The 72,089-nt window shown below is 49.7% G+C and overlaps 2 protein-coding genes across 4 annotated transcripts; one reads left to right on the top strand and one right to left on the bottom strand.

Annotated features, from left to right (window-relative positions):
- Window positions 1–19,585: 19,585 nt before the first annotated feature.
- LOC140119727 (tryptophan--tRNA ligase, mitochondrial-like) lies at window positions 19,586–33,148 on the bottom strand. The gene is made up of 6 exons (XM_072139077.1): window positions 32,993–33,148; window positions 26,473–26,727; window positions 26,324–26,404; window positions 21,812–21,897; window positions 20,822–20,940; window positions 19,586–20,677 (listed from the first exon to the last, which is right to left on the bottom strand). The coding sequence occupies exons 1-6, from the start codon at window positions 33,122–33,124 to the stop codon at window positions 20,229–20,231; spliced, it is 1,122 nt and encodes a 373-aa protein (XP_071995178.1). The 5' UTR covers window positions 33,125–33,148; the 3' UTR covers window positions 19,586–20,228.
- LOC140119726 (2-Hydroxyacid oxidase 2-like) lies at window positions 33,124–69,686 on the top strand. 3 transcript variants are annotated; one of them, XM_072139075.1, is made up of 8 exons: window positions 33,124–33,205; window positions 58,656–58,808; window positions 58,880–59,031; window positions 65,041–65,324; window positions 67,778–67,996; window positions 68,835–68,993; window positions 69,118–69,187; window positions 69,360–69,686. In XM_072139075.1, exons 1-8 carry the CDS (start codon window positions 33,177–33,179, stop codon window positions 69,413–69,415), a joined length of 1,122 nt encoding a protein of 373 aa, XP_071995176.1. In that variant the 5' UTR covers window positions 33,124–33,176; the 3' UTR covers window positions 69,416–69,686. The 3 variants fall into 3 exon arrangements, with proteins under 3 accessions (XP_071995176.1, XP_071995177.1, XP_071995175.1); XM_072139076.1 differs by lacking the exon at window positions 33,124–33,205 and adding an exon at window positions 47,624–47,775; XM_072139074.1 differs by lacking the exon at window positions 33,124–33,205 and adding an exon at window positions 50,803–50,934.
- The last annotated feature ends 2,403 nt before the right edge of the window (window positions 69,687–72,089 follow it).

Here is a 72,089-nt window from a genome sequence, read left to right as displayed (position 1 = left end):
CCGCAACATGAGGAACTGTATTGCGGGGTCACAGTATTACAAAGGTTGAGAACCACTGATCTAGAGGCTGGAGGTTCCTCCATTCTTCTTTGTACATCTAGAGGCTGGAGGTCCCCCCATTCTTCTCTGTACATCTAGAGGCTGGAGGTTTCCCCATTCTTCTCTGTACATCTAGAGGCTGGAGGTTCCCCCATTCTTCTCTGTACATCTAGAGGCTGGAGGTTCCCCCATTCTTCTCTGTACATGTAGAGGCCGGAGGTTCCCCCATTCTTCTCTGTACATGTAGAGGCCGGAGGTTCCCCCATTCTTCTCTGTACATGTAGAGGCCGGAGGTTCCCCCATTCTTCTCTGTACATCTAGAGGCTGGAGGTTCCCCCATTCTTCTCTGTACATCTAGAGGCTGGAGGTTCCCCCATTCTTTTGTACATCTAGAGGCTGGAGGTTCCCCCATTCTGCTCTGTACATCTAGAGGCTGGAGGTTCCCCCATTCTGCTCTGTTCATCTCGAGGCTGGGGGTTCCCCCATTCTTCTCTGTACATCTAGAGGCTGGAGGTTCCCCCATTCTTTTGTACATCTAGAGGCCGGAGGTTCCTCCATTCTTCTCTGTACATCTAGAGGCTGGAGGTTCCCCCCATTCTTCTCTGTACATCTAGAGACTGGAGGTTCCCCCCATTCTTCTCTGTACATCTAGAGGCTGGAGGTTCCCCCATTCTTCTCTGTACATCTAGAGGCTGGAGGTTCCTCCATTCTTCTCTGTACATCTAGAGGCTGGAGGTTCCTCCATTCTTCTCTGTACATCTAGGGGCTGGAGGTTCCCCCATTCTTCTCTGTACATCTGGAGGCTGGAGGTTCCTCCATTCTTCTCTGTACATCTAGAGGCTGGAGGTTCCTCCATTCTTCTCTGTACATCTAGAGGCTGGAGGTTCCTCCATTCTTCTCTGTACATCTAGAGGCTGGAGGTTTCCCCATTCTTCTCTGTACATCTAGAGGCTGGAGGTTCCCCCATTCTTCTCTGTACATCTAGAGGCTGGAGGTTCCTCCATTCTTCTCTGTACATCTAGAGGCTGGAGGTTCCCCCATTCTTCTCTGTACATCTAGAGGCTGGAGGTTCCCCCATTCTTCTCTGTACATCTAGAGGCTGGAGGTTCCCCCATTCTGCTCTGTACATCTAGAGGCTGGAGGTTCCCCCATTCTGCTCTGTACATCTAGAGGCTGGAGGTTCCCCCATTCTGCTCTGTACATCTCGAGGCTGGGGGTTCCCCCATTCTTCTCTGTACATCTAGAGGCTGGAGGTTCCTCCCATTCTTCTCTGTACATCTAGAGGCTGGAGGTTCCCCCATTCTTCTCTGTACATCTAGAGGCTGGAGGTTCCCCCCATTCTTCTCTGTACATCTAGAGGCTGGAGGTTCCCCCATTCTTCTCTGTACCTCTAGAGGCTGGAGGTTCCCCCATTCTTCTCTGTACATCTAGAGGCTGGAGGTTCCCCCATTCTTCTCTGTACATCTAGAGGCTGGAGGTTCCCCCATTCTTCTCTGTACATCTAGAGGCTGGAGGTCCCCCCATTCTTCTCTGTACATCTAGAGGCTGGAGGTCCCCCCATTCTTCTCTGTACATCTAGAGGCTGGAGGTTCCCCCATTCTTCTCTGTACATCTAGAGGCTGGAGGTTCCCCCATTCTTCTCTGTACATCTAGAGGCTGGAGGTTCCCCCCATTCTTCTCTGTACATCTAGAGGCTGGAGGTTCCCCCATTCTTCTCTGTACATCTAGAGGCTGGAGGTTCCCTCATTCTTCTCTGTACATCTAGAGGCTGGAGGTTCCCCCATTCTTCTCTGTACATCTAGAGGCTGGAGGTTCCCCCATTCTTCTCTGTACATCTAGAGGCTGGAGGTTCCCCCCATTCTTCTCTGTACATCTAGAGGCTGGAGATTCCCCCATTCTTCTTTGTACATCTGGAGGCTGGAGGTTCCCCCATTCTTCTCTGTACATCTAGAGGCTGGAGGTTCCCCCATTCTTCTCTGTACATCTAGAGGCTGGAGGTTCCTCCATTCTTCTCTGTACATCTAGAGGCTGGAGGTTCCCCCATTCTTCTCTGTACATCTAGAGGCTGGAGGTTCCCCCATTCTTCTCTGTACATCTAGAGGCTGGAGGTTCCTCCATTCTTCTCTGTACATCTAGAGGCTGGAGGTTCCCCCATTCTTCTCTGTACATCTAGAGGCTGGAGGTTCCCCCATTCTTTTGTACATCTAGAGGCTGGAGGTTCCCCCATTCTTCTCTGTACATCTAGAGGCTGGAGGTTCCCCCCATTCTTCTCTGTACATCTAGAGGCTGGAGGTTCCCCCATTCTTCTCTGTACATCTAGAGGCTGGAGGTTCCTCCATTCTTCTCTATACATCTAGAGGCTGGAGGTTCCTCCATTCTTCTCTATACATCTAGAGGCTGGAGGTTCCTCCATTCTTCTCTGTACATCTAGAGGCTGGAGGTTCCCCCATTCTTCTCTGTACATCTAGAGGCTGGAGGTCCCCCCATTCTTCTCTGTACATCTAGAGGCTGGAGGTTCCCCCATTCTTCTCTGTACATCTAGAGGCTGGAGGTTCCCCCATTCTTCTCTGTACATCTAGAGGCTGGAGGTTCCTCCATTCTTCTCTGTTCATCTAGAGGCTGGAGGTTCCCCTATTCTTCTCTGTACATCTAGAGGCTGGAGGTTCCTCCATTCTTCTCTGTACATCTAGAGGCTGCAGGTCCCCCCATTCTTCTCTGTACATCTAGAGGCTGCAGGTCCCCCCATTCTTCTCTGTACATCTAGAGGCTGGAGGTTCCCCCATTCTTCTCTGTACATCTAGAGGCTGGAGGTTCCCCCATTCTTCTCTGTACATCTAGAGGCTGGAGGTTCCCCCATTCTTCTCTGTACATCTAGAGGCTGGAGGTTCCTCCATTCTTCTCTGTACATCTAGAGGCTGGAGGTTCCTCCATTCTTCTCTGTACATCTAGAGGCTGGAGGTTCCCCCATTCTTCTCTGTACATCTAGAGGCTGGAGGTTCCCCCATTCTTCTCTGTACATCTAGAGGCTGGAGGTTCCCCCATTCTTCTCTGTACATCTAGAGGCTGGAGGTTCCTCCATTCTTCTCTGTACATCTAGAGGCTGGAGGTTCCTCCATTCTTCTCTGTACATCTAGAGGCTGGAGGTTCCCCCATTCTTTTCTGTACATCTAGAGGCTGGAGGTTCCTCCATTCTTCTCTGTACATCTAGAGGCTGGAGGTCCCCCCATTCTTCTCTGTACATCTAGAGGCTGGAGGTTCCCCCATTCTTCTCTGTACATCTAGAGGCTGGAGGTTCCCCCATTCTTCTCTGTACATCTAGAGGCTGGAGGTTCCCCCATTCTTCTCTGTACATCTAGAGGCTGGAGGTTCCCCCATTCTTCTCTGTACATCTAGAGGCTGGAGGTTCCTCCATTCTTCTCTGTACATCTAGAGGCTGGAGGTTCCCCCATTCTTCTCTGTACATCTAGAGGCTGGAGGTTCCTCCATTCTTCTCTGTACATCTAGAGGCTGGAGGTTCCTCCATTCTTCTCTGTACATCTAGAGGCTGGAGGTTCCTCCATTCTTCTCTGTACATCTAGAGGCTGGAGGTTCCTCCATTCTTCTCTGTACATCTAGAGGCTGGAGGTTCCCCCATTCTTCTCTGTACATCTAGAGGCTGGAGGTTCCCCCATTCTTCTCTGTACATCTAGAGGCTGGAGGTTCCCCCATTCTTCTCTGTACATCTAGAGGCTGGAGGTTCCTCCATTCTTCTTTGTACATCTAGAGGCTGGAGGTTCCCCCATTCTTCTCTGTACATCTAGAGGCTGGAGGTTCCCCCATTCTTCTCTGTACATCTAGAGGCTGGAGGTTCCCCCATTCTTCTCTGTACATCTAGAGGCTGGAGGTTCCCCCATTCTTCTCTGTACATCTAGAGGCTGGAGGTTCCCCCATTCTTCTCTGTACATCTAGAGGCTGGAGGTTCCTCCATTCTTCTCTGTACATCTAGAGGCTGGAGGTTCCCCCATTCTTCTCTGTACATCTAGAGGCTGGAGGTTCCTCCATTCTTCTCTGTACATCTAGAGGCTGGAGGTTCCTCCATTCTTCTCTGTACATCTAGAGGCTGGAGGTTCCCCCATTCTTCTCTGTACATCTAGAGGCTGGAGGTTCCCCCATTCTTCTCTGTACATCTAGAGGCTGGAGGTTCCCCCATTCTTCTCTGTACATCTAGAGGCTGGAGGTTCCCCCATTCTTCTCTGTACATCTAGAGGCTGGAGGTTCCCCCATTCTTCTCTGTACATCTAGAGGCTGGAGGTTCCTCCATTCTTCTCTGTACATCTAGAGGCTGGAGGTTCCTCCATTCTTCTCTGTACATCTAGAGGCTGGAGGTTCCCCCATTCTTTTCTGTACATCTAGAGGCTGGAGGTTCCTCCATTCTTCTCTGTACATGTAGAGGCCGGAGGTTCCTCCATTCTTCTCTGTACATCTAGAGGCTGGAGGTTCCCCCATTCTTCTCTGTACATCTAGAGGCTGGAGGTTCCCCCATTCTTCTCTGTACATCTAGAGGCTGGAGGTTCCCCCATTCTCCTCTGTACATCTAGAGGCTGGAGGTTCCCCCATTCTTCTCTGTACATCTAGAGGCTGGAGGTTCCCCCATTCTTCTCTGTACATCTAGAGGCTGGAGGTTCCCCCATTCTTCTCTGTACATCTAGAGGCTGGAGGTTCCCCCATTCTTCTCTGTACATCTAGAGGCTGGAGGTTCCCCCATTCTTCTCTGTACATCTAGAGGCTGGAGGTTCCCCCATTCTTCTCTGTACATCTAGAGGCTGGAGGTTCCCTCTTATCCATGGAGGGACTATGGGTAGGGAAGACTACAGAAGGAACTGGGAACATAAAGCGCTCACCACTGCTCAGAGGTTCAGGCAATTACTGCTCCATTATCTGGTTTGTCCTTGATCATGAACTACGGTTGCCACATTCCATTGAATTTTTCTATAGTTTGATTGATAATTCCTCCATGCGGCATATATTAGAGAATTCATGGATTCATCTCCGATGGCACGCGAGCAGCGTTAGGATAAATGTCAATAAGCCTTTGTTCTGTGACCCCATTGTGCCTGGGAGGATAGATTGGAGGCCGATCGGAGCTGAGATCCCTACTGAGCGGCCTGTAACCTTTTCCTATGTAGTGACCACTCTGTCCCGGCAGTGCACTCCCACTGGATGTGCAACATTGTTCCTCTGGAGTCCTGCCAGCGCCAGCACCTGTGGGACACTGCAGGGTAGGATGCATGCAGGACTGTCGGCACCACCCTGTCATGGATTTGTAGTTCTCCTGCGCAGCGCATGCTGAAGATAGTTTGTGAGTAAATGTAAACGTTTTAGTTTTTTCCCGTGTCCCGAACTCAACTCCCAGTTCCTGCTCCCATTTTTCCAGAAATGTCGAATCCTCTGGGTATAACTTATCTTTCAAGATAAAGTAAATCTGAGATGTAACAGGTGCAGGTGGTGCGGAAGAGCTGAACATCCCCTCAAGCACTGTTAGGTCAGCACTAAAAGCTGCCCGTTCTCCCTGCGCGCGCATGAAGGATTGTAGCTGAGAGTATTCTAGCCAGGAGAGCTGGACTTCAGGGACCTGGGCACTCAGTTTGTTAAAGGAGGGTAGGGACCCGTTATTAGGAACAGTGCGCATGCGCGGGTCACCTGACAGGTACCGATGCCTGGAGGAAACATCAGATTCCTCAGCAATGGAGTTAAGGGCCCTAGAGGCCAGAAAAGAAGACGCCTGTGGATCAACCTCCGGGAAAGGACACCAGTACGGACCAAGTGTAAGCTGTATACCCCACTGACGGTTGTGCCAGTTCTCCCTGTGTCCGGGGCACATTTTCCAGGGCTATAGGAGCAGTATGCCCTACTAAGAGCACCCATTGTTTAGTGGTAGAGTTATAAGACAATCTATGGAACGCATTACCACAGTCGCCCGGCGATAAACCTGCAAGTTGGGGAGATCCCAGAGAGGATTTGGACCAAGTTTAAATCTTCCACCCCACCCTGCGTCTAGAGGCGCCCCATACAAAGTGCAGCATTGCTGAGCAAAGTTTTTTTTAAAGAAATAGGGTGCGGGAAGAAGAGGGCCTCCTTGAAAAAGGTTGAGAAATCCGGGTAACACCTCCATTTTCAGGACATTTATTCGCCCAAACCACGAGAGACGCTTTTTATCATATATAGAGAGGTCACGCAACGTGCGCTCAAGCAGTGGAGCGTAATTAAGGGAGTAGAGCGAATTCAAAACTGCCGAAATTTGTATCACCAAATATTTAATAGAGTCTGTACACCATGGAAGTGGAAAGTGTGCCGTAGTCTGCTGTACCTCTGCCCGAGGACCGCAGATTTTGGGTAGTTGATCTTGAAGGCTGTACTGCTTAAAGGAAACCTACCATTTCAAATGGTAGGTGTAAGCTGTAAACACCGAGCACCAGCTCAGGGTGAGCTCAGGGTGAGCTGGTGCCGGTGCTTAGTTTCGTTAGTGTTATAAACCGCGGTATCGCGGTTTTAACACTTTTTAAACTTTATAGCAGAAGCTGCTTCGGCGCTGCGCGCGACCATGCGCGCGCAATGCCTGCGGCATTTCCTATGTAGGCGCGCGCACGCAGCGCCGAAGCAGTTTCTGCTATAAAGTTTAAAAAGTGTTAAAACCGCGATACCGCGGTTTATAACACTAACGAAACTAAGCACCGGCACCAGCTCACCCTGAGCTCACCCTGAGCTGGTGCTCGGTGTTTACAGCTTACACCTACCATTTGAAATGGTAGGTTTCCTTTAATCTCTTGGAGTAAAGATGGCAACGTGATCCAAGGTTGGGAAACACTAAGAGATCATCAGCATATGATGCTATTTTACAATTTGTGTCTCCCACGCTCACTCCACGTACGTTCGGATGGTTTTAACAACCAAATGTTCCATGACAATAGCGTACAGCACAGACAATGGGCAGCCCTGTCGTGCACCGTTTTGGATGTGGATGGAGTAGGGTATGGCTCTGTTGAGTATAGGGCTTAGAGTATAGGGCCACAATTTTCCCCACGAATCTCTCGCCCCTCCCCAATTGTTTAATGGCGGCCTGCATGAAACCCCAATGCACCCCGTCAAACGCCTTTTTGGCGTCAATGGATAATAAGAAAAGTGGCATATCGGAAACACGTGAGATTAAGTGTCTTATTGAGGTTGTCCCGGGCCACCTGGTCATTATGTATCACGGAGGGAGGAAGTGGGACCAGTCTGTTCGCTAGTAGTTTAGAGTCAAACTTTACGTCCACGTTAATTAGCGTTTTTGGTCTATAACTACCCCTGCTGTGGGGTCTTTCCAGGCTTCGGTATTACACTAATCGTGGCCGCTAATGATTGAGGAGAGAACGGAGAATCATCAGTGACCGCATTAATAACTCTGCTGAGGAATGGAGTCAGGAGCAAATTTCTAGAAGTCCGGTGTGAATCTGTCAGGGCCGGGGCTCTCTCCTGCCGGGGTTTCTTTAATAGCATGAGGGGTTGTTCCAGGGACTCCATTGTCTCCTCCGATGTGTGGGTAATGCAGTATCAGCGATATACGTATCTGTCCTATCCTCACACCAATGTTCGTCCATGTCTGTGTGTGGATATTGTAGAGGTCTGCGTAGTACGACCAGAACATGTCCAAGACCTCGAGGGGGTGATAAGTGATAGTCCCCCCTGGGTTCGGATTTTAGGGATAAATGTTGCATGGTCAGCATGGTCCTAAGGGTATCTAGAGAACTGTGCCCTAAGCTGAAGGTGTGTACATCGTGTAGAGATCGCAGACTTTCCATTTTTTCCGTAAATGAAGCGAACACTTCTGGATCCACAGAGTATTTATGGAGGAATTCAAGGTTGTTATGGAGCGCAACAACGCCGTCACTTTGGCTGCCTTCTCCACTTTAGGCTGATGCCGTGTCGGATAAAAACTCCAGTAATCTCTCACTTGAGGGCGCATTCACACGATACGTGGCGTTGCATTGTGCATTGCGTTTTTGACACATTCCACTGACTTCAGCCTTGATCACTTGTTGAGGTTACATTGCGTTTTAGCAGATGCAGCGGAAACACAATGTAACCTTAGGATGGGATCAAGGCTGAAGTCAGTGGAATGCGTCAAAAACGCAATGCACAGCGCAATGCATCGTGTGAATGTGCCCTAAGGCTGCATTCACACACATGTATGGGGGACGTATATACGGCCTATGTATATACGGCCGATATAGGTCCCCCATAGATTAGACGGCAATGGCCACACTGCGCCCTACGGGAGTGGTACGGTGCAGCACACGTGTGACACCGTACCGCTCCATACCCGAGAAAAAGACCTGTCCTATCTTTACCCGTAGTACGGCGCCGTGCGCCATGTATCCCTATGGAGAGGGGCGGGGGTGAGCTGCGCCCTCCTCCTCCTCCTCTCCCCGCGCGCTGCCGTTGCCTGCTACCGTACGGCGAGCAACTGCAGTGTGAATGCGTCCTAAGGGTTTCCCAGAGGAGAGGCTCTTGAAAAACGTGCTTCACAGAGGTCCACAGATCCGCCACACATAAGGGGTCTTTGAGGTGGTTATCATCGAGCCTCCACGCCCATTGCTGGTGCAGGGAATCTGGGGGTGAAAATTAAAAGAAGACCGGGGCAGGGTCCGATAGGACCACCCCCCCAATTATAGCAGTAGGGCGCCATCCCAACAACTTGTGACCCACCGTCTTTTCTACTGTGAGTTTGGTGAGCCGGCAAGAAATCGGAGCAGTCCCTATCGGAAGGATGAGCACGGAGGACCCGCTGTGAGAGGTGCATGAGGCGTGCAGAGGGGGGAGCATCGCCTGATGAGCTGCATCCATTGTGCATGCAGGGGGTGGGCGTGAGTTGGGTGGGTAGGTACAGACGGGGGAGCCACTACCTTCCTGAGGGATGTGGAGTGATGATCCGTGAAGTCCTGTGGAGACGCCCTGTGAACGTGAGTCTGGATTGGTGCGGATGAACCATGTAGTGTAATGGAGATCACGTATGTATGTACCTCCTAACCCTGCTGTGCTCTGTGCCACAGCTTTATACCTGCTCTGAGATGTTACAAGCTTTACATTCCGCTGTTCATTCACTAATGTTCTCTAAAATATCACTAAAAACTTTGAAGTTTCTGGCTGTAACTTTTACACGAGGAAAACTGTACAATATGTAAGACCCCGAGTCATCAGATATTGGGGAGGGGGGGGGGGTCTGATGTAAGTCTCAGCACATGGCGGGCACTGACCTCCTGACCCAAATATGAAACCCAAACCGGTCCGGGTCAGACACCCCGAGGAGGTCCTGAGGCCCCTGGGACAGGAGAGGGAAGCCCCGTGTCTGCTCCCTCCTCCTCCACAGCCATTAACCCATTATGAAGGATGAAAAAGGTGCAAGTCATTTAGTAAAAATAATTTTCCACAAATTGAGCTACTCACCCACCCCCGCACCCGGCACCCGCCCTCACTGTTTCCTCCATTTTATTTACCTGTTTTTATAAAATTCTTAGAGATTTACTACAGTTTACTGCAACAGGGAATTGGAGAAAATTTTTCTGAAGTTTATAAAAGCTTAAAAATACAAGATTGATAAAACTGTACCACACACATAGCAGAATAGTGAGTGCAGCTCTGGAGTATAATACAGGATGTAACTCAGGATCAGTACAGGATAAGTAATGTCATGTATGTACACAGTGACTGCACCAGCAGCAGAATAGTGAGTGCAGCTCTGGGGTATAATACAGGATGTAACTCAGGATCAGTACAGGATAAGTAATGTCATGTATGTACACAGTGACTGCACCAGCAGCAGAATAGTGAGTGCAGCTCTGGGGTATAATACAGGATATAACTCAGGATCAGTACAGGATAAGTAATGTCATGTATATACACAGTGACTGCACCAGCAGCAGAATAGTGAGTGCAGCTCTGGGGTATAATACAGGATGTAACTCAGGATCAGTACAGGATAAGTAATGTCATGTATGTACACAGTGACTGCACCAGCAGCAGAATAGTGAGTGCATTCTCATTCTGCTGTGAGCTGCTGACGGGTGTGGTTGTGTGCTGCTGAGCTCCTGCACCACCTGGAGCAATCTCCATCCACCCAGGCCTGCTCTCTCCTCCCCAGGGAGGGAGTGGGTTCTCTGGGATGAATCAAGCTGGAAAGTCCCAGGCTCCTGTCTCCCGGACCAGGCCGGCGGGAGGCAGGAAAAACAAGTTACCGGCCAAAGCAGAAGGGGTGAGAAGATCTGCCCGGAGCCAAGGACGCAGCGATGTGACCTCGGCTGCCACCCCCAAGACCCAGGGAAGCCGCAAGGTCTCCGGTTCACAGAAGATCAAGGCAAGTGACATCAGCCTGAGTGCTCCTCCTGGAAAGCTGGATGTATGTGCGGGAAAGCTGGGTGGTTCAGCTGAAAAGCTGGGTGCTCACGGGGGTGTGCAAAAAGCATGGGGTGATCTTAAGGCCCGGGAGTCTGCTTCCATCTATGGCTCCCGGATTGCTGAGCACCTCCGTGAGTACGAGGAAGCTGGAAAAGCGCTGAGGAGGCTCCAGGAGGAGATAAGGGAGACCTTGGCCCTAGCGGGGGTGGCTACGCAGAGAAAGAAAAAGTCTGATCTACTTACCACCATAGACAGACTAAAAGCCGAGGTCACCGCTCTGCAGGAGAAGCGTCATCTTATCCGTGAGCACAGCGGTCCGTTTCGTGAAAAATTGGAGAATGATGCGAGGTTTGATGACATGCGCCAGGAGCAGCTGAGAAAGCTGAAGGGGCTTGAGATCCAGGCGGATGATGGCGATGATGAGGAGGAAGAGGAAGACCTGCCGTGTCCGTCTGGTGGCCTGCACCAACACCAGCAGGCCTCGCACGACAGGCTGCCTGCGGAGCAAGCGCCATTACCATCAGGCTGCGGCTCTGCCAACCTGGAGGAGGAAAGTGATGACAGCGGCCAGGGGGGGGCGCTAATGGCTCAGATCCGTCAGCTTGAGTCCCCAGTTCACCTCCAGAACTTTTCCTTCGGCGATGATATCCCGAGTGACGACCAAAAGAGAAAGAAGACGAGACCCAAGAAGACCAAGGCGTCTCAGGAGGTGAATCTGGTGTTTCGTCCCCTCCCTGTTCCCTCCGGGCGGGCAGCAGTGCCAGCCTGTCGTGTAGGCCCCGTTGCCCAGCCCAGCACGAATCCTGCAGTGGACTCGGTGCCAGGGTGCGGGGAGAGTGCAAAGCCACGTTCCATCATGGCGCAGAGCACCAGCCTTGTTTGTAGTAGCAAGGATGGTGCAGGGAAGGCATCGGCCGAAAGGCCGGACAGTGAGGGCGATCTGGCAGGTCCTGGTACTGTGCGCTGCCCCCCAGTGGGAGGGGGGGGTGGCCCAGTGCCAGGGGCAGTGGCGGTGGCTCCTGTGGCCCTTAGCGCTGTTGCTTGCTCCGGTGAGCAGCGGCAGTGTGATGGGGCTGCTGGGGCTTGTAGTGCGGCGCCTCCCAAACATCCCGTGCAGCCTGCAGAGAAAGTCGCAGGAAAAGTGTTATTCTGTATTGGTGCATCAAACTCTGAAGATATGAAAGGGGCAAAAAGACTGTCTGGAGTCTGTAAGGACAAGAGGCCTCTACCACCAATCGAGCAGCGATGCTCAAACATTATAAAAACTGCAGGACAACAAGGGGTTAATGCCAATGAGGCAGAGGGCACAAGTAAGATCGGGGTTGGAGCTGCCTCTTCTCAGGCTGTATCAGCTATGGAGGTAGCTCTACCCCCAGTGCCCAGTGACGCCGAGGCAACCCCAGGTCCTCCTGGCCCAGCTGGTGTGAGTGATGCAAGGAAGCGAGGCAGTGATGCAAGGAAGCGAGGCAGTAATGTATATAGTGTGGTGAATGTGGGGGTGGTGAATGGCGCTGAGGGGGATCCTGGTGTGAGTGCTGGTCCATCTGCACCCCCAGTGGTGGCCGCTCCCATAAGGAGCTATGCGAGTGTCACCGCTGGGGCAAGTGGGGTTAACTCCTTGTCTCCTGGCTCTGGGAACAGCGTTTTGCAAAGGCGTCTTCTGGAGGCTCTCAGGAGAGGGGAAAAGTCAATCACTGTAGAGGGGAGAGAGGTTGATCTGTCCTTCTGGACAGACAGGCATGGCCTGGCAGCCTTCCAAGAGAAAAGGGGGGGAGAGACTGTATGGTCTTTACCCACAACCGGGCCCGGAGCTGCCCGTAGGAATGTGGTTCGTCTTCGCTGGAGGGGCAGTGACGCATGCCCACCCAGGTCAAGGGTGGTGGAGCTCCTCCTGAAGATGAACTTCAGGGCTAGTGACATCTTTGCCCTGATACATCCTTATGGTACTCCGGAGTTCGATGTCAGCTTTGTTCGGCCGGAGGGCTTAGAGCTCTTCTGGTCGAATTATGAGCTGGCAAAGAACGAGCCCGCATGGCGAGACTTTGCTGTGCAAGCAGTGTCTCGCCAAAACACAGTCAGGAAAGTGACCGTTTTGACCCGTAACGAGTCACTTTCTTGCATGGACATCATGACGTGGCTCAGTCGTTATGGTGAGGTTGTACAGGTACCTCAGAAAAACCGCGATGAATTTGGCATTTGGTCTGGGGCCTGGACCTTCATGATGAAGTTGAAGTGTTCAGGCGGCACAGTCGCCCACATTCCCTCTTCAGCCTTTCTTGGGCGGGACAGAATCCTGATTTTCTACCAGGGGCAGCCGAAGGTCTGTCACAGGTGCGGTGACCCCACACACTTTAGCGCCAGCTGCCAAGTGCAGAAGTGCGCTTTGTGTGGTGGGCTAGGTCATCTCGCTGCATCCTGTAAGGACATTAGGTGTAACCTGTGTGGTGAGCTCGGTCACCCTTTCAGCCGTTGTCCTCGCTCCTTTGCCAATGCGGTTGTGACCCCAGTGGAGGAGAGCCAGGAGGTTGCTTCTGCTGGGGAAGGTACCAGCAGAGGTGGAGGAGCTGAGGGGCCTGTGAAGAAAAGCAAGAAGAAGTCGCCTTCTCAGTTAAGGCGGCTTGAAGCCAGACAAAAAGGGAGAGAACTGGGGAAGCCTCAGGTTGCTGGGGTGACCCTTGGTCCTTCCTCAGAGGCTGGTCATGCTACTGAGGCCCTGAGGGATGATGAGTTGGATGAGGAGGTCAGGAGGATGGAGCGCGAGAAAGGTGCCATGTCCTCCACGTCCTCCCATTATGAGAGTATGGATGAGGATAACAGGATTTGGCTAGAAAATAAGCGCAAGCAGAAAAAGAAAAAACGCGGCCTATCTAAGGTACCTAAGGAAGGGAAAACTTCCTCCCCTCTGGTTGAGCTTTCCAACCAGTTCCTCACCCTCGATGAGATCGCCTCCTCGGAAGGAGAGGCTGAGGGTGGGGTTCTGGAGGTGGCGGCGGAGCAGCCTGCAGGGGGCGCCGAGTCTCTATCCTCTGGGGATGCTGGGTCCTCAGAGTGGGAGACTGACTCAGAGCCAGGAGACAAGGACGAAGGAGAGGGTGGTCCGGGTGGGTCCTTGGGGGCCAGTAATAACATGGACACCTCAATTTCGTTAAAAAGAAGTTGCCCCAATTCTGAAGGGAAAAGGGAAAAGGGATCATCCTCAGAGGACAGTAGAGGGAAGGGAGTTAGTAAGAAAAAAGCCGTCTAACTCAATCACTCATGATGGCGGCACCCACTCCGTTGACGCTGGCGTCCATTAATGTCGCCAGCATTAAGTCTGATGCGGCTAGATTTGCGGCCTTTGATTTTCTCGGCCGTGTTGAAGCCGACATTTTATTTTTGCAGGAGACCAGGCTGCCAGATTTGGCGGCCGTGTTTAAAGCTAAGAGGGAATGGAGACACGGGCCTTCCTATTGGTCTCTTGCGGCCGAGCCGTATAGCGGAGTGGCGGTCCTTTTTACCGCACCGGTAGAATGCCGACGAGTTATTGAGTTAGAAATGGGGAGGTGCCTGATCATGGATGTCCTCATGAAGGGACAAGAACTTCGCCTAATTAACATCTATGGTCCCCAGTCCAAGTGGGACAGGAAGTGTCTCTTTATGAGGATCAAGCCCTACCTTTTTACAAGTCGGCAGGTGGTCTTTGGAGGGGACTTCAATGCTGTCACGAGGTCCCAGGATAGGGGAGGTTCCAGAGACAAGCTGACTTATGATAGCGTCGCTCTTAATAGCATAGCTAGTGAGGCTCGCCTGGTGGATGTCCACATCCGGCACACCCCAGGCCACGCGGGGTTCACCTATTATAGGGGTAGCTGCAGGTCTAGAATAGACAGGTTTTATTTAAAGGAGGAAGCCATCTCTTCAGCAGTGTCCGTTGTTGAGGTGGAGTTCTCCGACCACTGTCTAATTTTGTTTTCTCTGAATGTTACAGAGACCCCCCGGATGGGAAGAGGCTACTGGAAGCTCAATTCGTCTCTCCTGGAAGAAGCAGAGATAAGACAATCCTTTGAGGACTTTCTTCAGAGCCAGGTACCATTGCTGGGCCTTTGTAGCAGTAAGTCAGAGTGGTGGGAGATGCTCAAGAAAAGGGTGGCGAGATTCTTCCGCCAGCTCTCGAGCCTCAGGAGCCTGGACAGGTACCGCCTGTATCAGGGCCTGAGGAGGAAACTCGAGCATCTCGTCTCGACTGGAGGTAGTCGTGAGGACATCTCCAGAGTGAAATCCTTGCTGAAGAGGTGTCAGTACGATAGACACGCATCTTTGGTTTTTGAGAGGGATTACGGGAAATACCGCTCGCCCGACCCTTACAGAAACTGCAAGATGTCAGTGAATGGTAAAGTTGTCACAGGACTGGTTGACAGTACGGGATCCCTGAAAAGGTCCAGATCAGGGATTCTGGAGGTCGTCAGATCCTTCTACTCGCACCTCTTGGGCAGGAAGGATCTAGATCGGGATGTGATGTCGGCTTTCCTGGCTGAAACTGTCCCTGAGCCAGGAGTAGACCCCTCTCTTGATGTTTTGACAGAGATGATTAGGGAAGAGGAAGTCAGCCGGGCGATTGAAGGGCTCGCCCTCAAGAAATCGCCGGGTCCGGATGGCTTAACATCTGAGTTTTATAAGACCTTTAAGGACGCCTTGGTTCCCCTCTTGACTGAGGTATTCAATGAGTGTCTTTCCTCGGGCGCTCTGCCGAAGTCAATGAGGAGGTCTGCCCTGATCATCCTGTCAAAGGGTAAGGACCGATCTCGTATTGAGAACTGGCGTCCCATAGCGCTTCTCAATACGGACAGAAAGGTTTTGGCAAAGGTGCTGTTTAATCGGCTGGTGCAGTTTGCACCCCGGCTCCTTTCGGGGACCCAGCACTGCTCTGTTCCAGGCCGCAGTACATTTAGTGCTGTGCTTTGTGTCCGGGAGGCAGTGGAACAGGGCAGGGCTGGTAACTGGAAGGGGTACTTGCTGTCCTTGGATCAGGCAAAAGCGTTTGATCGGGTTAACCACGAGTACCTCTGGTCTGTCCTTCTGAGGTATGGCCTGCCGGGTGGGTTTGTCAATTGGCTGAAAGTTTTGTACGCAGGGGCAGAGAGTTTCCCGCTTGTGAACGGTTGGATTGGCCGCTCTTTTGAGGTTGGGTCTGGTGTTCGCCAGGGTTGTCCTCTGAGCCCACTTTTATACGTGTTCGCGATTGACCCATTCCTTAGGAGGGTTGATCGTGGGCCGTTGGTGGGAGTCGGGATGGACCAGGCGGCACCGGAAGCCACTCTAAGGGTGGTAGCCTATGCCGATGATGTCACCGTTTTTGTGTCCTCGAGAGGGGAGGCGCAATGGGTGATGTCAGAGGTTGACCGCTACTCAGAGGCTTCTGGGTCCAAGATCAACCGGGATAAGTGTGAGAGTCTCTGGCTGGGAGAGGGAGGTCCAGGCTTTGATCTCCCGGACACTCTTCCAGGGCCCCAGGACTCTGCCAAAGTTCTCGGCATCGAATTTGGCCAGGGGGATTACCCCATGCAAAACTGGGACGGCAGGCTTAAGATCGCCGCTCAGAGGGTGGACCAGTGGAAGGGTTGGTCTTTGACCCTCAGAGAAAGGGTTAACCTGATCAAAACTTACCTGCTCCCATTGCTGATTTATCTGGGCAGTGTGTGCATGTTGCCAGAACCCCTCTGGACTCGGGTCTACAGTCTGTTCTTCCAGCTGTTATGGGGGAATAGGCTGAACCTAATCAAGAGGGAGGTTACTTACCGCACGAGGAGACAAGGAGGGTTGTGTATGGTCAACCCTGTGGTGTTCCTAGTGAATACCTTTCTTAAGATCAATGTTGCAAACCTCTGGAAAGAGAGGGCTCCTCCGTGGGTATACTCCTGCAGGGGATGGTTTCGGCCTTTCTTCCAGGAATGGGAGACAGGAGGGCAAGTGAAGGATCTCCGCACACCGCATGGGCATCTTCCGGCTTACGCTACCCCGGTTCTGAAGGTGATTCGCCGGTGGGGTCTGGGAATGTGGGAGATCAGGACCATGTCGAGGAAAGTCCTTGACAAGAGGGTTCTGTTGACCCATTTCCAGAAGCCTCTGGCCCTCAGGGATTGCCCAAGTCGGGATCTGGGGGTGGGTTTGAGTTTATTGAATTCTATCCGGATCCCCTTGAAGTTTTGGGACGTGACTTGGCGCTGCTTCCATGGAAAGCTGTGTGTGAGGGACAATCTGAAGTGTAGGAGCTCTGAGGAAAGGGGTTGTCCCCGGGAGGAGTGCGGTGGCCTGCTGGAGAGCATGGACCACTTCCTGCTTCAGTGCCCCTTTAACACAGAGGTGTACAACCGGGTGGGCGCTTCCATCCATTGGCCCGGGTTGGCCGGTCTCTCCTATGCGGAGTGGGCCTATGGAGCATTCAGAGGCCTGGGTGGCCGGGACCGCTGCACGTTATTCCTAGTCAGTCTAGTGGTCAGGTACCACACGTGGAACGCACGGTGCTTAGTGTCGACGCAGCGTAAAATCCTCCCAGTGGATGAGGTGGTTAGGAACATTCTGGGTGACCTGGTGAAGGTGCGCTCTCTGGAGTATGAGAGGCTGGGCACGGGGAGGGCCTCTCTCCTTTGGAGGGGGTTCTCCTTTAGTGTCCCTTAGTCTGTCATCTCCTCTCCTGGTGTTGGGCTGATGCTGACACTGTAGATTTTTGTTTTGTATCTGAGGTTATAGTGATGTAGGGCTTGCAGGTGCCGAACCTGGGCTTTATGTGGTTTTGATATATGTTGATATGTTTAATGTGTTTGTATCTTGTGTACAGTGTGTATATAGTTATATGTAGTTATAGTTCTTGTGTGTATATAGGTTGGTTTTGGGGTGTTGGTGTTAGGGTGTTAGGTTGGGAGGGGGGTGGACGGGACTTGGACTATACGATCCTGGGCACTGGTCTGGACTATATAGCGCGGACTTTGGACGTTAGACCAGTGTCTGGGGGGGGAGGGTGATGGGCGTGGGATTTAGTTAGTTATATTTTATGTTATTTATTGTTATTAATGTTATTTCCGTTATATTCATTGTTATTTCTGTGTTTATTTATTGTTTATTTATTTATGTGTATTTTGCTGTGTATTTTGATATTTAAAAAAAAAAAAAAAAAAAAAAAAATTAGGTGGTGGGATTGGGTGATGGTTTTGTTTGTTTTCATGCTGTGTGTGTGGTGTGTGTGTGGCTGGGCCAGGAGATTTTGTAAGTTTATTTTCGTTTATATTTGTTCTTTTGTAATTCTTTTGCCAGAAGTTATGGCTTTATTTATGTTTATTATTGTTATGTTTTTCACTTTTATATAAAATAAAAGATTTACAGGATGTAACTCAGGATCAGTACAGGATAAGTAATGTCATGTATGTACACAGTGACTGCACCAGCAGCAGAATAGTGAGTGCAGCTCTGGAGTATAATACAGGATGTAACTCAGGATCAGTACAGGATAAGTAATGTCATGTATGTACACAGTGACTGCACCAGCAGAATAGTGAGTGCAGCTCTGGGGTATAATACAGGATGTAACTCAGGATCAGTACAGGATAAGTAATGTCATGTATGTACACAGTGACTGCACCAGCAGCAGAATAGTGAGTGCAGCTCTGGGGTATAATACAGGATGTAACTCAGGATCAGTACAGGATAAGTAATGTCATGTATGTACACAGTGACTGCACCAGCAGCAGAATAGTGAGTGCAGCTCTGGAGTATAATACAGGATGTAACTCAGGATCAGTACAGGATAAGTAATGTCATGTATTTACACAGTGACTGCACCAGCAGCAGAATAGTGAGTGCAGCTCTGGGGTATAATACAGGATGTAACTCAGGATCAGTACAGGATAAGTAATGTCATGTATGTACACAGTGACTGCACCAGCAGCAGAATAGTGAGTGCAGCTCTGGAGTATAATACAGGATGTAACTCAGGATCAGTACAGGATCAGTAATGTCATGTATGTACACAGTGACTGCACCAGCAGCAGAATAGTGAGTGCAGCTCTGGGGTATAATACAGGATGTAACTCAGGATCAGTACAGGATAAGTAATGTCATGTATGTACACAGTGACTGCACCAGCAGCAGAATAGTGAGTGCAGCTCTGGGGTATAATACAGGATGTAACTCAGGATCAGTACAGGATAAGTAATGTCATGTATGTACACAGTGACTGCACCAGCAGCAGAATAGTGAGTGCAGCTCTGGGGTATAATACAGGATGTAACTCAGGATCAGTACAGGATAAGTAATGTCATGTGTGTACACAGTGACTGCACCAGCAGCAGAATAGTGAGTGCAGCTCTGGGGTATAATACAGGATGTAACTCAGGATCAGTACAGGATAAGTAATGTCATGTATGTACACAGTGACTGCACCAGCAGCAGAATAGTGAGTGCAGCTCTGGAGTATAATACAGGATGTAACTCAGGATCAGTACAGGATAAGTAATGTCATGTATGTACACAGTGACTGCACCAGCAGCAGAATAGTGAGTGCAGCTCTGGGGTATAATACAGGATGTAACTCAGGATCAGTACAGGATAAGTAATGTCATGTATGTACACAGTGACTGCACCAGCAGCAGAATAGTGAGTGCAGCTCTGGGGTATAATACAGGATGTAACTCAGGATCAGTACAGGATAAGTAATGTCATGTATGTACACAGTGACTGCACTAGCAGCAGAATAGTGAGTGCAGCTCTGGGGTATAATACAGGATGTAACTCAGGATCAGTACAGGATAAGTAATGTCATGTATGTACACAGTGACTGCACTAGCAGCAGAATAGTGAGTGCAGCTCTGGGGTATAATACAGGATGTAACTCAGGATCAGTACAGGATAAGTAATGTCATGTATGTACACAGTGACTGCACTAGCAGCAGAATAGTGAGTGCAGCTCTGGGGTATAATACAGGATGTAACTCAGGATCAGTACAGGATAAGTAATGTCATGTATGTACACAGTGACTGCACCAGCAGCAGAATAGTGAGTGCAGCTCTGGGTATAATACAGGATGTAACTCAGTATCAATACAGGATAAGTAATGTCATGTATATACACAGTGACTGCACCAGCAGCAGAATAGTGAGTGCAGCTCTGGAGTATAATACAGGATGTAACTCAGGATCAGTACAGGATAAGTAATGTCATGTATGTGCACAGTGACTGCACCAGCAGCAGAATAGTGAGTGCAGCTCTGCAGTATAATACAGAATGTAACTCAGGATCAGTACAGGATAAGTAATGTCATGTATGTACACAGTGACTGCACCAGCAGCAGAATAGTGAGTGCAGCTCGGGGGTATAATACAGGATGTAACTCAGGATCAGTACAGGATAAGTAATGTCATGTATGTACACAGTGACTGCACCAGCAGCAGAATAGTGAGTGCAGCTCTGGGGTATATTTTGCAGTCCCTTCCTTTGTTTTATCCGCGTTTGTTGTTCTCAGTTACAGAAATAAGAAATCTTTCCCGATGTTTATATTTCATAACTTCTGATAATCCAAAATCAAAACCTGCGCCAAATTAACAGAATATGAATAGAAATGATGAATTATTGATCAGTATTGGGGGCGTGGTCTGATGTTAGGGATGCAGCCATTGGCTGATAGGAGCAGGTGCTTTGGTCTGTGATTGGATGGTAGAGGGGTGTGTCCCTTCCTCTGTAGACTATGTAGCAGTCCGCGGGGGTCAGCAGGGGCGGAGTCTATGGATCAGGGCCCCCTGTGTTACAGACGTCATCTAAGCCCGACCATCCTGCAGACTGCGTCGTACACTGGTGCCGCTATCTCCCGCGCCCGGTGCGCCCCGCGGTCCAGCACTTCTGTGAGATACCCCACCTCCCCCCGAAGTCTGTGAATCTCCTCCCTGATGGGGGTCAGCGCAGTGACCACCGCCTCCGCCACCACCATCTTGTACTGAGCCGTCTCCAGGCCGCGGCTCTGTAGCACCAGCTCCTCGGGGGCGTGGCCAGTGACCGCACTGTGGATAGCCACCAGGTTGGAGACGCCCGGGCGATTTTCGGGGTCATAGGTCACCTCGGATGTGCAGTCTGTCACGGCCTTCCGAAATTTCAGGACTATTTCCTCAGGGGTGTCCGTCAGCCGGACCGTCGCCAGCTGCTGGGGGTCCGACTTAGACATCTTCACCGAGGGGTCGCGCAGGGAGCGGATCTTCTTATTGCTGCCTGTAAAGAGAAGACACAGAAAGGGGGTGAAACGCGTCAGTGACCCCCAGAATGTATGTGACCCTCCTCTCCCCCCCCCCCCTTGTATGTGACCCTCCCCCCACCCCCCATTGTATGTGACCCTCCCCCCCCTGTATCACTCACTCATCAGCGCTCGGGGGATGGGGAAGAAGTCTCCGTAGCGTCTATTGAAGATTCGGGCCACGTCCTGCGTCAGCTCCAAGTGCTGCGCCTGGTCGTCCCCCACCGGAACGTGCGTGGACCTGGAGCAGAGAGCGGACACGTGATTACAGGACAGACTGCTCACTACAGGAACAAGAAGAAGGCGCCTCATATCAGGGGCGAAAATTACATTTCCAACGCGTTTTAAGTCACAGCAGACACTAAACACATCCACTACTTCATCACAGTCACATAAGGACCCACGCGGTCCAGGTCAATACAGCCCTTTACTGCTCCGTTACCCCCAGCACCGGACGTACCCCTTACTACATTATACATGGAGATACTGCTTCATTTTATGTGAAACGCGTTGTAAATACTCAGTGATAATCACCAGCATCAGACGCGTTGCGGATCATTCCCCTGGTGTATTACACAGCTGGACACGAGGCGTGGGATGAGCCCCTCACCTGCCCCCCGATACCCACGCGTTTCAGGTGCCACTAATCACAGATGTCACAGGAAATAATCATTTCTGGTCACACAAGTCCCAAAATATTTCATCCGCTTCTCCGAGAGACGACGGGTCAAGCACAGAGCAGGATCCAGATCATTACAGCTCAGCACCGGCCTCCGACACCGGCAGCACCAGAACCTCCCCCACTCGCAATAACACGTGATCAGACGCATTTCCCCATCGGCCCCTAATCAGATACTAGAAAATAATCAGCGCATTTCAGGTCACAGCCACTAAAAACAGCGGCCACCAACTCCAATGGATCGGGAGACATCAGTCCGATACACAGAACTGGCGCATCGTGGTCCAGAATAGTAAAACAATCACGAACAGCCAAACCGCATCTCATGTAGACGGAGAAGTATAATAACATCGTGTGTATTACAGGCTCCGCCCCATTCAGGTTGTTGGGGCTTTGGCTCCTCCTCTTTATAATCATTATGAAAACGACTTACCTGTAGAGGAGAATGTCAGCCGCCTGCAGCACCGGATAGATGAAAAGCCCAACACTCCCATCATTCCTCTGACTCCGACTCTTTATCTATAGAGTAAAGGAAAAGAAAACCCAATATTTCACAAACTGCCGCACAGAAGAGACACAGACACATGTAATCAGACCTCACACTGCTGTGCTCTGTGCTCTCTGCAGCCAGTGTTATGTATTGTCCCTGGAGAGATGTGTAATCAGACCTCACCCTGCTGTGCTCTCTGCAGCCAGTGTTATGTACTGTCCCTGGAGAGATGTGTAATCAGACCTCACACTGCTGTGCTCTGTGCTCTCTGCAGCCAGTGTTATGTATTGTCCCTGGAGAGATGTGTAATCAGACCTCACACTGCTGTGCTCTGTGCTCTCTGCAGCCAGTGTTATGTATTGTCCCTGGAGAGATGTGTAATCAGACCTCACACTGCTGTGCTCTGTGCTCTCTGCAGCCAGTGTTATGTATTGTCCCTGGAGAGATGTGCAATCAGACCTCACACTGCTGTGCTCTGTGCTCTCTGCAGCCAGTGTTATGTACTGTCCCTGGAGAGATGTGTAATCAGACCTCACACTGCTGTGCTCTGTGCTCTCTGCAGCCAGTGTTATGTATTATCCCTGGAGAGATGTGTAATCAGACCTCACACTGCTGTGCTCTGTGCTCTCTGCAGCCAGTGTTATGTATTATCCCTGGAGAGATGTGTAATCAGACCTCACACTGCTGTGCTCTGTGCTCTCTGCAGCCAGTGTTATGTATTGTCCCTGGAGAGATGTGTAATCAGACCTCACACTGCTGTGCTCTGTGCTCTCTGCAGTCAGGGACAATACATAACACTGGCTGCAGAGAGCACAGAGCACAGCAGTGTGAGGTCTGATTACACATCTCTCCAGGGACAGTACATAACACTGGCTGCAGAGAGCACAGAGCACAGCAGTGTGAGGTCTGATTACACATCTCTCCAGGGACAATACATAACACTGTCTGCAGAGAGCACGGAGCACAGCAGTGTGTGGTCTGATTACACATCTCTCCAGGGACAGTACACAACACTGGCTGCAGAGAGCACAGAGCACAGCAGTGTGAGGTCTGATTACACATCTCTCCAGGGACAATACATAACACTGTCTGCAGAGAGCACGGAGCACAGCCGTGTGAGGTCTGATTACACAACTCTCCAGGGACAATACATAACACTGGCTGCAGAGAGCACAGAGCACAGCAGTGTGGGGTCTGATTACACATCTCTCCAGGGACAATACATAACACTGGCTGCAGAGAGCACAGAGCACAGCAGTGTGAGGTCTGATTACACATCTCTCCAGGGACAATACATAACACTGGCTGCAGAGAGCACAGAGCACAGCAGTGTGAGGTCTAATTACACATCTCTCCAGGGACAATACATAACACTGGCTGCAGAGAGCACAGAGCACAGCAGTGTGAGGCAGACACCATCCTCTGGCAGCAGATCTGTCATGCTACAGGATTGCAGGTAGCCGTGTGGTGACTACAGCTCTGGCAGTGACTGGAGTATCCGTAGCGAGTGCAGGGGCAGCTCTGGCAGTGACTGGAGTATCCGTAGCGAGTGCAGGGGCAGCTCTGGCAGTGACTGGAGTATCCGTAGCGAGTGCAGGGGCAGCTCTGGCAGTGACTGGAGTATCCGTAGCGAGTGCAGGGGCAGCTCTGGCAGTGACTGGAGTATCCGTAGCGAGTGCAGGGGCAGCTCTGGCAGTGACTGGAGTATCCGTAGCGAGTGCAGGGGCAGCTCTGGCAGTGACTGGAGTATCCGTAGCGAGTGCAGGGGCAGCTCTGGCAGTGACTGGAGTATCCGTAGCGAGTGCAGGGGCAGCTCTGGCAGTGACTGGAGTATCCGTAGCGAGTGCAGGGGCAGCTCTGGCAGTGACTGGAGTATCCGTAGCGAGGGCAGGGGCAGCTCTGGCAGTGACTGGAGTATCCGTAGCGAGGGCAGGGGCAGCTCTGGCAGTGACTGGAGTATCCGTAGCGAGGGCAGGGGCAGCTCTGGCAGTGACTGGAGTATCCGTAGCGAGGGCAGGGGCAGCTCTGGCAGTGACTGGAGTATCCGTAGCGAGGGCAGGGGCAGCTCTGGCAGTGACTGGAGTATCCGTAGCGAGGGCAGGGGCAGCTCTGGCAGTGACTGGAGTATCCGTAGCGAGGGCAGGGGCAGCTCTGGCAGTGACTGGAGTATCCGTAGCGAGGGCAGGGGCAGCTCTGGCAGTGACTGGAGTATCCGTAGCGAGGGCAGGGGCAGCTCTGGCAGTGACTGGAGTATCCGTAGCGAGGGCAGGGGCAGCTCTGGCAGTGACTGGAGTATCCGTAGCGAGGGCAGGGGCAGCTCTGGCAGTGACTGGAGTATCCGTAGCGAGGGCAGGGGCAGCTCTGGCAGTGACTGGAGTATCCGTAGCGAGGGCAGGGGCAGCTCTGGCAGTGACTGGAGTATCCGTAGCGAGGGCAGGGGCAGCTCTGGCAGTGACTGGAGTATCCGTAGCGAGGGCAGGGGCAGCTCTGGCAGTGACTGGAGTATCCGTAGCGAGGGCAGGGGCAGCTCTGGCAGTGACTGGAGTATCCGTAGCGAGGGCAGGGGCAGCTCTGGCAGTGACTGGAGTATCCGTAGCGAGGGCAGGGGCAGCTCTGGCAGTGACTGGAGTATCCGTAGCGAGGGCAGGGGCAGCTCTGGCAGTGACTGGAGTATCCGTAGCGAGGGCAGGGGCAGCTCTGGCAGTGACTGGAGTATCCGTAGCGAGGGCAGGGGCAGCTCTGGCAGTGACTGGAGTATCCGTAGCGAGGGCAGGGGCAGCTCTGGCAGTGACTGGAGTATCCGTAGCGAGGGCAGGGGCAGCTCTGGCAGTGACTGGAGTATCCGTAGCGAGGGCAGGGGCAGCTCTGGCAGTGACTGGAGTATCCGTAGCGAGGGCAGGGGCAGCTCTGGCAGTGACTGGAGTATCCGTAGCGAGGGCAGGGGCAGCTCTGGCAGTGACTGGAGTATCCGTAGCGAGTGCAGGGGCAGCTCTGGCAGTGACTGGAGTATCCGTAGCGAGTGCAGGGGCAGCTCTGGCAGTGACTGGAGTATCCGTAGCGAGTGCAGGGGCAGCTCTGGCAGTGACTGGAGTATCCGTAGCGAGTGCAGGGGCAGCTCTGGCAGTGACTGGAGTATCCGTAGCGAGTGCAGGGGCAGCTCTGGCAGTGACTGGAGTATCAGTAGCGAGTGTAGGGGCAGCTCTGGCAGTGACTGGAGTATCAGTAGCGAGTGTAGGGGCAGCTCTGGCAGTGACTGGAGTATCAGTAGCGAGTGTAGGGGCAGCTCTGGCAGTGACTGGAGTATCAGTAGCGAGTGTAGGGGCAGCTCTGGCAGTGACTGGAGTATCAGTAGCGAGTGTAGGGGCAGCTCTGGCAGTGACTGGAGTACCAGTAGCGAGTGTAGGGGCAGCTCTGGCAGTGACTGGAGTATCAGTAGCGAGTGTAGGGGCAGCTCTGGCAGTGACTGGAGTATCAGTAGCGAGTGTAGGGGCAGCTCTGGCAGTGACTGGAGTATCAGTAGCGAGTGTAGGGGCAGCTCTGGCAGTGACTGGAGTATCAGTAGCGAGTGTAGGGGCAGCTCTGGCAGTGACTGGAGTATCAGTAGCGAGTGTAGGGGCAGCTCTGGCAGTGACTGGAGTATCAGTAGCGAGTGTAGGGGCAGCTCTGGCAGTGACTGGAGTATCAGTAGCGAGTGTAGGGGCAGCTCTGGCAGTGACTGGAGTATCAGTAGAGAGTGTAGGGGCAGCTCTGGCAGTGACTGGAGTATCAGTAGCGAGTGTAGGGGCAGCTCTGGCAGTGACTGGAGTATCAGTAGCGAGTGTAGGGGCAGCTCTGGCAGTGACTGGAGTATCAGTAGCGAGTGTAGGGGCAGCTCTGGCAGTGACTGGAGTATCAGTAGCGAGTAGGGGCAGCTCTGGCAGTGACTGGAGTATCAGTAGCGAGTGTAGGGGCAGCTCTGGCAGTGACTGGAGTATCAGTAGCGAGTGTAGGGGCAGCTCTGGCAGTGACTGGAGTATCAGTAGCGAGTGTAGGGGCAGCTCTGGCAGTGACTGGAGTATCAGTAGCGAGTGTAGGGGCAGCTCTGGCAGTGACTGGAGTATCAGTAGCGAGTGTAGGGGCAGCTCTGGCAGTGACTGGAGTATCAGTAGCGAGTGTAGGGGCAGCTCTGGCAGTGACTGGAGTATCAGTAGCGAGTGTAGGGGCAGCTCTGGCAGTGACTGGAGTATCAGTAGCGAGTGTAGGGGCAGCTCTGGCAGTGACTGGAGTATCAGTAGCGAGTGTAGGGGCAGCTCTGGCAGTGACTGGAGTATCAGTAGCGAGTGTAGGGGCAGCTCTGGCAGTGACTGGAGTATCAGTAGTGAGTAGGGGCAGCTCTGGCAGTGACTGGAGTATCAGTAGCGAGTGTAGGGGCAGCTCTGACTGTGACTGGAGTATCAGTAGTGAGTGGACACTCACCTTCCATTGGGGCAGGTGTTGGAGCCGGGGCATGGAGGTGAGACAGCAGAGGATCCAGCCGAGCTCGGCGTGCTCCGGGACCTGGAGGAGACATCGGGTCAGAACCTCGTCACATAGGCCCCTCCCCCGACACCCTGACAGGTACTGACCCGGGACTGCTGGAAGAGACAGCTCTTATCGGGGTGCACCCCGCAGGCCAGGAGACAGGCGGCCATGTCCAGCGCAGCCCCCCGCAGCACCGCCGGGTCCTGGGGGACGGTGATGGAGTGCAGGTCCACAATACTGAACAGAACCGAGGAGAACTCATCCTGGAGCCGGACCCAACTCTGCAGCGCCCCCAGGTAGTTACCCAGGTGGGGGATCCCTGTGGGCTGGATCCCCGAAAATACACGGGGGGCGGAGCTCTGCAAAAGAGGAGGAGACTAAGGTCATTGCATCATCCACAAACCTGCAGTCCCATGTAACACCACAGATAACACAGTGCAGTCCCATGTAACACCACAGATAACACAGTGCAGTCCCATGTAACACCACAGATAACACAGTGCAGTCCCATGTAACACCACAGATAACACAGGGAGCTCTGCAGGGATTATCAGTGATCTGCAGGGATTATCAGTGATGTATAATGTGACACCAGGGGGCGCTCTGCAGGGATTATCAGTGATGTATAATGTGACACCAGGGGGCGCTCTGCAGGGATTATCAGTGATGTATAATGTGACACCAGGGGGCGCTCTGCAGGGATTATCAGTGATGTATAATGTGACACCAGGGGGCGCTCTGCAGGGATTATCAGTGATGTATAATGTGACACCAGGGGGCGCTCTGCAGGGATTATCAGTGATGTATAATGTGACACCAGGGGGCGCTCTGCAGGGATTATCAGTGATGTATAATGTGACACCAGGGGGCGCTCTGCAGGGATTATCAGTGATGTATAATGTGACACCAGGGGGGCGCCCTGCAGGGATTATCAGTGATGTATAATGTGACACCAGGGGGCGCTCTGCAGGGATTATCAGTGATGTATAATGTGACACCAGGGGGGCGCCCTGCAGGGATTATCAGTGATGTATAATGTGACACCAGGGGGCGCTCTGCAGGGATTATCAGTGATGTATAATGTGACACCAGGGGGCGCTCTGCAGGGATTATCAGTGATCTGCAGGGATTATCAGTGATGTATAATGTGACACCAGGGGGCGCTCTGCAGGGATTATCAGTGATGTATAATGTGACACCAGGGGGCGCTCTGCAGGGATTATCAGTGATGTGTAATGTGACACCAGGGGGCGCCCTGCAGGGATTATCAGTGATGTATAATGTGACACCAGGGGGCGCTCTGCAGGGATTATCAGTGATGTATAATGTGACACCAGGGGGCGCTCTGCAGGGATTATCAGTGATGTATAATGTGACACCAGGGGGCGCTCTGCAGGGATTATCAGTGATGTATAATGTGACAACAGGGGGCGCTCTGCAGGGATTATCAGTGATGTATAATGTGACACCAGGGGGCGCTCTGCAGGGATTATCAGTGATGTATAATGTGACACCAGGGGGCGCTCTGCAGGGATTGTCAGTGATGTATAATGTGACACCAGGGATTATCAGTGATGTATAATGTGACACCAGGGATTATCAGTGATGTATAATGTGACACCAGGGATTATCAGTGATGTATAATGTGACACCAGGGGGCGCCCTGCAGGGATTATCAGTGATGTATAATGTGACACCAGGGCGCTCTGCAGGGATTATCAGTGATGTATAATGTGACACCAGGGGGCGCTCTGCAGGGATTATCAGTGATGTATAATGTGACACCAGGGAGCTCTGCAGGGATTATCAGTGATGTATAATGTGACACCAGGGGGCGCTCTGCAGGGATTATCAGTGATGTATAATGTGACACCAGGGGGCGCTCTGCAGGGATTATCAGTGATGTATAATGTGACACCAGGGGGCCCTGCAGGGATTATCAGTGATGTATAATGTGACACCAGGGGGCGCTCTGCAGGGATTATCAGTGATGTATAATGTGACACCAGGGGGCGCCCTGCAGGGATTATCAGTGATGTATAATGTGACACCAGGGGGCGCTCTGCAGGGATTATCAGTGATCTGCAGGGATTATCAGTGATGTATAATGTGACACCAGGGGGCGCTCTGCAGGGATTATCAGTGATGTATAATGTGACACCGGGGGGCGCCCTGCAGGGATTATCAGTGATGTATAATGTGACACCAGGGGGCGCTCTGCAGGGATTATCAGTGATGTATAATGTGACACCAGGGGGCGCTCTGCAGGGATTATCAGTGATGTATAATGTGACACCAGGGGGCGCTCTGCAGGGATTATCAGTGATGTATAATGTGACACCAGGGGGCGCTCTGCAGGGATTATCAGTGATGTATAATGTGATACCAGGGGGCGCTCTGCAGGGATTATCAGTGATGTATAATGTGATACCAGGGGGCGCTCTGCAGGGATTATCAGTGATGTATAATGTGACACCAGGGGGCGCTCTGCAGGGATTATCAGTGATGTATAATGTGACACCAGGGGGCGCCCTGCAGGGATTATCAGTGATGTATAATGTGACACCAGGGGGCGCCCTGCAGGGATTATCAGTGATGTATAATGTGACACCAGGGGGCGCTCTGCAGGGATTATCAGTGATGTATAATGTGACACCAGGGGGCGCCCTGCAGGGATTATCAGTGATGTATAATGTGACACCAGGGGGCGCTCTGCAGGGATTAGCAGTGATGTATAATGTGACACCAGGGGGCGCTCTGCAGGGATTATCAGTGATCTGCAGGGATTATCAGTGATGTATAATGTGACACCAGGGGGCGCTCTGCAGGGATTATCAGTGATGTATAATGTGACACCAGGGGGCGCTCTGCAGGGATTATCAGTGATGTATAATGTGACACCAGGGGGCGCTCTGCAGGGATTATCAGTGATCTGCAGGGATTATCAGTGATGTATAATGTGACACCAGGGGGCGCTCTGCAGGGATTATCAGTGATGTATAATGTGACACCAGGGGGCGCTCTGCAGGGATTATCAGTGATGTATAATGTGACACCGGGGGGCGCCCTGCAGGGATTATCAGTGATGTATAATGTGACACCAGGGGGCGCTCTGCAGGGATTATCAGTGATGTATAATGTGACACCAGGGGGCGCTCTGCAGGGATTATCAGTGATGTATAATGTGATACCAGGGGGCGCTCTGCAGGGATTATCAGTGATGTATAATGTGATACCAGGGGGCGCTCTGCAGGGATTATCAGTGATGTATAATGTGACACCAGGGGGCGCTCTGCAGGGATTATCAGTGATGTATAATGTGACACCAGGGGGCGCCCTGCAGGGATTATCAGTGATGTATAATGTGACACCAGGGGGCGCCCTGCAGGGATTATCAGTGATGTATAATGTGACACCAGGGGGCGCTCTGCAGGGATTATCAGTGATGTATAATGTGACACCAGGGGGCGCCCTGCAGGGATTATCAGTGATGTATAATGTGACACCAGGGGGCGCTCTGCAGGGATTAGCAGTGATGTATAATGTGACACCAGGGGGCGCTCTGCAGGGATTATCAGTGATCTGCAGGGATTATCAGTGATGTATAATGTGACACCAGGGGGCGCTCTGCAGGGATTATCAGTGATGTATAATGTGACACCAGGGGGCGCTCTGCAGGGATTATCAGTGATGTATAATGTGACACCAGGGGGCGCCCTGCAGGGATTATCAGTGATGTATAATGTGACACCAGGGGGCGCCCTGCAGGGATTATCAGTGATGTATAATGTGACACCAGGGGGCGCTCTGCAGGGATTATCAGTGATGTATAATGTGACACCAGGGGGCGCTCTGCAGGGATTATCAGTGATGTATAATGTGACACCAGGGGGCGCCCTGCAGGGATTATCAGTGATGTATAATGTGACACCAGGGGGCGCCCTGCAGGGATTATCAGTGATGTATAATGTGACACCAGGGGGCGCTCTGCAGGGATTATCAGTGATGTATAATGTGACACCAGGGGGCGCTCTGCAGGGATTATCAGTGATGTATAATGTGACACCAGGGGGCGCTCTGCAGGGATTATCAGTGATGTATAATGTGACACCGGGGGGCGCCCTGCAGGGATTATCAGTGATGTATAATGTGACACCAGGGGGCGCTCTGCAGGGATTATCAGTGATGTATAATGTGACACCAGGGGGCGCTCTGCAGGGATTATCAGTGATGTATAATGTGATACCAGGGGGCGCTCTGCAGGGATTATCAGTGATGTATAATGTGATACCAGGGGGCGCTCTGCAGGGATTATCAGTGATGTATAATGTGACACCAGGGGGCGCTCTGCAGGGATTATCAGTGATGTATAATGTGACACCAGGGGGCGCCCTGCAGGGATTATCAGTGATGTATAATGTGACACCAGGGGGCGCCCTGCAGGGATTATCAGTGATGTATAATGTGACACCAGGGGGCGCTCTGCAGGGATTATCAGTGATGTATAATGTGACACCAGGGGGCGCCCTGCAGGGATTATCAGTGATGTATAATGTGACACCAGGGGGCGCTCTGCAGGGATTAGCAGTGATGTATAATGTGACACCAGGGGGCGCTCTGCAGGGATTATCAGTGATCTGCAGGGATTATCAGTGATGTATAATGTGACACCAGGGGGCGCTCTGCAGGGATTATCAGTGATGTATAATGTGACACCAGGGGGCGCTCTGCAGGGATTATCAGTGATGTATAATGTGACACCAGGGGGCGCCCTGCAGGGATTATCAGTGATGTATAATGTGACACCAGGGGGCGCCCTGCAGGGATTATCAGTGATGTATAATGTGACACCAGGGGGCGCCCTGCAGGGATTATCAGTGATGTATAATGTGACACCAGGGGGCGCTCTGCAGGGATTATCAGTGATGTATAATGTGACACCAGGGGGCGCTCTGCAGGGATTATCAGTGATGTATAATGTGACACCAGGGGGCGCCCTGCAGGGATTATCAGTGATGTATAATGTGACACCAGGGGGCGCCCTGCAGGGATTATCAGTGATGTATAATGTGACACCAGGGGGCGCTCTGCAGGGATTATCAGTGATGTATAATGTGACACCAGGGGGCGCTCTGCAGGGATTATCAGTGATGTATAATGTGACACCAGGGGGCGCTCTGCAGGGATTATCAGTGATGTATAATGTGCCCTGCAGGGATTATCAGTGATGTATAATGTGACACCAGGGGGCGCTCTGCAGGGATTATCAGTGATGTATAATGTGACACCAGGGGGCGCTCTGCAGGGATTATCAGTGATGTATAATGTGATACCAGGGGGCGCTCTGCAGGGATTATCAGTGATGTATAATGTGACACCAGGGGGCGCTCTGCAGGGATTATCAGTGATGTATAATGTGACACCAGGGGGCGCTCTGCAGGGATTATCAGTGATGTATAATGTGACACCAGGGGGCGCCCTGCAGGGATTATCAGTGATGTATAATGTGACACCAGGGGGCGCCCTGCAGGGATTATCAGTGATGTATAATGTGACACCAGGGGGCGCTCTGCAGGGATTATCAGTGATGTATAATGTGACACCAGGGGGCGCCCTGCAGGGATTATCAGTGATGTATAATGTGACACCAGGGGGCGCTCTGCAGGGATTAGCAGTGATGTATAATGTGACACCAGGGGGCGCTCTGCAGGGATTAGCAGTGATGTATAATGTGACACCAGGGGGCGCTCTGCAGGGATTATCAGTGATCTGCAGGGATTATCAGTGATGTATAATGTGACACCAGGGGGCGCTCTGCAGGGATTATCAGTGATGTATAATGTGACACCAGGGGGCGCTCTGCAGGGATTATCAGTGATGTATAATGTGACACCAGGGGGCGCCCTGCAGGGATTATCAGTGATGTATAATGTGACACCAGGGGGCGCCCTGCAGGGATTATCAGTGATGTATAATGTGACACCAGGGGGCGCTCTGCAGGGATTATCAGTGATGTATAATGTGACACCAGGGGGCGCTCTGCAGGGATTATCAGTGATGTATAATGTGACACCAGGGGGCGCTCTGCAGGGATTATCAGTGATGTATAATGTGACACCAGGGGGCGCTCTGCAGGGATTATCAGTGATGTATAATGTGACACCAGGGGGCGCCCTGCAGGGATTATCAGTGATGTATAATGTGACACCAGGGGGCGCCCTGCAGGGATTATCAGTGATGTATAATGTGACACCAGGGGGCGCTCTGCAGGGATTATCAGTGATGTATAATGTGACACCAGGGGGCGCTCTGCAGGGATTATCAGTGATGTATAATGTGACACCAGGGGGCGCCCTGCAGGGATTATCAGTGATGTATAATGTGACACCAGGGGGCGCCCTGCAGGGATTATCAGTGATGTATAATGTGACACCAGGGGGCGCTCTGCAGGGATTATCAGTGATGTATAATGTGACACCAGGGGGCGCTCTGCAGGGATTATCAGTGATGTATAATGTGACACCAGGGGGCGCTCTGCAGGGATTATCAGTGATGTATAATGTGCCCTGCAGGGATTATCAGTGATGTATAATGTGACACCAGGGGGCGCTCTCCCTCTCTCACCCGCTGCTGGTCGGTGCTCAGGCTCCGGACTCGGTGTCTCACGCGGCTCCAGATATCACGCCTGATCATGGGCAGCGCCATCTTTATGACGTCACTACGGAAGCTTAAAGCGGCCACAGCGTCACCCGTCATGTGACCGGAGGAGAGGACTGTACGCTACAAAGTGTGTTTACCGTAACTGCGCATGTGCCAGGTGGTGGGCGGAGCCTGCATGTATGTAAATATTACCCAGTCACATGTAAGAAGGGCCTGGCTCTGGTCCCGCTGGGGGTTGTAGTGCTCCTGGCTCTGGACTAGCTGGGGGTTGTAGTGCTCCTGGCTCTGGTCCGGTTAGGGGTTGTAGTTTCTCCTGGCTCTGGTCTGGGTGGAGGTTGTAGTTTCTCCTTGCTCTGGTCCTGTTGGGGGTTGTAGTTTCTCCTGGCTCTGGTCCTGCTGGGGGTTGTAGTGCTCCTTTGGTCTGGGTGGGGGTATTAGTTTCTCCTGGCTCTGGACTAGCTGGGGCTTGTAGTGCTCCTAGCTATCGACTAGCTGGGGCTTGTAGTGCTCCTAGCTATCGACTAGCTGGGGCTTGTAGTGCTCCTAGCTATCGACTAGCTGGGGCTTGTAGTGCTCCTAGCTATCGACTAGCTGGGGGTTGTAGTGCTCCTAGCTATCGACTAGCTGGGGGTTGTAGTGCTCCTGGCTATCGACTAGCTGGGGCTTGTAGTGCTCCTAGCTATCGACTAGCTGGGGCTTGTAGTGCTCCTAGCTATCGACTAGCTGGGGCTTGTAGTGCTCCTAGCTATCGACTAGCTGGGGGTTGTAGTGCTCCTGGCTATCGACTAGCTGGGGCTTGTAGTGCTCCTAGCTATCGACTAGCTGGGGCTTGTAGTGCTCCTAGCTATCGACCAGCTGGGGCTTGTAGTGCTCCTAGCTGTCGACCAGCTGGGGCTTGTAGTGCTCCTAGCTGTCGACCAGCTGGGGCTTGTAGTGCTCCTAGCTGTCGACCAGCTGGGGCTTGTAGTGCTCCTAGCTATCGACCAGCTGGGGCTTGTAGTGCTCCTAGCTGTCGACCAGCTGGGGCTTGTAGTGCTCCTAGCTGTCGACCAGCTGGGGGTGGTAGTGCTCCTGGCTATCGACTAGCTGGGGCTTGTAGTGCTCCTGGCTATCGACTAGCTGGGGGTTGTAGTGCTCCTGACTCCGCTCCGGCTGGGGGTTGTAGTGCTCCTGGCTCTGGACTAGCTGGGGGTTGTAGTGCTCCTGGCTCTGGTCCGGCTGGGGGTTGTAGTGCTCCTGGCTCTGGTCCGGCTGGGGGTTGTAGTGCTCCTGGCTCCGCTCCGGCTGGGGGTTGTAGTCCTCTGGGTGAGGGGTCTCTCTGGTGATTTTTGATGCCTCTGAGCAGAACGTTGTAGTAAAAGTCTTCTCCTCCGCATCATCAGACTGATAGTGGCCCCACATCTCCGGGGGTCTGACCCTGAGCGGGGAGGGGTCCTGACCCTGCCGAGACCCTCGCACCTTTTTCCTATTAGGCCGTTTTCATGTTGCGGTCGTCGCCTCTGAAGCCTCAGGACCCTGAAGCGACATCACAGCGATGTCCATGGGGGAGGAAACCATCAGCAAGCAGGACATGCGTTATATCATCTGCTCCCTATGGCTGCAGGGAGGAGCCAGCGTCACGTGGATATGTGGCCTGTGATACCACGCCATGCGGTCACACGTGGCTCTGGGGTGACCCGTCAGGATTCGGATGGGAGCGCTCGGGGGTCCGGATTATCTGTCAGTCAGACGTTGGCGCCATTTACATGACCTCATCCTAATGGGCTTAATCCTGGTGATGGTTTCCACATGGCGGCCTGCGGGGGGCGCTGTCACATGACCCTGACACTATGATAACAGCCCGCAGCACATCGCTCTCAGGGGAGGCTGCAGCTCATTACACCGGTCACAGGACGGAGGGCAGAGAATGACCCCCGGTGTGACGCGCTCTTCGTCCTCCACGGGTGCGTTCAAACCTTTATGGAGCGCTCTCTCTATAACCCGCCGCCCTCTCTCTATAACCCGCCGCCCTCTCTCTCTATAACCCGCCGCCCTCTCTCTCTATAACCCGCCGCCCTCTCTCTATAACCCTCCGCCGCCCTCTCTCTCTATAACCCTCCGCCGCCCTCTCTCTCTATAACCCTCCGCCGCCCTCTCTCTCTATAACCCGCCGCCGCCCTCTCTCTCTATAACCCGCCGCCGCCCTCTCTCTCTATAACCCGCCGCCGCCCTCTCTCTCTATAACCCGCCGCCGCCCTCTCTCTCTATAACCCGCCGCCGCCCTCTCTCTCTATAACCCTCCGCCGCCCTCTCTCTCTATAACCCTCCGCCGCCCTCTCTCTCTATAACCCTCCGCCGCCCTCTCTCTCTATAACCCTCCGCCGCCCTCTCTCTCTATAACCCTCCGCCGCCCTCTCTCTCTATAACCCTCCGCCGCCCTCTCTCTCTATAACCCTCCGCCGCCCTCTCTCTCTATAACCCTCCGCCGCCCTCTCTCTCTCTATAACCCTCCGCCGCCCTCTCTCTCTCTATAACCCTCCGCCGCCCTCTCTATAACCCTCCGCCGCCCTCTCTCTCTCTATAACCCGCCGCCGCCCTCTCTCTCTCTATAACCCGCCGCCCTCTCTCTCTCTATAACCCTCCGCCGCCCTCTCTCTCTATAACCCTCCGCCGCCCCCTCTCTCTATAACCCGCCGCCGCCCTCTCTCTCTCTATAACCCGCCGCCCTCTCTCTCTCTATAACCCTCCGCCGCTCTCTCTCTCTATAACCCTCCGCCGCCCTCTCTCTCTATAACCCTCCGCCGCTCTCTCTCTATAACCCTCCGCCGCTCTCTCTCTCTATAACCCTCCGCCGCTCTCTCTCTCTATAACCCTCCGCCGCCCTCTCTCTCTATAACCCTCCGCCGCCCTCTCTCTTTATAACCCTCCGCCGCCCTCTCTCTTTATAACCCTCCGCCGCCCTCTCTCTCTATAACCCGCCGCCGCCCTCTCTCTCTATAACCCTCCGCCGCCCTCTCTCTCTATAACCCGCCGCCCTCTCTCTCTATAACCCGCCGCCGCCCTCTCTCTCTATAACCCGCCGCCGCCCTCTCTCTCTATAACCCGCCGCCGCCCTCTCTCTCTATAACCCTCCGCCGCCCTCTCTCTCTCTATAACCCGCCGCCCTCTCTCTCTATAACCCGCCGCCGCCCTCTCTCTCTATAACCCGCCGCCGCCCTCTCTCTCTATAACCCGCCGCCGCCCTCTCTCTCTATAACCCGCCGCCGCCCTCTCTCTATAACCCTCCGCCGCCCCCTCTCTCTATAACCCTCCGCCGCCCCCTCTCTCTATAACCCTCCGCCGCCCTCTCTCTCTATAACCCTCCGCCGCCCTCTCTCTCTATAACCCTCCGCCGCCCTCTCTCTCTATAACCCGCCGCCCTCTCTCTATAACCCGCCGCCGCCCTCTCTCTCTATAACCCTCCGCCGCCCTCTCTCTCTATAACCCTCCGCCGCCCTCTCTCTCTATAACCCTCCGCCGCCCTCTCTCTCTATAACCCTCCGCCGCCCTCTCTCTCTATAACCCTCCGCCGCCCTCTCTCTCTATAACCCTCCGCCGCCCTCTCTCTCTATAACCCTCCGCCGCCCTCTCTCTCTCTATAACCCTCCGCCGCCCTCTCTCTCTATAACCCTCCGCCGCCCCCTCTCTCTATAACCCGCCGCCCCCTCTCTCTATAACCTGCCGCTGCTCTCTCTCTCTATAACCCTCCGCCCTCTCTCTCTCTATAACCCGCCGCCCCCTCTCTATAACCCGCCGCCCTCTCTCTCTCTATAACCCGCCGCCGCCCTCTCTCTCTATAACCCGCCGCCGCCCTCTCTCTCTATAACCCTCCGCCGCCCTCTCTCTCTATAACCCTCCGCCGCCCTCTCTCTCTATAACCCTCCGCCGCCCTCTCTCTCTCTATAACCCTCCGCCGCCCTCTCTCTCTCTATAACCCTCCGCCGCCCTCTCTCTATAACCCTCCGCCGCCCTCTCTCTCTCTATAACCCGCCGCCGCCCTCTCTCTCTCTATAACCCGCCGCCGCCCTCTCTCTATAACCCTCCGCCGCCCTCTCTCTCTCTATAACCCGCCGCCCTCTCTCTCTCTATAACCCTCCGCCGCCCTCTCTCTCTCTATAACCCGCCGCCGCCCTCTCTCTATAACCCTCCGCCGCCCTCTCTCTCTCTATAACCCGCCGCCGCCCTCTCTCTCTATAACCCTCCGCCGCCCTCTCTCTTTATAACCCTCCGCCGCCCTCTCTCTCTATAACCCGCCGCCCTCTCTCTTTCTATAACCCTCCGCCGCTCTCTCTCTCTATAACCCTCCGCCGCCCTCTCTCTCTATAACCCTCCGCCGCTCTCTCTCTATAACCCTCCGCCGCTCTCTCTCTTTATAACCCTCCGCCGCCCTCTCTCTCTATAACCCTCCGCCGCCCTCTCTCTCTATAACCCGCCGCCGCCCTCTCTCTCTATAACCCTCCGCCGCCCTCTCTCTCTATAACCCGCCGCCCTCTCTCTCTATAACCCGCCGCCCTCTCTCTCTCTATAACCCTCCGCCGCCCTCTCTCTCTATAACCCGCCGCCCTCTCTCTCTCTATAACCCTCCGCCGCCCTCTCTCTCTATAACCCGCCGCCGCCCTCTCTCTCTATAACCCGCCGCCGCCCTCTCTCTCTATAACCCGCCGCCCTCTCTATTACTCCCTCCTTGATCCCTACAATCTGTTTCCGCTCTTTGCTGTTGCTAAAGTCTCCATTATCTCCTCGCTGCTGGATCCGCAGGTGACTCTTCTCTCCTGGTTCTTCTGGATCTCTGCAGCGTCTGTGGACCACCGGCTCCTCCTCATAGATTGTAAGCTCCTTTGACCAGTGAAGAAGCCCTGTCATGATGTCACTGATTTGCATTCCCCACAGATTGTATCAGGAGAATACTCCCATCATCCTCCAGATATCGGGGATAGAGCTGGATCCTCCATCTGCAGCTGGGGGTCCGCAGGATGGAGGGTCCTGAGCTGCCCCCTGATGTCATTGTGTTATCTGCATATTCATCACAGATGGTGGAGATCAGCGGAGCCCCCCAAGTCTCCTCACCGCTCAGCAGCCTGTATCACACAGGAGAGGATTAGATACACCGCTCAGCAGCCTGTATCACACAGGAGAGGATTAGATACACAGTTCAGTAGACTGTATCACACAGGAGAGGATTAGATACACCACTCAGCAGCCTGTATCACACAGGAGAGGATTAGATACACCGCTCAGCAGCCTGTATCACACAGGAGAGGATAAGATACACCGCTCAGCAGCCTGTATCACACAGGAGAGGATTAGATACACCGCTCAGCAGCCTGTATCACACAGGAGAGGATTAGATACACAGTTCAGTAGACTGTATCACACAGGAGAGGATTAGATACACCACTCAGCAGCCTGTATCACACAGGAGAGGATTAGATACACCGCTCAGCAGACAGTATCACACATGAGAGGATTAGATACACAGCTCAGCACACAGTATCACACAGGAGAGGATTAGATACACAGCTCAGCAGTATCACACAGGAGAGGATTAGATACACCGCTCAGCAGTCAGTATCACACAGGAAAGGATTAGATACACTGCGCAGCAGACAGTATCACACAGGATAGGATTAGATACACAGCTCAGCAGACAGTATCAAACAGGAGAGGATTAGATACACAGCTCAGCAGACAGTATCACACAGGAGAGGATTAGATACACAGCTCAGCAGACAGTATCACACAGGATAGGATTAGATACACAGCTCAGCAGACTGTATCACACAGGATAGGATTAGATACACAGCTCAGCAGACTGTATCACACAGGAGAGGATTAGATACACAGCTCAGCAGACTGTATCACACAGGAGAGGGTTAGATACACAGCTCAGCAGACAGTATCACACAGGAGAGGATTAGATACACAGCACACAGTACCACACAGGACAGGATTAGATATACAGCACACAGTACCACACAGGACAGGATTAGATACACAGCACACAGTATCACACAGGAGAGGATTAGATACACAGTTCAGTAGACTGTATCACACAGGAGAGGATTAGATACACCACTCAGCAGCCTGTATCACACAGGAGAGGATTAGATACACAGCTCAGCAGCCTGTATCACACAGGAGAGGATAAGATACACCGCTCAGCAGCCTGTATCACACAGGAGAGGATTAGATACACCGCTCAGCAGCCTGTATCACACAGGAGAGGATTAGATACACAGTTCAGTAGACTGTATCACACAGGAGAGGATTAGATACACCACTCAGCAGCCTGTATCACACAGGAGAGGATTAGATACACAGTTCAGTAGACTGTATCACACAGGAGAGGATTAGATACACCACTCAGCAGTCTGTATCACACAGGAGAGGATTAGATACACCGCTCAGCAGACAGTATCACACATGAGAGGATTAGATACACAGCTCAGCACACAGTATCACACAGGAGAGGATTAGATACACAGCTCAGCAGACTGTATCACACAGGAGAGGATTAGATACACAGCTCAGCAGACAGTATCACACAGGAGAGGATTAGATACACAGTTCAGTAGACTGTATCACACAGGAGAGGATTAGATACACCACTCAGCAGTCTGTATCACACAGGAGAGGATTAGATACACCGCTCAGCAGACAGTATCACACATGAGAGGATTAGATACACAGCTCAGCACACAGTATCACACAGGAGAGGATTAGATACACAGCTCAGCAGTATCACACAGGAGAGGATTAGATACACCGCTCAGCAGTCAGTATCACACAGGAAAGGATTAGATACACTGCGCAGCAGACAGTATCACACAGGATAGGATTAGATACACAGCTCAGCAGACAGTATCAAACAGGAGAGGATTAGATACACAGCTCAGCAGACAGTATCACACAGGAGAGGATTAGATACACAGCTCAGCAGACAGTATCACACAGGATAGGATTAGATACACAGCTCAGCAGACTGTATCACACAGGATAGGATTAGATACACAGCTCAGCAGACTGTATCACACAGGAGAGGATTAGATACACAGCTCAGCAGACTGTATCACACAGGAGAGGATTAGATACACAGCTCAGCAGACAGTATCACACAGGAGAGGATTAGATACACAGCACACAGTACCACACAGGACAGGATTAGATATACAGCACACAGTACCACACAGGACAGGATTAGATACACAGCACACAGTATCACACAGGAGAGGATTAGATACACAGCACACAGTATCACACAGGAGAGGATTAGATACACAGTATCACACAGGAGAGGCTTGGATCAGTCCTTTGATATTGGGTCTTTGCTGTTCCCGTCCTTGGAGAGGTGACACCGGGCGTCTCCCCACAGCTCCATCCATCACGTTGCGCTCCCTTTCTCCCCCTAGGTCCGTTCCATGTTACCTGCCCCCTCCCTGGGGTGCCTGTGGGGTCACGAGGGCAGATATTCAGGCTGGAGGGAGCGAGGTTCTTGTCATCACCTCTTAGGATGAAAGTGGGTCGGGGGGAGACACGTGGCGCTGCGGATGCTGGGAAACGCTTAATGTGCTGTATCAGTCTCTGTCATCAGGGGTTGGAGGTGACGGGGGCTAAACACATCCAGATTTACATTACAAACCTAATAAATGTCTGTGAGCGACTGCCCCACACTCCAGATAACTGGTCACTGCCATTCCCAGTGTAGGAAAGCTGGGTGACAAGGGGGTTCTGATGTCTGAGGGTAAATCTGTCACCGAGACATCAAAGGACAGAAAGCAATCGCTGTGATCAGAGCCAATGGATACAGCGGGGAGAAGGCTGTATATACAGGGAACATGTGGAGCTGGTGTCCTGGTGCGGATGTACACTCACCGGCCACTTTATGCTAGTAACGGGTTGGACCCCCTTTTGCCTTCAGAACTGCCTCAATTCTTCGTGGCATAGATACAACAAGGTGCTGGAAGCTCCTCAGAGATTTTGCTCCATATTGACCTGATGGCATCACACAGTTGCTGCAGATTTGTCGGCTGCACATCCATGATGCGAATCTCCCGTTCCACCACATCCCAAAGATGCTCTATTGGATTGAGATCTGGTGACTGTGGAGGCCATTTGTGTCCAGTGACCTCATTGTCATGTTCAAGAAACCAGTCTGAGATGATTCCAGCTTTATGACATGGCGCATTATCCTGCTGAAAGTAGCCATCAGATGTTACAGGGTACATTGTGCTCATAAAGGGATGGACATGGTCAGCAACAACACCATGACACCACCACCACCAGCCTGAGCCGCTGATACAAGGCAGGATGGATCCATGACACCACCACCACCAGCCTGACCCGCTGATACAAGGCAGGATGGATCCATGACACCACCACCACCAGCCTGAGCCACTGATACAAGGCAGGATGGATCCATGACACCAGCACCACCAGCCTGACCCGCTGATACAAGGCAGGATGGATCCATGACACCAGCACCACCAGCCTGACCCGCTGATACAAGGCAGGATGGATCCATGACACCACCACCACCAGCCTGAGCCGCTGATACAAGGCAGGATGGATCCATGACACCAGCACCACCAGCCTGAGCCGCTGATACAAGGCAGGATGGATCCATGACACCAGCACCACCAGCCTGACCCGCTGATACAAGGCAGGATGGATCCATGACACCACCACCAGCCTGACCCGCTGATACAAGGCAGGATGGATCCATGACACCAGCACCACCAGCCTGACCCGCTGATACAAGGCAGGATGGATCCATGACACCAGCAGCACCACCAGCCTGACCCGCTGATACAAGGCAGGATGGATCCATGACACCAGCACCACCAGCCTGAGCCGCTGATACAAGGCAGGATGGATCCATGACACCAGCACCACCAGCCTGAGCCGCTGATACAAGGCAGGATGGATCCATGACACCAGCACCACCAGCCTGACCCGCTGATACAAGGCAGGATGGATCCATGACACCACCAGCACCACCTGCCTGAGCCGCTGATACAAGGCAGGATGGATCCATGACACCACCACCACCAGCCTGACCCGCTGATACAAGGCAGGATGGATCCATGACACCAGCACCACCAGCCTGACCCGCTGATACAAGGCAGGATGGATCCATGACACCACCACCACCAGCCTGACCCGCTGATACAAGGCAGGATGGATCCATGACACCACCACCACCAGCCTGAGCCGCTGATACAAGGCAGGATGGATCCATGACACCAGCAGCACCACCAGCCTGAGCCGCTGATACAAGGCAGGATGGATCCATGACACCAGCAGCACCACCAGCCTGACCCGCTGATACAAGGCAGGATGGATCCATGACACCAGCACCACCAGCCTGAGCCGCTGATACAAGGCAGGATGGATCCATGACACCAGCACCACCAGCCTGAGCCGCTGATACAAGGCAGGATGGATCCATGACACCACCACCACCAGCCTGACCCGCTGATACAAGGCAGGATGGATCCATGACACCAGCACCACCAGCCTGAGCCGCTGATACAAGGCAGGATGGATCCATGACACCAGCACCACCAGCCTGACCCGCTGATACAAGGCAGGATGGATCCATGACACCAGCACCACCAGCCTGACCCGCTGATACAAGGCAGGATGGATCCATGACACCACCACCACCAGCCTGACCCGCTGATACAAGGCAGGATGGATCCATGACACCACCACCACCAGCCTGACCCGCTGATACAAGGCAGGATGGATCCATGACACCAGCACCACCAGCCTGACCCGCTGATACAAGGCAGGATGGATCCATGACACCACCACCACCAGCCTGACCCGCTGATACAAGGCAGGATGGATCCATGACACCACCACCACCAGCCTGACCGCTGATACAAGGCAGGATGGATCCATGACACCACCACCACCAGCCTGAGCCGCTGATACAAGGCAGGATGGATCCATGACACCAGCACCACCAGCCTGAGCCGCTGATACAAGGCAGGATGGATCCATGACACCAGCACCACCAGCCTGAGCCGCTGATACAAGGCAGGATGGATCCATGACACCACCACCACCAGCCTGAGCCGCTGATACAAGGCAGGATGGATCCATACCACCACCACCAGCCTGAGCCGCTGATACAAGGCAGGATGGATCCATGACACCACCACCACCAGCCTGAGCCGCTGATACAAGGCAGGATGGATCCATGACACCAGCACCACCAGCCTGAGCCGCTGATACAAGGCAGGATGGATCCATGACACCACCACCACCAGCCTGTGCCGCTGATACAAGGCAGGATGGATCCATGACACCAGCACCACCAGCCTGAGCCGCTGATACAAGGCAGGATGGATCCATGACACCACCACCACCAGCCTGAACCGCTGATACAAGGCAGGATGGATCCATGACACCACCACCACCAGCCTGAGCCGCTGATACAAGGCAGGATGGATCCATGACACCACCAGCACCAGCCTGACCCCCTGATACAAGGCAGGATGGATCCATGACACCACCAGCACCAGCCTGAGCCGCTGATACAAGGCAGGATGGATCCATGACACCACCACCACCAGCCTGAGCCGCTGATACAAGGCAGGATGGATCCATGACACCACCACCACCAGCCTGAGCCGCTGATACAAGGCAGGATGGATCCATGACACCCCCACCACCAGCCTGAGCCGCTGATACAAGGCAGGATGGATCCATGACACCCCCACCACCAGCCTGAGCCGCTGATACAAGGCAGGATGGATCCATGACACCACCACCACCAGCCTGAGCCGCTGATACAAGGCAGGATGGATCCATGACACCACCACCACCAGCCTGACCCACTGATACAAGGCAGGATGGATCCATGACACCAGCACCACCAGCCTGAGCCGCTGATACAAGGCAGGATGGATCCATGACACCAGCACCACCAGCCTGACCCGCTGATACAAGGCAGGATGGATCCATGACACCAGCAGCACCACCAGCCTGACCCGCTGATACAAGGCAGGATGGATCCATGACACCAGCACCACCAGCCTGAGCCGCTGATACAAGGCAGGATGGATCCATGACACCAGCACCACCAGCCTGAGCCGCTGATACAAGGCAGGATGGATCCATGACACCACCACCACCAGCCTGACCCGCTGATACAAGGCAGGATGGATCCATGACACCAGCACCACCAGCCTGAGCCGCTGATACAAGGCAGGATGGATCCATGACACCAGCACCACCAGCCTGACCCGCTGATACAAGGCAGGATGGATCCATGACACCAGCACCACCAGCCTGACCCGCTGATACAAGGCAGGATGGATCCATGACACCACCACCACCAGCCTGACCCGCTGATACAAGGCAGGATGGATCCATGACACCACCACCACCAGCCTGACCCGCTGATACAAGGCAGGATGGATCCATGACACCAGCACCACCAGCCTGACCCGCTGATACAAGGCAGGATGGATCCATGACACCACCACCACCAGCCTGACCCGCTGATACAAGGCAGGATGGATCCATGACACCACCACCACCAGCCTGACCGCTGATACAAGGCAGGATGGATCCATGACACCACCACCACCAGCCTGAGCCGCTGATACAAGGCAGGATGGATCCATGACACCAGCACCACCAGCCTGAGCCGCTGATACAAGGCAGGATGGATCCATGACACCAGCACCACCAGCCTGAGCCGCTGATACAAGGCAGGATGGATCCATGACACCACCACCACCAGCCTGAGCCGCTGATACAAGGCAGGATGGATCCATACCACCACCACCAGCCTGAGCCGCTGATACAAGGCAGGATGGATCCATGACACCACCACCACCAGCCTGAGCCGCTGATACAAGGCAGGATGGATCCATGACACCAGCACCACCAGCCTGAGCCGCTGATACAAGGCAGGATGGATCCATGACACCAGCACCACCAGCCTGTGCCGCTGATACAAGGCAGGATGGATCCATGACACCAGCACCACCAGCCTGAGCCGCTGATACAAGGCAGGATGGATCCATGACACCACCACCACCAGCCTGAACCGCTGATACAAGGCAGGATGGATCCATGACACCACCACCACCAGCCTGAGCCGCTGATACAAGGCAGGATGGATCCATGACACCACCAGCACCAGCCTGACCCCCTGATACAAGGCAGGATGGATCCATGACACCACCAGCACCAGCCTGAGCCGCTGATACAAGGCAGGATGGATCCATGACACCACCACCACCAGCCTGAGCCGCTGATACAAGGCAGGATGGATCCATGACACCCCCACCACCAGCCTGAGCCGCTGATACAAGGCAGGATGGATCCATGACACCACCACCACCAGCCTGAGCCGCTGATACAAGGCAGGATGGATCCATGACACCACCACCACCAGCCTGACCCGCTGATACAAGGCAGGATGGATCCATGACACCAGCACCACCAGCCTGAGCCGCTGATACAAGGCAGGATGGATCCATGACACCAGCACCACCAGCCTGACCCGCTGATACAAGGCAGGATGGATCCATGACACCAGCACCACCAGCCTGAGCCGCTGATACAAGGCAGGATGGATCCATGACACCAGCACCACCAGCCTGAGCCGCTGATACAAGGCAGGATGGATCCATGACACCACCACCACCAGCCTGACCCGCTGATACAAGGCAGGATGGATCCATGACACCAGCACCACCAGCCTGACCCGCTGATACAAGGCAGGATGGATCCATGACACCACCACCACCAGCCTGAGCCGCTGATACAAGGCAGGAGGGATCCATGACACCACCAGCACCAGCCTGAGCCGCTGATACAAGGCAGGATGGATCCATGACACCACCACCACCAGCCTGACCCGCTGATACAAGGCAGGATGGATCCATGACACCACCACCACCAGCCTGAACCGTTGATACAAGGCAGGATGGATCCATGACACCAGCACCACCAGCCTGACCCGCTGATACAAGGCAGGATGGATCCATGCTTTCATGTTGTTGTACCAAATTCTGACCCTACCATCCGAATGTCGCAGCAGAAATCGAGACTCATCAGACCAGGCAACGTTTTTCCAATCTTCTACTGTCCAATTTCCATGAGGTTGTGCAAATTGTAGCCTCAGTTTCCTGTTCTTAGCTGAAAGGAGTGGCACCCGGTGTGGTCTTCTGCTGCTGTAGCCCATCTGCCTCAGAGTTGGACGTACTGTGCGTTCAGAGATGCTCTTCTGCCTACCTTGGTTGTAACGGGTGGCGATTTGAGTCACTGTTGACTTTCTATCAGCTGGAACCAGTCTGCCCATTCTCCTCTGACCTCTGGCATCAACAAGGCATTTCCGCCCACAGAACTGCCGCTCACTGGATGTTTTTTCTTTTTCGGACCATTCTCTGTAAACCCTAGAGATGGTTGTGCGTGAAAATCCCAGTAGATCAGCAGTTTCTGAAATACTCAGACCAGCCCTTCTGGCACCAACAACCATGCCACGTTCACAGGCCACAAATCACCTTTCTTCCCCATACTGATGCTCGGGAGAACTGCAGGAGATTGTCCTGACCATGTCTACATGCCTAAATGCACTGCCGCCATGTGATTGGCTGATTAGAAATTAAGTGTTAACGAGCAGTTGGACACGTGTACCTAATAAAGTGGCCGGTGAGTGTATGTGGAGCAGGTATTGTAGTGTGGCTGTATGTGGAGCTGGTACCACGGTGCGGCTGTATGTGGAGCTGGTGCGGCTGTATCTCAGTCCCTGCCTCCCTCCTCGATGTATTATATGTTATTACTTGGCGTTTCCTGGTGATTATATGTGTTATGTTTCTTCGGTTATTACATCACATTATTATATTATGGCCGGCGGTTATATTTTATTACATTATAATGAGCCGCAGCTGTGAGGTCCCTCCTGTCACCGTGTGGTGGTATATGGCGCCACCTATAGGTGATATCCTGGAAGTGCAGGCAATGTGGACGTCTCACTGGCAGATGTCCGGACCTTTATATTGGGGAACCCCCAGAACAATCTGAACATCTTATAGCGCTATTATTTAGGTGAGGTATAGTGTTATTTGGTAGCAGCTGGAAGTATTAGGTAACATGTTTAGACCCCGTGTAGCAGTAGTTTTTATATTACATTCAGCAGTATTATTTATACCATGGTAGTGGTGCTGATCCGTTATCCCATCGCAGTGTATATTTGGGTGCAGTATAGCGCTATTATTTCCCTCATGTAAGGAGATATATGATGGTGTTATGTACAGTCTGGCAGGGTATAGCAGTGTTACATTATAGTAAGGCAGTATATAAGGACAGTCTGGAGATACTATGTTCTGTATGACGCTATTATTTACTATGTATCACACGTTGTTGCAGGGTTTGCTGTGTCGCTCGCTCCTCTTCTGCTGTCATGACCGTATTTCCGGACAGTGCGGGTCCCCTGCGCCCCCGTCCCCAGGCCACATCCCTCAGGCCCAGGACAATGCTCCCTGCGCTGCAGAGCCAGAGGTCAGGGCGGGGTTAATCCCCCGTGAACTGTTTGTACGCGCAAAGAAAAAAAATCGCCACGCGGCGGCTGACAGCGGAGAATTGTGTTATTACTGGACGTGATTGGCCGGCGGGAGGCGTCGTGTCTTGTACTTTGGACAGAGAGGGGGCACCCGGCCCCTCACCTATAGCCGGGGCCTGCTGGAACCGCAGCCTGTGTGCAGGTAAGTACCACGTGTGTAGCCAGGGGCAGGGGCTACTGCAGGGGGCAAAACCTCCGGCGCCATCACAGCACAACTCTACCAGGGTCATCACCCGAATATACAGGGATATCACCCAGGACATCACTCCAATGTACAGGGGATCCCAGCATCACCTGCTCAACGTCACTGCAAACAGTCTCCTCTCTCCGGGGTGTAATGGCTGATAACAGAGAGTAATAGATTGTATCCCCCCTGTACAGTCTCCACTCCCCGGGATGTAATGGCTGATAACAGAGAGTAATAGATTGTATCCCCCTGTACAGTCTCCACTCCCCGGGATGTAATGGCTGATAACAGAGAGTAATAGATTGTATCCCCCCTGTACAGTCTCCTCTCCCCGGGATGTAATGGCTGATAACAGAGAGTAATAGATTGTATCCCCCCCTGTACAGTCTCCTCTCCCCGGGGTGTAATGGCTGATAACAGAGAGTAATAGATTGTATCCCCCCCTGTACAGTCTCCTCTCCCCGGGGTGTAATGGCTGATAACAGAGAGTAATAGATTGTATCCCCCCTGTACAGTCTCCTCTCCCCGGGATGTAATGGCTGATAACAGAGAGTAATAGATTGTATCCCCCCTGTACAGTCTCCTCTCCCCGGGATGTAATGGCTGATAACAGAGAGTAATAGATTGTATCCCCCCTGTACAGTCTCCTCTCCCCGGGGTGTAATGGCTGATAACAGAGAGTAATAGATTGTATCCCTCCCTGTACAGTCTCCTCTCCCCGGGGTGTAATGGCTGATAACAGAGAGTAATAGATTGTATCCCCCCTGTACAGTCTCCTCTCCCCGGGATATAATGGCTGATAACAGAGAGTAATAGATTGTATCCCCCCTGTACAGTCTCCTCTCCCCGGGGTGTAATGGCTGATAACAGAGAGTAATAGATTGTATCCACCCTGTACAGTCTCCTCTCCCCGGGATGTAATGACTGATAACAGAGAGTAATAGATTGTATCCCCCTGTACAGTCTCCTCTCCCCGGGGTGTAATGGCTGATAACAGAGAGTAATAGATTGTATCCCCCCTGTACAGTCTCCTCTCCCCGGGATGTAATGGCTGATAACAGAGAGTAATAGATTGTATCCCCCTGTACAGTCTCCTCTCCCCGGGGTGTAATGGCTGATAACAGAGAGTAATAGATTGTATCCCCCCTGTACAGTCTCCTCTCCCCGGGATGTAATGGCTGATAACAGAGAGTAATAGATTGTATCCCCCCTGTACAGTCTCCTCTCCCCGGGATGTAATGGCTGATAACAGAGAGTAATAGATTGTATCCCCCCCCCTGTACAGTCTCCTCTCCCCGGGATGTAATGGCTGATAACAGAGAGTAATAGATTGTATCCCCCCTGTACAGTCTCCTCTCCCCGGGGTGTAATGGCTGATAACAGAGAGTAATAGATTGTATCCCCCCTGTACAGTCTCCTCTCCCCGGGATGTAATGGCTGATAACAGAGAGTAATAGATTGTATCCCCCCCCTGTACAGTCTCCTCCCCCCAGGATGTAATGGCTGATAACAGAGAGTAATAGATTGTATCCCCCCTGTACGGTCTCCTCTCCCCGGGATGTAATGGCTGATAACAGAGAGTAATAGATTGTATCCCCCCCTGTACAGTCTCCTCTCCCCGGGATGTAATGGCTGATAACAGAGAGTAATAGATTGTATCCCCCTGTACAGTCTCCTCTCCCCGGGGTGTAATGGCTGATAACAGAGAGTAATAGATTGTATCCCCCCCCCTGTACAGTCTCCTCTCCCCGGGGTGTAATGGCTGATAACAGAGAGTAATAGATTGTATCCCCCTGTACAGTCTCCTCTCCCCGGGGTGTAATGGCTGATAACAGAGAGTAATAGATTGTATCCCCCCTGTACAGTCTCCTCTCCCCGGGGTGTAATGGCTGATACCAGAGAGTAATAGATTGTATCCCCCCTGTACAGTCTCCTCTCCCCGGGATGTAATGGCTGATAACAGAGAGTAATAGATTGTATCCCCCCTGTACAGTCTCCTCTCCCCGGGATGTAATGGCTGATAACAGAGAGTAATAGATTGTATCCCCCCCTGTACAGTCTCCTCTCCCCGGGATGTAATGGCTGATAACAGAGAGTAATAGATTGTATCCCCCCTGTACGGTCTCCTCCCCCCAGGATGTAATGGCTGATAACAGAGAGTAATAGATTGTATCCCCCCCTGTACAGTCTCCTCTCCCCGGGATGTAATGGCTGATAACAGAGAGTAATAGATTGTATCCCCCCCTGTACAGTCTCCTCTCCCCGGGGACAATACATAACACTGGCTGCAGAGAGCACAGAGCACAGCAGTGTGAGGTCTGATTACACATCTCTCCAGGGACAATACATAACACTGGCTGCAGGGAGCACAGAGCACAGCAGTGTGAGGTCTGATTACACATCTCTCCAGGGACAATACATAACACTGGCTGCAGAGAGCACAGAGCACAGCAGAGTGAGGTCTGATTACACATCTCTCCAGGGACAATACATAACACTGGCTGCAGAGAGCACAGAGCACAGCAGTGTGAGGTCTGATTACACATCTCTCCAGGGACAATACATAACACTGACTGCAGAGAGCACAGCAGTGTGAGGTCTGATTACACATCTCTCCAGGGACAATACATAACACTGGCTGCACAGAGCACAGGGCACAGCAGTGGGAGGTCTGATTGCACATCTCTCCAGGGACAATACATAACACTGACTGCAGAGAGCACAGAGCACAGCAGTGTGAGGTCTGATTACACATCTCTCCAGGGACAATACACAGCACTGGCTGCAGTCTATAGGGTCACACCTGGCAGCCTCTATACAGTGAGGGTATATATAATATATATTACCCTTATATATTGCTCCTGTGTCTATACATTAACCTCTCGGGGTGCAGAGGGCGCAGCAGGGTGAGGCTTCTGCGTCACATTCACAGCTGCAGGAGTGACGTCTGTCATTGATTAATCCACAGAATGTGTTTGGCAGGTTCCATCTCCATAAGATTAGTTACTAGTTATAGTGTCTAGACTGGATACACTGTAACAAACCCTCAGCACCAGACATGAGAACCGAAGCGGCCGGTCCAGCAGAAGAGGAGCGCACAGGAGACCCCGATATGTAAGGAGTGGGGGAAAGCCCTGTCCTAATGTCACACCGGAGGGTGTAACCCTCAGCTAATCTCTCCACTGTCCAGGTAGTTTGGTACAGTGTGTCAGGTTTACAAATGTTAGAAGAATAGTCACTGCAGCTCTGTGTGTGACTGGAGTACAGAACTTAACTGCAAGATTGTAAATGCTGTGGCTGTGACTGGAGTATAGGAGATGTTCTTTGTATAGTATTGTAAATGCAGCTCTGGCTGTGACTGGAGTATAGGAGATGTTGTATGTATAGTATTGTAAATGCAGCTCTGGCTGTGACTGGAGTATAGGAGATGTTGTATGTATAGTATTGTAAATGCAGCTCTGGCTGTGACTGGAGTATAGGAGATGTTGTATATATAATATTGTAAATGCAGCTCTGGCTGTGACTGGAGTATAGGAGATGCTGTATCTATAGTATTGTAAAGGCAGCTCTGGCTGTGACTGGAGTATAGGAGATGCTGTATCTATAGTATTGTAAAGGCAGCTCTGGCTGTGACTGGAGTATAGGAGATGTTGTATCTATAATATTTGTAAATGCAGCTCTGGCTGTGACTGGAGTATAGGAGATGTTGTATCTATAGTATTGTAGATGCAGCTCTGGTTGTGACTGGAGATCTTGGTGAGACTGGAGAAGAAGGATTAGGGTAACTAGAGAAAAGTGAATGCAGCTTTAGATGTAACTTGAGACAAAGATGCATCAGAGAGGTTGTGACTATTAGCTAAGACCAGAATATCAGATGCTGCTCCGGCTGTGACTAGAGGATGATAGACCGGCTTTCCCTGAAAATAAGGCAGTGTCTTATATTAAATTTTGCTCCTATAGAGGCGCCGGGTCTTATTTTCAGGGGTCGTCTTATTTTTCCCTGACCAAAAATTCATATTTATTGTTCAACAAAAATCCTGATCCTCATGGGGCCCCATCTCCCATGTTCTTACATGACCCTTCTCCTCCATGTCGCTGCTCGTCCGTGATTCCATCCCATGACGGCCACTAGGTCTATGTATATATATATATAATATACTGGGTCTATATATATATTATACTGGGTCTATGTGTATATATATAATATACTGGGTCTATACATATAACATACTGGGTCTATATATATAATATACTGGGTCTATATATATAATATACTGGGTCTATGTATAATATACTGGGTCTATATATATAATATACTGGGTCTATGTATATAACATACTGGGTCTATATATATAATATACTGGGTCTATGTATAATATACTGGGTCTATGTATATAATATACTGGGTCTATACATATAACATACTGGGTCTATATATATAATATACTGGGTCTATGTATAATATACTGGGTCTATGTATATAATATACTGGGTCTATATATATAATATACTGGGTCTATGTATATAATATACTGGGTCTATACATATAACATACTGGGTCTATGTGTATAATATACTGGGTCTATACATATAACATACTGGGTCTATATATATAATATACTGGGTCTATGTATAATATACTGGGTCTATGTATATAATATACTGGGTCTATATATATAATATACTGGGTCTATGTATAATATACTGGGTCTATGTATATAATATACTGGGTCTATATATATAATATACTGGGTCTATGTATATAATATACTGGGTCTATACATATAACATACTGGGTCTATATATATAATATACTGGGTCTATGTATAATATACTGGGTCTATGTATATAATATACTGGGTCTATACATATAACATACTGGGTCTATATATATAATATACTGGGTCTATATATATAATATACTGGGTCTATGTATATAATATACTGGGTCTATACATATAACATACTGGGTCTATATATATAATATACTGGGTCTATGTATAATATACTGGGTCTATGTATATAATATACTGGGTCTATACATATAACATACTGGGTCTATATATATAATATACTGGGTCTATGTATAATATACTGGGTCTATGTATATAATATACTGGGTCTATATATATAATATACTGGGTCTATACATATAACATACTGGGTCTATGTGTATATATATAATATACTGGGTCTATACATATAACATACTGGGTCTATATATATAATATACTGGGTCTATATATATAATATACTGGGTCTATGTGTATATATATAATATACTGGGTCTATACATATAACATACTGGGTCTATATATATAATATACTGGGTCTATATATATAATATACTGGGTCTATGTATATAATATACTGGGTCTATGTATATAATATACTGGGTCTATACATATAACATACTGGGTCTATATATATAATATACTGGGTCTATGTATAATATACTGGGTCTATGTATATAATATACTGGGTCTATATATATAACATACTGGGTCTATATATATAATATACTGGGTCTATGTATAATATACTGGGTCTATGTATAATATACTGGGTCTATACATATAACATACTGGGTCTATATATATAATATACTGGGTCTATGTATAATATACTGGGTCTATGTATATAATATACTGGGTCTATATATAATATACTGGGTCTATGTATATAATATACTGGGTCTATGTATATAATATACTGGGTCTATGTATATAATATACTGGGTCTATACATATAACATACTGGGTCTATATAGATAATATACTGGGTCTATATATATAATATACTGGGTCTATGTATATAATATACTGGGTCTATACATATAACATACTGGGTCTATATATATAATATACTGGGTCTATATATATAATATACTGGGTCTATGTGTATAATATACTGGGTCTATGTATATAATATACTGGGTCTATATATATAATATACTGGGTCTATGTATATAATATACTGGGTCTATATATATATATTATACTGGGTCTATGTATATAATATACTGGGTCTATGTATATAATATACTGGGTCTATATATATAATATACTGGGTCTATATATATATTATACTGGGTCTATGTATATAATATACTGGGTCTATATATATAATATACTGGGTCTATGTATATAATATACTGGGTCTATACATATAACATACTGGGTCTATATATATAATATACTGGGTCTATATATATAATATACTGGGTCTATGGATATAATATACTGGGTCTATGGATATAATATACTGGGTCTATGTATATAGTATACTGGGTCTATGTATATAGTATACTGGGTCTATGTATATAATATACTGGGTCTATATATATATATTATACTGGGTCTATATATATATTATACTGGGTCTATATATATAATATACTGGGTCTATGTATATAATATACTGGGTCTATATATATAATATACTGGGTCTATGTATATAATATACTGGGTCTATGTATATAATATACTGGGTCTATATATATATTATACTGGGTCTATATATATATTATACTGGGTCTATGTATATAATATACTGGGTCTATGTGTATAATATACTGGGTCTATATATATAATATACTGGGTCTATGTATATAATATACTGGGTCTATGTATAATATACTGGGTCTATATATATAATATACTGGGTCTATGTATATAATATACTGGGTCTATGTATATAATATACTGGGTCTATGTATATAATATACTGGGTCTATGTATATAATATACTGGGTCTATGTATATAATATACTGGGTCTATGTATATAATATACTGGGTCTATGTATAATATACTGGGTCTATATATATAATATACTGGGTCTATGTATATAATATACTGGGTCTATGTATATAATATACTGGGTCTATGTATATAATATACTGGGTCTATGTATATAATATACTGGGTCTATGTATATAATATACTGGGTCTATGTATAATATACTGGGTCTATGTATGTAATATACTGGGTCTATGTATATAATATACTGGGTCTATGTATAATATACTGGGTCTATATATATAATATACTGGGTCTATGTATATAATATACTGGGTCTATGTGTATAGTATACTGGGTCTATGTGTATAATATACTGGGTCTATGTATATAATATACTAGGTCTATGTATATAATATACTGGGTCTATGTATATAATATACTGGGTCTATGTATATAATATACTGGGTCTATGTATATAATATACTGGGTCTATGTATATAATATACTGGGTCTATGTATGTAATATGCTGGGTCTATATATAATATACTGGGTCTATGTATATAATATACTGGGTCTATGTATATAATATACTGGGTCTATGTATATAATATACTGGGTCTATGTATATAATATACTGGGTCTATGTATATAATATACTGGGTCTATGTATAATATACTGGGTCTATGTATATAATATACTGGGTCTATGTATAATATACTGGGTCTATGTATAATATACTGGGTCTATGTGTATAATATACTGGGTCTATATATAATATACTGGGTCTATGTATATAATATACTGGGTCTATGTATATAATATACTGGGTCTATATATATAATATACTGGGTCTATGTATATAATATACTGGGTCTATACATATAACATACTGGGTCTATATATATAATATACTGGGTCTATGTATATAATATACTGGGTCTATGTATATAATATACTGGGTCTATGTATATAATATACTGGGTCTATGGATATAATATACTGGGTCTATGTATAATATACTGGGTCTATGTGTATAATATACTGGGTCTATATATAATATACTGGGTCTATGGATATAATATACTGGGTCTATGTGTATAATATACTGGGTCTATGGATATAATATACTGGGTCTATGTATATAATATACTGGGTATATGTATATAATATACTGGGTCTATGTATAATATACTGGGTCTATGTATATAGTATACTGGGTCTATGTATATAATATACTGGGTCTATGTATATAATATACTGGGTCTATGTATATAATATACTGGGTCTATGTATATAATATACTGGGTCTATATATAATATACTGGGTCTATGTATATAATATACTGGGTCTATGTATATAATATACTGGGTCTATGTATATAATATACTGGGTCTATGTATATAATATACTGGGTCTATGTATAATATACTGGGTCTATGTATATAATATACTGGGTCTATGTATATAATATACTGGGTCTATGTATATAATATGCTGGGTCTATGTATATAATATACTGGGTCTATGTATATAATATACTGGGTCTATACATATATTATACTGGGTCTATGTATATAATATACTGGGTCTATGTATATAATATACTGGGTCTATGTATATAATATACTGGGTCTATGTATATAATATACTGGGTCTATGTATATAATATACTGGGTCTATATATATATTATACTGGGTCTATGTATATAATATACTGGGTCTATATATATAATATACTGGGTCTATGTATATAATATACTGGGTCTATGTATATAATATACTGGGTCTATGTATATAATATACTGGGTCTATGTATATAATATACTGGGTCTATATATAATATACTGGGTCTATGTATATAATATACTGGGTCTATGTATATAATATACTGGGTCTATGTATATAATATACTGGGTCTATGTATATAATATACTGGGTCTATGTGTATAATATACTGGGTCTATGTATGGATATATAATATACTGGGTCTATGTATATAATATACTGGGTCTATGTATATAATATACTGGGTCTATGTATATAATATACTGGGTCTATGTATATAATATACTGGGTCTATGTGTATAATATACTGGGTCTATGTATATAATATACTGGGTCTATGTATATAATATACTGGGTCTATGTATATAATATACTGGGTCTATGTATATAATATACTGGGTCTATATATAATATACTGGGTCTATGTATATAATATACTGGGTCTATGTATATAATATACTGGGTCTATGTATATAATATACTGGGTCTATGTATATAATATACTGGGTCTATATATAATATACTGGGTCTATGTATATAATATACTGGGTCTATATATAATATACTGGGTCTATGTATATAATATACTGGGTCTATGTATAATATACTGGGTCTATGTATAATATACTGGGTCTATGTATATAATATACTGGGTCTATGTATATAATATACTGGGTCTATGTGTATAATATACTGGGTCTATGTGTATAATATACTGGGTCTATGTGTATAATATACTGGGTCTATGTATACAATATACTGGGTCTATGTATATAATATGCTGGGTCTATGTATATAATATACTGGGTCTATGTATATAATATACTGGGTCTATGTATATAATATACTGGGTCTATGTATATAGTATACTGGGTCTATGGATATAATATACTGGGTCTATGTATATAATATACTGGGTCTATGTATATAATATACTGGGTCTATGTATATAATATACTGGGTCTATGGATATAATATACTGGGTCTATGTATATAATATACTGGGTCTATGTATATAATATACTGGGTCTATGTATATAATATACTGGGTCTATGTATATAATATACTGGGTCTATGTATATAATATACTGGGTCTATGGATATAGTATACTGGGTCTATGTATATAATATACTGGGTCTATGGATATAATATACTGGGTCTATGGATATAATATACTGGGTCTATGGATATAATATACTGGGTCTATGGATATAATATACTGGGTCTATGGATATAATATACTGGGTCTATGGATATAATATACTGGGTCTATGTATATAATATACTGGGTCTATGTATATAATATACTGGGTCTATGGATATAATATACTGGGTCTATGGATATAATATACTGGGTCTATATATATATTATACTGGGTCTATGTATATAATATACTGGGTCTATGTATATAATATACTGGGTCTATATATATAATATACTGGGTCTATGGATATAATATACTGGGTCTATGGATATAATATACTGGGTCTATGGATATAATATACTGGGTCTATGTATATAATATACTGGGTCTATGTATATAATATACTGGGTCTATGTATATAATATACTGGGTCTATGGATATAATATACTGGGTCTATGGATATATTATACTGGGTCTATGTATATAATATACTGGGTCTATGTATATAATATACTGGGTCTATGTATATAATATACTGGGTCTATGTATATAATATACTGGGTCTATGTATATAATATACTGGGTCTATGTATAATATACTGGGTCTATGGATATAATATACTGGGTCTATGTATAATATACTGGGTCTATGGATATAATATACTGGGTCTATGTATAATATACTGGGTCTATGGATATAATATACTGGGTCTATGTATAATATACTGGGTCTATGGATATAATATACTGGGTCTATGTATAATATACTGGGTCTATGGATATAATATACTGGGTCTATGGATATAATATACTGGGTCTATGTATATAATATACTGGGTCTATGTATATAATATACTGGGTCTATGGATATAATATACTGGGTCTATGTATAATATACTGGGTCTATGGATATAATATACTGGGTCTATATATAATATACTGGGTAATGTATATAATATACTGGGTCTATGTATAATATACTGGGTCTATGTATAATATACTGGGTCTATGGATATAATATACTGTGTCTCCTTTTCTGGGGAGCCCTTATATGTCTTATATATAGGGCTGTGTGTTCTATGCCGTGCTCCTCCTGTCCTGGGGGTGGCCTGTAGGGCGGCGCTGTCCCATGTCACGTCCCTCTGTGTCTCTGCAGGCCGGGGCCGGGGGATGCCGACATGTCCCTCATTTGCCTGTCAGACTTTGAAGCTTACGCCAAGGAGCACCTACCTAAGGCCACGTGGGAGTACTACGCCGCGGGAGCCGACGACTGCTACACGCGGGATGACAACCTACAGGCCTTCACCAGGTAAGTACCAGTGCCCAGAGGCTGTCAGCGCTGAGCAGGGGGCAGATAACCAGACATTATGTGCCCTACAGGATACGGCTGAGACCCCGGATGCTGCGGGACGTGTCCATGACCGACACCAGAACCACCATATTAGGAACCGAGATCAGCGCCCCCATAGGGATCGCCCCGACAGCCTTCCACTGCCTGGCCTGGCCCGACGGAGAGATGAGCACCGCCAGAGGTAGGGGGCGACAGAGAGGGCGGGGTATAACTATATACATGTATCCCTATATACAGGGGATCCCCAGGTTATACCGGCTGTACATATATCACTATATACAGGGGATCCCCAGGTTATACCGGCTGTACATATATCATTATATACAGGAGATCCCCAGGTTATACCGGCTGTACATATATCATTATATACAGGAGATCCCCAGGTTATACCGGCTGTACATATATCATTATATACAGGAGATCCCCAGGTTATACCGGCTGTACATATATCATTATATACAGGAGATCCCCAGGTTATACCGGCTGTACATATATCATTATATACAGGAGATCCCCAGGTTATACCGGCTGTACATATATCATTATATACAGGAGATCCCCAGGTTATACCGGCTGTACATATATCATTATATACAGGAGATCCCCAGGTTATACCGGCTGTACATATATCATTATATACAGGAGATCCCCGGGTTATACCGGCTGTACATATATCATTATATACAGGAGATCCCCGGGTTATACCGGCTGTACATATATCATTATATACAGGAGATCCCCAGGTTATACCGGCTGTACATATATCATTATATACCGGAGATCCCCAGGTTATACCGGCTGTACATATATCACTATATACAGGAGATCCCCAGGTTATACCGGCTGTATATATATATCATTATATACAGGAGATCCCCAGGTTATACCGGCTGTACATATATCACTATATACAGGAGATCTCCAGGTTATACCGGCTGTACATATATCATTATATACAGGGGATCCCCAGGTTATAGCGGCTGTACATATATCATTATATACAGGAGATCCCCAGGTTATACCGGCTGTACATATATCATTATATACAGGAGATCCCCAGGTTATACCGGCTGTACATATATCACTATATACAGGAGATCCTCAGGTTATACCGGCTGTACATATATCATTATATACAGGAGATCCCCAGGTTATACCGGCTGTACATATATCATTATATACAGGAGATCTCCAGGTTATAGCGGCTGTACATATATCATTATATACAGGAGATCCCCAGGTTATACCGGCTGTACATATATCATTATATACAGGAGATCCCCAGGTTATACCGGCTGTACATATATCATTATATACAGGAGATCCCCGGGTTATACCGGCTGTACATATATCACTATATACAGGAGATCCCCAGGTTATATACAGGAGATCCCCAGGTTATACCGGCTGTACATATATCATTATATACAGGAGATCCCCAGGTTATATACAGGAGATCCCCAGGTTATACCGGCTGTACATATATCATTATATACAGGAGATCCCCAGGTTATACCGGCTGTACATATATCATTATATACAGGAGATCTCCAGGTTATAGCGGCTGTACATATATCATTATATACAGGAGATCCCCAGGTTATACCGGCTGTACATATATCATTATATACAGGAGATCCCCAGGTTATACCGGCTGTACATATATCATTATATACAGGAGATCCCCAGGTTATACCGGCTGTACATATATCATTATATACAGGAGATCCCCAGGTTATACCGGCTGTACATATATCACTATATACAGGAGATCCCCAGGTTATACCGGCTGTACATATATCATTATATACAGGAGATCCCCAGGTTATACCGGCTGTACATATATCACTATATACAGGAGATCCCCAGGTTATAGCGGCTGTACATATATCATTATATACAGGAGATCCCCAGGTTATACCGGCTGTACATATATCATTATATACAGGAGATCCCCAGGTTATACCGGCTGTACATATATCATTATATACAGGAGATCCCCAGGTTATACCGGCTGTACATATATCATTATATACAGGAGATCCCCAGGTTATACCGGCTGTACATATATCATTATATACAGGAGACCCCCAGGTTATACCGGCTGTATATATATCATTATATACAGGAGATCCCCAGGTTATACCGGCTGTACATATATCATTATATACAGGAGATCCCCAGGTTATACCGGCTGTACATATATCATTATATACAGGAGATCCCCAGGTTATACCGGCTGTACATACATCACTATATACAGGAGATCCCCAGGTTATACCGGCTGTACATATATCATTATATACAGGAGATCCCCAGGTTATAGCGGCTGTACATATATCATTATATACAGGAGATCCCCAGGTTATACCGGCTGTACATATATCATTATATACAGGAGATCCCCAGGTTATACCGGCTGTACATATATCATTATATACAGGAGATCCCCAGGTTATACCGGCTGTACATATATCATTATATACAGGAGATCCCCAGGTTATACCGGCTGTACATATATCATTATATACAGGAGACCCCCAGGTTATACCGGCTGTACATATATCATTATATACAGGAGATCCCCAGGTTATACCGGCTGTACATATATCATTATATACAGGAGATCCCCAGGTTATACCGGCTGTACATATATCATTATATACAGGAGATCCCCAGGTTATACCGGCTGTACATATATCATTATATACAGGAGATCTCCAGGTTATAGCGGCTGTACATATATCATTATATACAGGAGATCCCCAGGTTATACCGGCTGTACATATATCATTATATACAGGAGATCCCCAGGTTATACCGGCTGTACATATATCATTATATACAGGAGATCCCCAGGTTATACCGGCTGTACATATATCATTATATACAGGAGATCCCCAGGTTATACCGGCTGTACATATATCACTATATACAGGAGATCCCCAGGTTATACCGGCTGTACATATATCATTATATACAGGAGATCCCCAGGTTATACCGGCTGTACATATATCATTATATACAGGAGATCCCCAGGTTATACCGGCTGTACATATATCATTATATACAGGAGATCCCCAGGTTATACCGGCTGTACATATATCATTATATACAGGAGATCCCCAGGTTATACCGGCTGTACATATATCATTATATACAGGAGACCCCCAGGTTATACCGGCTGTATATATATCATTATATACAGGAGATCCCCAGGTTATACCGGCTGTACATATATCATTATATACAGGAGATCCCCAGGTTATACCGGCTGTACATATATCATTATATACAGGAGATCCCCAGGTTATACCGGCTGTACATATATCATTATATACAGGAGACCCCCAGGTTATACCGGCTGTATATATATCATTATATACAGGAGATCCCCAGGTTATACCTGCTGTACATATATCATTATATACAGGAGATCCCCAGGTTATACCGGCTGTACACATACCATTATATACAGGAGATCCCCAGGTTATACCGGCTGTACATATATCACTATATACAGGAGATCCCCAGGTTATACCGGCTGTACATATATCATTATATACAGGAGATCCCCAGGTTATACCGGCTGTACATATATCATTATATACAGGAGATCCCCAGGTTATACCGGCTGTACATATATCATTATATACAGGAGATCCCCAGGTTATACCGGCTGTACATATATCATTATATACAGGAGATCCCCAGGTTATACCGGCTGTACATATATCATTATATACAGGAGATCCCCAGGTTATACCGGCTGTACATATATCATTATATACAGGAGATCCCCAGGTTATACCGGCTGTACATATATCATTATATACAGGAGATCCCCAGGTTATACCGGCTGTACATATATCATTATATACAGGAGATCCCCGGGTTATACCGGCTGTACATATATCATTATATACAGGAGATCCCCAGGTTATACCGGCTGTACATATATCACTATATACAGGAGATCCCCAGGTTATACCGGCTGTACATATATCATTATATACAGGAGATCTCCAGGTTATAGCGGCTGTACATATATCATTATATACAGGAGATCCCCAGGTTATACCGGCTGTACATATATCATTATATACAGGAGATCCCCAGGTTATACCGGCTGTACATATATCATTATATACAGGAGACCCCCAGGTTATACCGGCTGTACATATATCATTATATACAGGAGATCCCCAGGTTATACCGGCTGTACATATATCATTATATACAGGAGATCCCCAGGTTATACCGGCTGTACATATATCATTATATACAGGAGACCCCCAGGTTATACCGGCTGTACATATATCACTATGTACAGGAGATCCCCGGGTTATACCGGCTGTACTTTTATCACTATGTACAGGAGATCCCCGGGTTATACCGGCTGTACATATATCACTATGTACAGGAGATCCCCGGGTTATACCGGCTGTACATATACCATTATATACACGAGATCCCCAGGTTATACCGGCTGTACATATATCACTATGTACAGGAGATCCCCGGGTTATACCGGCTGTACTTTTATCACTATGTACAGGAGATCCCCGGGTTATACCGGCTGTACATATATCACTATGTACAGGAGATCCCCGGGTTATACCGGCTGTACATATATCACTATGTACAGGAGATCCCCGGGTTATACCGGCTGTACATATACCATTATATACACGAGATCCCCAGGTTATACCGGCTGTACATATATCACTAAGTACAGGAGATCCCCGGGTTATACCGGCTGTACTTTTATCACTATGTACAGGAGATCCCCGGGTTATACCGGCTGTACATATATCATTATATACAGGAGATCCCCAGGTTATACCGGCTGTACATATATCATTATATACAGGAGATCCCCAGGTTATACCGGCTGTACATATATCATTATATACAGGAGATCCCCAGGTTATACCGGCTGTACATATATCATTATATACAGGAGATCCCCAGGTTATACCGGCTGTACATATATCACTATATACAGGAGATCCCCAGGTTATACCGGCTGTACATATATCACTATATACAGGGGATCCCCAGGTTATACCGGCTGTACATATATCATTATATACAGGAGATCCCCAGGTTATACCGGCTGTACATATATCACTATGTACAGGAGATCCCCGGGTTATACCGGCTGTACATATATCACTATGTACAGGAGATCCCCGGGTTATACCGGCTGTACATATATCACTATATACAGGAGATCCCCAGGTTATAGCGGCTGTACATATATCATTATATACAGGAGATCCCCAGGTTATACCTGCTGTACATATATCATTATATACAGGAGATCCCCAGGTTATACCGGCTGTACACATACCATTATATACAGGAGATCCCCAGGTTATACCGGCTGTACATATATCACTATGTACAGGAGATCCCCGGGTTATACCGGCTGTACATATATCACTATGTACAGGAGATCCCCGGGTTATACCGGCTGTACATATATCACTATATACAGGAGATCCCCGGGTTATACCGGCTGTACATCTATCATTATATACAGGAGATCCCCGGGTTATACCGGCTGTACATATATCATTATATACAGGAGATCCCCAGGTTATACCGGCTGTACATATATCATTATATACAGGAGATCCCCAGGTTATAGCGGCTGTACATATATCATTATATACAGGAGATCCCCGGGTTATACCGGCTGTACATATATCACTATGTACAGGAGATCCCCGGGTTATAGCGGCTGTACATATATCATTATATACAGGAGATCCCCAGGTTATACCGGCTGTACATATATCATTATATACAGGAGATCCCCGGGTTATACCGGCTGTACATATATCACTATGTACAGGAGATCCCCGGGTTATAGCGGCTGTACATATATCATTATATACAGGAGATCCCCGGGTTATACCGGCTGTACATATATCACTATGTACAGGAGATCCCCGGGTTATAGCGGCTGTACATGTATCGGTGTATACCCAGGTTATAGCGGCTGTACATGTATCGGTGTATACCCAGGTTATAGCGGCTGTACATGTATCGGTGTATACCCAGGTTATAGCGGCTGTACATGTATCGGTGTATACCCAGGTTATAGCGGCTGTACGTGTGTCGGTGTATACCCAGGTTATAGCGGCTGTACTTACCTGTAACCCCCTGTTCTGTGTTGCAGCTGCGGAAGCTGTGAATGTCTGTTATGTGTCCAGCACTTATTCCACGTGTTCTGTGGAGGAGATCGTTGGTGCTGCTCCGGATGGGTTCCGCTGGTTCCAGTTGTACATCTATCGGGACCGGAAGCTCTCGGAGCGGCTGGTGCGGCGGGTGGAGGCGCTGGGGTACAAGGCGCTGGTCCTCACCGTGGATGTGCCGTACACCGGGAAGAGGAGGAGCGACGTCCGCAATAACTTCCGCCTTCCTCCTCACCTGAAGGTGAAGAACTTTGAAGGAATCTTCGAGGTGAGAGGATCCACCGTGCAGCCAATCAGGGAGCAGAGATCTGGCCAGGGGTGAGATGGCACCAGAGGGGGAGACGCTGTCGTGTGTTACGCTAGTTGTACCGCCAGTCACCGGATGGTCACACAGGATGAGACCCCTCTGGTAGGACGTGCACACCATGTGTGGAGCAGCTCAGGACTGATGGGGACAGGGGAGATCTTGTACCTCACTATCCCCACTATCCACTGCATCCACAGATCTGCACAGACACAAAGCTCTCCTGCTAGCTACACACAGAAAGCATAGTAACATGACCTCCCCTGCCTCCAGCACGAGCAGCATAACATGACCCACCTCCCTCCAGAAAGAGCAGGGAGCAGCATGACACACCCTCCCCCTGCACCCAGAAAGAGCAAGGCGTAAGCGGCATCATGCAACCTTCCCCTGCCCCCACAAAGAGCAGGGAGTAGTATCATATGACCCACCCTCCCTCCAGAGAGAGCAGGGAGCAGCATCATAAGACCTTCCTCCAGAAAGAGCAGAGAGTAGCATTACATGGCCTTCCCCCTGCTCCAGAGTAAGTGGCAGGATACCATCACTTCTCCCTTCAGAGTGAGCAGGGAGCAACAGCACTACATGACCCCCCTCCATCCAGAGTGAGCAGCAGTATTTCCATGATTTTTTCCCCTCGCTCCAGAGTGAGCAGGGAGAAGCATCACATGACCAGCCACTCACTCCAGAGTGAGCAGGGAGCAGCAGCATCACATGATCTGCCCCTCTCTCCAGAGTGAGCAGGGAGCAGCAGCATCACATGATCTGCCCCTCTCTCCAGAGTGAGCAGGGAGCAGCAGCATCACATGATCTGCCCCTCTCTCCAGAGTGAGCAGGGAGCAGCAGCATCACATGATCTGCCCCTCTCTCCAGAGTGAGCAGGGTCCATCAGCATCACATGATCTGCCCCTCTCTCCAGAGTGAGCAGGGAGCAGCAGCATCACATGATCTGCCCCTCTCTCCAGAGTGAGCAGGGTCCATCAGCATCACATGATCTGCCCCTCTCTCCAGAGTGAGCAGGGAGCAGCATCACATGACCTCTCCCTCCCTCTAGCAGTTAAGATCCATCCATCTTCTTGTGGTTACACTCTACAGTCTCAGAGAAAATCAGTGACTGCAGGGACAGTAGGAGGACACATGGGAGTTGTGGTTAAAGTGAAGGAGAAAAGAGAAACATTGGAGGAAATCTCCATCAGACTCCATCCTGATATCCAGGGACATTACTCATAGATTCGGGACTGTGGGAACTTCTTCTATGTGTTACCCCTGACCTCCTCCTTCAAATAGCTACTGTTACCAGAGACATTGGGAGAGGGCGGAGGAGAGAGAGACATGCGGGAGAGGGCGGAGGAGAGAGAGACATGCGGGAGAGGGCGGAGGAGAGAGAGACATGCGGGAGAGGGCGGAGGAGAGAGAGACATGCGGGAGAGGGCGGAGGAGAGAGAGACATGCGGGAGAGGGCGGAGGAGAGAGAGACATGCGGGAGGGGGCGGAGGAGAGAGAGACATGCGGGAGAGGGCGGAGGAGAGAGAGACATGCGGGAGAGGGCGGAGGAGAGAGAGACATGCGGGAGAGGGCGGAGGAGAGAGAGACATGCGGGAGAGGGCGGAGGAGAGACAGACATGTGGGAGAGGGCGGAGGAGAGACAGACATGCGGGAGAGGGCGGAGGAGAGACAGACATGCGGGAGAGGGCGGAGGAGAGAGAGACATGCGGGAGAGGGCGGAGGAGAGAGAGACATGCGGGAGGGGGCGGAGGAGAGAGAGACATGCGGGAGGGGGAGGAGGAGAGAGAGACATGCGGGAGAGGGAGGAGGAGAGAGAGACATGCGGGAGGGGGAGGAGGAGAGAGAGACATGCGGGAGGGGGAGGAGGAGAGAGAGACATGCGGGAGGGGGCGGAGGAGAGAGACATGCGGGAGGGGGCGGAGGAGAGAGACATGCGGGAGGGGGAGGAGGAGAGAGACATGCGGGAGGGGGAGGAGGAGAGAGACATGCGGGAGGGGGAGGAGGAGAGAGACATGCGGGAGGGGGAGGAGGAGAGAGACATGCGGGAGGGGGAGGAGGAGAGAGACATGCGGGAGGGGGAGGAGGAGAGAGACATGCGGGAGGGGGAGGAGGAGAGAGACATGCGGGAGGGGGAGGAGGAGAGAGAGACATGCGGGAGGGGGAGGAGGAGAGAGAGACATGCGGGAGGGGGAGGAGGAGAGGGGGAGACGTGGGGAGGGGGCGGAGTAGAGAGAGACATGGGGGAGGGGGAGGAGGAGAGAGAGACACTGGGAGGGGGCGGTGGAGAGGGGGAGACGTGGGGAGGGGGCGGATCTGGGGGATCCTCCTATAATTTTCAGTATTCCGGGATTGTAGCTGTGTATTATCGGATGTAACGCTGCTCTGCACGGACCTCCCACCCATCTCCTGTGTTTTAGGACCAGTGCGGCCCTGATAATTACGGGGTCCCGGCCAACACCCTGGACCCCTCCATTAGCTGGAAAGATGTTCATTGGTTGAGAAGTTTGACCCGTCTGCCAATCATTGTCAAGGGAATCCTGACCAAGGAGGATGCGGAGCTGGCAGTAGAGCACGGCGTGCAGGGCATCATCGTATCCAACCACGGGGGGCGCCAGCTGGACGGGGAACTGGCCACGGTATGTGACCCCAAGGGGGGTTCTGGAAAGTCCAAATGCAAAGATCCTGGATTTAGATTTCCTGGGGAGACGTGGGGAGGGGGCGGAGGAGGAGAGGGGGAGACGTGGGGAGGGGGCGGAGGAGGAGAGGGGGAGACGTGGGGAGGGGGAGGAGGATGAGAGGGGGAGACGTGGGGAGGGGGAGGAGGAGGAGAGGGGGAGACGTGGGGAGGGGGAGGAGGAGGAGAGGGGGAGACGTGGGGAGGGGGAGGAGGAGGAGAGGGGGAGACGTGGGGAGGGGGCGGAGGAGGAGAGGGGGAGACGTGGGGAGGGGGAGGAGGAGGAGAGGGGGAGACGTGGGGAGGGGGAGGAGGAGGAGAGGGGGAGACGTGGGGAGGGGGCGGAGGAGGAGAGGGGGAGACGTGGGGAGGGGGCGGAGGAGGAGAGGGGGAGACGTGGGGAGGGGGAGGAGGAGGAGAGGGGGAGACGTGGGGAGGGGGCGGAGGAGGAGAGGGGGAGACGTGGGGAGGGGGAGGAGGAGGAGAGGGGGAGACGTGGGGAGGGGGCTTGAACTGTGCATCAAGCTGTGTCCCCCCTGCTTTACCGTGCATCAAGCTGTGTCCCCCCTGCTTTACCCTGCAGCTCTGTGTCCCCCCTGCTTTACCCTGCAGCTCTGTGTCCCCCCTGCTTTACCCTGCAGCTCTGTGTCCCCCCTGCTTTACCCTGCAGCTCTGTGTCCCCCCTGCTTTACCCTGCAGCTCTGTGTCCCCCCTGCTTTACCCTGCAGCTCTGTAGGTACCAGTATATGGGGGTCTCGGACCTCCGCTCTGTGCCCCCCCTCACTCTCCTGTGTCCGTAGATTGACGCCCTCTCTGAGATTGTGGAGACGGTGCACGGTCGGGTCGAGGTCTATGTGGATGGGGGGATCCGGACCGGCAGCGACGTCCTGAAGGCTCTGGCCCTTGGAGCAAAGTGCGTGTTCATTGGCCGGCCGGTTGTGTGGGGTCTGGCATACAAGGTAGGGGGTCTGTATTATTTGGGGGGCGGTCATCCCCCCTGCTTTACCCTGCAGCTCTGTAGGTACCAGTATGTGGTACTGCTGCTTCTATTCTGCTGTGTCTGACACCCGCTCTCTTCCTCAGGGCGAGGAGGGCGTCCGGGGCGTCCTGCAGATCCTGGCCGAGGAATTCCGTCTGTCCATGGCGCTCTCTGGTGAGGAGGCTACACACTGGCTCTGGGCTGCAGAGCTGACAATCTAAGCCATTCCATAGACACATTATAATAGCCCTCCCTTGTGCTGGGATCATACTGACGCATAGTAACTGCCGGACCATTGGGTTCAGGATTGTGGTTCTGATGTTCTCACTTCCCTTCTGCTCTACAGGGTGTCGCAATGTCTCCGAAATCACCCGAAACCTCATCCATTCCTCCAAACTGTGAAGACTCGCAGGGAAGAGGAATCTAGAACCCTCCGAATTCTGGAACGAGAAGATGATGACGCCCCCCCCCTCCCCCTCTAATGGACTATCATGTGATTTACTGGAACATGAGATGATTTTATGTTCCTGATTCAAAACTTCTGGAGCAGTTCTTGATTGCTGGACCCAGAACATCTCCCGTATTGTAGCCGTTAGCTCATCGTGACAGCGGCCGTTACTGGTTCTAGGTCACACAATGTGACAGAATGAATAAACCAGAGAAACGCAAACGATCTGGAAAATCCAGTCTGTGACGGACAGTACCGGGGTAATAGCTCTAGAACGCCCTCCATATAATAGTTATTCTAGAATATCATCCTTATGGCAGGCTGTACACACCGGTAATCTAGAACATCTTCATGATGACAGAACAGGGGAAATCCCTCTAGAACCCCAATCTATAACACACAGAGCGGCTCCATTCACTGAATCCATCATATTTTTTGGTTTGTTATATGATAGACGATTCTAGAATAACAATGCATTCTAGATCTACTGCTTGATCAAGGCGGCTGCCAATGACTGTGACTCTAGAACATCCTCATTGGTTATGTGGGGGGTGCAGGACTGATTCCAAAACCTTCCTAAATCCTCTCTTTCTGTGGACACGGCTGGGGCGAGGGTTGAAGGATGTTCTAGAGTCAGTCCCTGTCGCCTCATGAAGAAGATGTGGACATCACATTGTAGCCAATTCTCATTCTCCCTGTAGCCGGAGGATGTTCTAGAGCTACTTTGATGATGACTGAATCTAGAACATGCGATACCAACCAGAGAAGGTCTCACATCAGCAACATGACGGAGGCTCCAGGAGTAATAAGACTCTAGAACGTGTAATATAATGACCGGCAGCACAGATGCATCATGGGCACATTCTGTAATAACGGACTCTAGAACGTGTAATATAATGACCGGCAGCACAGATGCATCATGGGCACATTCTGTAATAACAGACTCTAGAACGTGTAATATAATGACTGGCAGCACAGATGCATCATGGGCACATTCTGTAATAATAGACTCTAGAACGTGTAATATAATGACCGGCAGCACAGATGCATCATGGGCACATTCTGTAGTAACAGACTCTAGAACGTGTAATATAATGACCGGCAGCACAGATGCATCATGGGCACATTCTGTAATAACAGACTCTAGAACCTGTAATATAATGACTGGCAGCACAGATGCATCATGGGCGCATTCTGTAATAACAGACTCTAGAACGTGTAATATAATGACCGGCAGCACAGATGCATCATGGGCACATTCTGTAATAAGACTCTAGAACGTGTAATATAATGACCGGCAGCACAGATGCATCATGGGCACATTCTGTAATAACAGACTCTAGAGCGTGTAATATAATGACCGGCAGCACAGATGCATCATGGGCACATTCTGTAATAACAGACTCTAGAACGTGTAATATAATGACTGGCAGCACAGATGCATCATGGGCACATTCTGTAATAACAGACTCTAGAACGTGTAATATAATGACCGGCAGCACAGATGCATCATGGGCACATTCTGTAATAACGGACTCTAGAACGTGTAATATAATGACCGGCAGCACAGATGCATCATGGGCACATTCTGTAATAGACTCTAGAACGTGTAATATAATGACCGGCAGCACAGATGCATCATGGGCACATTCTGTAATAAGACTCTAGAACGTGTAATATAATGACCGGCAGCACAGATGCATCATGGGCACATTCTGTAATAACAGACTCTAGAACGTGTAATATAATGACCGGCAGCACAGATGCATCATGGGCACATTCTGTAATAACAGACTCTAGAACGTGTAATATAATGACCGGCAGCACAGATGCATCATGGGCACATTCTGTAATAACAGACTCTAGAACGTGTAATATAATGACCGGCAGCACAGATGCATCATGGGCACATTCTGTAATAAGACTCTAGAACGTGTAATATAATGACTGGCAGCACAGATGCATCATGGGCACATTCTGTAATAACAGACTCTAGAACGTGTAATATAATGACCGGCAGCACAGATGCATCATGGGCACATTCTGTAATAAGACTCTAGAACGTGTAATATAATGACTGGCAGCACAGATGCATCATGGGCACATTCTGTAATAGACTCTAGAACGTGTAATATAATGACTGGCAGCACAGATGCATCATGGGCACATTCTGCAATAGACTCTGGAACGTGTAATATAATGACTGGCAGCACAGATGCATCATGGGCACATTCTGTAATAGACTCTGGAACGTGTAATATAATGACCGGCAGCACAGATGCATCATGGGCACATTCTGTAATAACAGACTCTAGAACGTGTAATATAATGACTGGCAGCACAGATGCATCATGGGCACATTCTGTAATAGACTCTAGAACGTGTAATATAATAACTGGCAGCACAGATGCATCATGGGCACATTCTGTAATAGACTCTAGAACGTGTAATATAATGACCGGCAGCACAGATGCATCATGGGCACATTCTGTAATAACAGACTCTAGAACGTGTAATATAATGACCGGCAGCACAGATGCATCATGGGCACATTCTGTAATAACAGACTCTAGAACGTGTAATATAATGACCGGCAGCACAGATGCATCATGGGCACATTCTGTAATA

The sequence above is a fragment of the Engystomops pustulosus genome, chromosome 2 (genome assembly GCF_040894005.1).
Source record: "Engystomops pustulosus chromosome 2, aEngPut4.maternal, whole genome shotgun sequence".
In the NCBI taxonomy this organism is placed as follows: domain Eukaryota; kingdom Metazoa; phylum Chordata; class Amphibia; order Anura; family Leptodactylidae; genus Engystomops; species Engystomops pustulosus.
This window is presented reverse-complemented; position numbering and strand designations above follow the sequence as displayed.

Bases quoted from the DNA above. Each gene is read 5' to 3' on its own strand.
- LOC140119726 (XM_072139074.1), top strand. From the start codon at position 50,879: ATGAGAACCGAAGCGGCCGGTCCAGCAGAAGAGGAGCGCACAGGAGAC. The intron at 58,809-58,879 runs GTAAGTACCAGT...TGTGCCCTACAG, and splicing joins AACCTACAGGCCTTCACCAG to GATACGGCTGAGACCCCGGA. The intron at 67,997-68,834 runs GTATGTGACCCC...CTGTGTCCGTAG, and splicing joins TGGACGGGGAACTGGCCACG to ATTGACGCCCTCTCTGAGAT.
- LOC140119727 (XM_072139077.1), bottom strand. From the start codon at position 33,124: ATGACGGGTGACGCTGTGGCCGCTTTAAGCTTCCGTAGTGACGTCATA. The intron at 26,728-32,992 runs GTGAGAGAGGGA...CCTCTTTTGCAG, and splicing joins TGAGCACCGACCAGCAGCGG to AGCTCCGCCCCCCGTGTATT. The intron at 20,941-21,811 runs GTAAGTCGTTTT...TCTCTGCTCCAG, and splicing joins GCTGACATTCTCCTCTACAG to GTCCACGCACGTTCCGGTGG.